The sequence below is a fragment of the Podarcis erhardii genome (assembly GCF_964252035.2).
Source record: "Podarcis erhardii genome assembly, chromosome: 2".
Classification (NCBI taxonomy): domain Eukaryota; kingdom Metazoa; phylum Chordata; class Lepidosauria; order Squamata; family Lacertidae; genus Podarcis; species Podarcis erhardii.
This window is the reverse complement of record NC_138498.1, coordinates 80,983,372-81,055,460: the sequence shown is the minus strand read 5'-3', so window position 1 is coordinate 81,055,460 and position 72,089 is coordinate 80,983,372. Positions and strand designations below refer to the sequence as shown.

Genomic DNA, 72,089 nt, shown 5'->3' with positions numbered 1-72,089 from the left:
GAAAAGGATCTAGGAGTCTTGGTTGACCACAAACTTGACATGAGCCAACAGTGTGACGCAGCAGCTAAAAAAGCCAATGCAATTCTGGGCTGCATCAATAGGAGTATTGCATCTAGATCAAGGGAAGTAATAGTGCCACTGTATTCTGCTCTGGTCAGACCTCACCTGGAGTACTGTGTCCAGTTCTGGGCACCACAGTTCAAGAAGGACACTGACAAACTAGAACGTGTCCAGAGGAGGGCAACCAAAATGGTCAAAGGCCTGGAAACGATGCCTTATGAGGAACGGCTAAGGGAGCTGGGCATGTTTAGTCTGGAGAAGAGGAGGTTAAGGGGTGATATGATAGCCATGTTCAAAGATATAAAAGGATGTCACATAGAGGAGAAAGGTTGTTTTCTGCTGCTCCAGAGAAGCGGACACGGAGCAATGGTTCCAAACTACAAGAAAGAAGATTCCACCTAAACATTAGGAAGAACTTCCTGACAGTAAGAGCTGTTCGACAGTGGAATTTGCTGCCAAGGAGTGTGGTGGAGTCTCCTTCTTTGGAGGTCTTTAAGCAGAGGCTTGACAGCCATATGTCAGGAGTGCTCTGATGGTGTTTCCTGCTTGGCAGGGGGTTGGACTCGATGGCCCTTGTGGTCTCTTCCAACTCTATGATTCTATGATTCTATGATTCTAGTTTTGGGATGGCTCATTTCTCACCTGGGGGCCTGGATCAGATTTTTCTTCCCACCCCAACATCTGTCCCCAAGATGAATAAAATAAAATAGACATTGTGCTGCTGGATTGGGTGAAGAAGTTTAAAACTCTCCACCTTGCCCAGCTCCCCAATGGGAATGCAGATCACCCCCTCCTTGGCCATCAGAAATATCATTTTGTGAGTGAGGAGGACTGATAATGCCCCCAAAACGTATTGGTACTCGTGTTTGTGTGTGTGTGTGTGTGAGAGAGAGAGACAGAGAGAGAGAGAGAGAGAGAGAGAGAGAGAGAGAGAGAGAGAGAGAGAGAATTGCTATCCCTTCCTTAATGATTTCTTTAAACAGAAGAAATGTTTGACTAAACCAGAATTGGTTTAAGGAATAAATACCAATTTGTGGACCATCCAATTGCCCACAAAGTTCACAACTTTCTCTCCTCTGGGACATCAGATATATCAGGACAGCTTCATAGAACAGTTCAATTTGAAAAGCACAGGGCAAGAAAAATGACTGTAGCAGGCAAAAAACCTGTGGAAATGAGAATGTTTTTACATTTAGGCGTACAGCAGCTTATGTAGAGGACAGGGCCGGATTTAGGTTTGATGAGGTCCTAAGCTACTGGAGGTAATGGGGCCCTTTATATGTCCAGCTGTCCTTTGTCAACAACAAATTGTCGCTGTTTTGTGTGTGTTGAATATATGCTATATGGTAATTTATGGACCTAATAGATATCTAAAGCCATTTGCACATAACAAAATATGTATTTTATCAAATTGTTGAAAAGTCCCTGCAGAATGCAAACTCCATGCAGGATGTAAGCACCCTATATATAGAAATGAGCAAACCAGTGATATTTTAGGGAGCAGGCGAGCAGGCAGGGCCCATTACTTACATCATAGGAGCCTACACAATACAAAACACTGTTGCTGTATGTAGGTTTTATCTTATATTTTGGAAATGTACATCCAGGGTGTTTTTTTCTTTAAATTTTTTTGGGGCCCCCAAGAGAGTGCGGCCCTAAGCTATCGCTTGTTTAGCTTTTTTGTAAATCCAGCACCGGTAGAAGATTTGAGGTTTCATTTCCTTTTGTCATCCAAGAGTCCAGAAAGGCTGCATGAAATCCTTCTTCTTTTTTCCTCCTTTCACAGCTTCAGTTTGGGGAACCAAGAACATTTCTCTGTAGCCATTCGTGCAGAGCATCCCTTCTCTCTTGTACCACACAAAAATCAATCATGTTTGTAGATGGAACATTATTGGATATGATCTCCAGACTATCCATGTGCTGTGGGAAAGATTTGAGTGCATCCTAGAAATGCAGGTTTGTGCAGTTCATAGAATAATAGAATCTTATAGTTGGAACAACATGAGCCTCTTTGCCTCACTTTGATAGGGTCGGCTGATTGATTAACATGGTAAAATCAAATTTTGTCTGCCATTGGCTGGGCTTGGGAACTTTATTTGCCCAGGGGTCACATCCTCCTATAGAAACCACATGGCCAGAGGCAAAAACTGGGCAGAGCAACATATGTGACTTAGTAAGCTACATTCAAGCCATACAGAGTTCAAAGATTTCTACATGCCCATCTCCAGCCATGCAAGTAAGGAGCATTATCTTGGTTCAAGAGCATTATCTTGGTTCAAGGGCACATTCCAACCAGGCAGAAGCACCCAAGGAGGGGGTGGAGCAGATCCAGGTGCATCATGGGAAAAGGAGTGACCTGGAGAGAGACCTGAAGGCCAGATAGGAGGCCTAGAGGGCTGCATTTGTCTCCCTGGCCTGGGGTTTCCAACCCCTAGTCTATGAGGAAGGGGAAACTGAAGCACTATGGGTAAGTACTGTCAACAAGCTCACGTTGAACAAGCCCTCAGGTGTGGTGGACTACAACTCCCATCATCCCTGACCATTAGCCCTGCTGGCTGGGGCTGGCTGGGACCCCATTTGGTTATCCCAGGCGTATAACAGCAGGGCAGGAGGTCCTCTCCTACAAGAATCACCTAATTCTTCTCTGAGAGAGGAAGCGCTCAGGAAGAGGAGAAACAGGACAAGCTGGGATATGCCCCCAATGCTTTCAAGCAAGCTCTGGTGGAATGCAGAAAAGAAAGCCAAAAAGGAAGAGATGAAAGTTAAAGAGTTTAAGGCAACAGTACAGTTCAAGTCAGCCTGTGTTATTTTCTTTTTAGCCATGGCTGATAGACACAGCATGACTAAATAGCTAAATATGAGGCTAATTAAAAACAAACACTTCGCTTAAAAATGTATTATTGACCAAAAATATTATTTTCTCAGGAGCTTGTTACACGAGCATTACCGGCTTGATTGGGCATTATTAGCATGTCAATCACTTTTAGGCTATTTGTATAACCTTGTGCCTGGTTTTTTATTGCAATATATACAGATTAAAAAAGTAGATACACACAGTACATAGTTCAGGAATTTGTAATCTCTATTGTCAGTATATTTTTGTTACAATTGTAGCGATGAAGATTTGAGGAAAAGGCTCTGTCCTTCACGGGTCTAGAAATACAAGTATTTCTTCCCTAGTGCTCCATCTCGTGCATGCATACCCTTGACTGTTTCACGTTCCATAAAGAGGACCCAGATAGAATCACCTGATTTACTCTTCAATATTTCTTCTGATGTTCATCCTGGTTCTATACAGCAATGAAGCCAATTCATGTGATGTGAGCTTGAGTCCTCTTCATTCACCGCTGGTCAAAACCAGCCTTCCTGTTTGGATCCAGATTCAGATTAATGAACAACCATTCCTGGCGGCCCACCTGTAAAACTCCATCTCTTTTTCTCAGTTCCTTGATGAGAATATTGGTCCCTGTCTTGGTAGCTTCTTGTTTTGACTACAGCTGCCTCCCCGCTCTCTCCTTCCAGTGTTCCACATGCAGAGAAGGAAGAAGAATGAGATGGTATTCACTGTCCCAAATATATTTGTAGTCCTCTCTTTCATTCTGGACACTCCATATGCCTGGACAGATGCCTGGAAGCATTCCAAGGGTAACTCTTACCTGAATTTCCTTTCCTTTGGAAGGAGAATTCCAAAGATTTGTGACCTATCGCTGACATTTAAGATGCATTATGTAGCAAAATGGGATGCAGGTGGCGCTGTGGGTTAAACCACAGAGCCTAGGGCTTGCCGAGCAGAAGGTCGGCGGTTCGAATCCCCGTGACGGGGTGAGCTCCCGTTGCTCGGTCCCTGCTCCTGCCAACCTAGCAGTTCGAAAGCACATCAAAGTGCAAGTAAATAAATAGGTAGCACTCCGGCGGGAAGGGAAACGGCGTTTCCGTGTGCTGCTTTGGTTCACCAGAAGCGGCTTAGTCATACTGGCCACATGACCCAGAAGCTGTACGCCAGCTCCCTTGGCCAATAAAGTGAGATGAGCACCGCAACCCCAGAGTTGGTCATGACTGGACCTAATAGTCAGGGGTCCCTTTACCTTTACCTTTATGTAGCAAAAGAAGACGAATTTATTGAGGGAGGGGAGAGAGTGTGTTCCATTATGCTGCATTTTATGATTCTGTTGTTAGATTTCTAGGAAATGAAAAGGTTCTATGAAAAGTCATCTGGTAATGAGATTTCTAAAAGAATCTAGAACCTTTGAACAAGTGGCACTGCTTGTAGCAGTAGTTCGCTGTGGGAGTAATGTTTGGGACTAGAAAGCTGCACTTGATAGCCTTTGTTTCGTTGGAAATAAAATAAATTCCACACATTTAATGCATCTCAAAGATAATCTTATTGTGGTTAGTCCTGGAACTCCTTCTTGTTGAGTTCATAAACCTAATACAGGGAAAGATGAATGAGACACTTCAGTTCAATACATGACAATAAAAAAGGGAGAATTCTGATGTAATACTTGAGACACATCATAAGATTAAAGTAGCAAGCAGACACAGCAAAGACCTTTACATCACTTAATTATCATTTAAAGGCCATTTTAAGTGGTTTTATGGGCTTTGTGGGCTGATTTTCATTCCCAGTGATGCCATAAAAGAGCCAAAGGAGGAGGGAGGGAGCAAGCAAGCAAATCTGCTTTAACATTTATAATCTTTGGACATCAAAGCAAAAACAGCAATGAAGAACACAGCTCTCCGTATGAAAAGGCATAGCTTGAGATTTGTTTAGATCTCATTATATTAAATTTACATGCAGATGTGTTTCATAAGAGTATGTGCACCAGCCAAGTAATATTTATGGCATCCCAGTGAAATGGCTAAACATCTCACATAACACAAGGGTATGGCAAGTTAAGAAATATAAATATTGTAACTTCAGGAATTTAAGCAAACTGATTGTAACATGCCAGCCTTCAGTAATACAACAGGAGCGTAACATCTACAGTGCATTCTAATTACAGATGTCATGTGCATAAGAAATGTACTTTTTAAATTGTACATGCAGTTCTTTTCTCTTCCCCCCAAACCCCCAGATTGGAACTTCCTTACTTTCCTATGAAATGAGGTCAGCGTCTTCACAGAAAGGCACAAAGCAACTGTTGGGATTAACCCCTTCCTTCAGATCTTCAGTGACTACAAATCCCTAATGGATAGTCTGTCCATGCTTGGCTGTATCCAGAGACCTGTGAGCCGGGTTCCACTAATGCAATGGCGAGGGGCATTGTGCACCCAGATGTACTGTTTAAAATTCAGGCTTGGCAATCAATTGCAGGAGACATGCAACTTGTTGGGGAGCGGTGAACTAGGCGAGGGAAGATTAGAGATTAAAGGCCCAGGTCTTGATTTGAGAGCTGTGGGTTAAAGCAAAGGCTTTCCAAATATGTATAAAACTGCAAGAACCAAACATGGCAAAATTCAAGCAATGTAATGGGGGTAAGAAGTGTCAGTGCAGATTTTCACCGATCAACAGATTTTTAGGGTGCATTCTGCACAATTCAGACACAAGAGGAAATAATTAATTCACCTACATTGTTGATGAGTTAAACTTTTCCTCCATCTTTGTCTATAGTTAATTTGGGGGGATCTACAGGGTAATCACGTCATTCTAATCTAAACAGGGATGAAATATTACACATCTACAGGGAAAGACCATAAGGGTTTGGATTGGTTTGTTTTTTAAAAAAAGACCTTTTCAGATGTAATTTGCTTCAACTGAACCATGTACGGAAAAACAATGCATCACAGTATGTCATCTGAAACTCTTCTTTAGAATCTTACAGGACATTGCAGGAAAAAACCTGGTTTGAAGCACCTGCGGTTTTCATGACTTTGGTAGGTCCAAGGAGAAAGAGAGAGAGAGAGAGAGAGAGAGAGAGAGAGAGAGAGAGTTAAAGTTATTGTTATTGTTATTGTTATTGGTGTTCTGTTGTGAGCCACCCAGAATAGCTAGGGAAACCCAGCCAGAGGGTATAAATAATAAATTACTACTACTACTACTACTGTTGTTGTTGTTGTTGTTGTTGTTGGTAAATACTATTAATTGGGCTTTTTTAAAAAAATTAACATTTTATTCCTGTTGATGTTATGCAGGTTTGCTATCTTTTTCAAAAAAAATCTAAATTGTGTACCATGATGTTACCCAGAGCTAACATCAAGAGCCACAGTATGGCTTGCATAGGAGCCAACTCCTAGGGACTGTGGGGGCTTTGATCCCCACAATAAAATATTTAAAGTTGATGGGCATTCCCATTCAAATGGTGTGTGTGCACTGCGTCATGTGATTGGTTATGTGAGGCAAGGCTTACCTGGGCCCCCACAATATTTTATTCAAGTTGGCACCCCTGATGTCTTAAACTAGGCAAGTCTGCAACTGTGTGGCATCTGGATGAAGGACTACCTGAGAACCTCATGGAGTTCATGAAGCAGTCTATACAGAACACAGTTTCTGCATAAATTATGTGCATGTGCACTTTTTAAAAAATCACAGCTGTTTGATGTGGGAAAGGGGGGAGGGCTTAGTTAGGATCCAATCCTCCCCACTCTCACTATTGGCCATCCACCTTGGTGTCTGAGATTTTGCCAAGTCTATTCACACCCATTTAAGACCATCTTCCACAGCCTTCAAGGTTAAAAGTGCATTTCACATGGCAAACTAAGATTCTCAGACTGCTGAATTCTACTGGCAGAACCAGTTTTTGCACTTGTGCAATGACTTATCCACATACTTAGACTCCTTGACTCTGCAAAGGTGGTGGAGAGGGTCATGGCAGGGCAACTGATATGGATTTTCTAGACATATTTCATTCTGTGTTCAGGCCTGATCACAGGACCAGATTGGCCATGGACACAGTGAACAACCTATATGCAGAGGAGGAGACATGAAACCTGCTGCTACTTCTCAATCTCTAGATTTTTATTTTCATTGCAAGTAACTACAACTAAATTTAAAACCTGCTTTCTAGCCACAGCAAGAAACCACCCTGCACAGAAGACCTCACTCTGAAGGTCCCCCCCCCCACACAGACACACACACACACACACCCCACGCGTTGCCCTTTATCAGAGTCAGTAAGGCAGGGAAGGGTGGAAGAAGCAGTAGATAAATTGCCAGTGCAGTGGAAAGAAAGAAGACAACTTTCCTCTAAAAGTGAGGGAGAAAAGAAATGGGGATGGCAGGGGGAAGGGGGAAGAAGAGGATGGGGCCACAGCAGAACCTGTACTTTGTATATGGTTGTGTAAAAAAAAAAAGTGCAATATCTGGGAAAAGTGGGTAGAGTGAGGTTCAGTTTGAGTAGAACTTGAAATTGAATGTTGGAAGACTGAGGACGGACAAATGGAAATACTTCTTCACATATTACATATTTGAACTATGGAATTTGTTACCACAAGATATAGTAAAGGCCACCAACTTGGATAGCTTTAAAAGGGGGTTAGAGAAATCGGGGGGGGGGGTTAAGTTGTCAGTCGCTGCTAGCTATGATAGCCTGGGTATGACCTCCAGTATCAGAGACTGCACTGGTTGCTCAAGAGACCCAGTGGGGAGGGCGCTCTTGTACTCACGTCCTGCTTTCAGAGTTCCCAGAGGCACGCATGATGGGCCTTTGGTCTGATCCAGTAGAGTTCTTCTTTCATTCTGATGACTGTAGAATCACAATGTACGAACACAGTCATTCGTCCTTACATCACTATTGCAATACACTGCTAGAGTAAGGTTACCAGATGTCCCCATTTCCCGGGGACGTCTTTTGTCCCCTGACAAAATCAATTGAAGTTGCAAAGTGTCCCCGGATTCCTTGAAAAAAATCTGGTAACCTTACGCTAGAGGCTGCTCTCTTCATTTGCCAATGCTGCCTATGCCACACCTACATCCCAAAGCCATCGCCCCTTCTTCTCTCCCCTCCCTTCTGCCCTTAGACCTCGCCAAACCTCTACAGCTGTCCTGGGCTGCCTGTTTCTTTGCTCGCTGGCTGGGCTGCCCACTGGTCTCTGTCTTATTTTTCCTCAACCTCTGATGGTGCTGTGATGGCCTGGCGGTTCAGAGAGCCCAGATTGTTTTCCTGGTGCCCTCCAAGGGGTATTTAAGTGGTGAAGCAGCCAGACAACTACTTCACAGTTAGCCAAGGCTGACTGCAACAAAAGGGAGATGTTGCTACAGATGGAAAATAAGTCCCAGATGTGGTTGTGTGAATTAGCTGTAAGCATGCTGTAATCCTGCCAAGTATGCAATTACTAAAGGGTCAAAGGAAAACAATGGACAAATTATTTTCTCTAATTTTTTTTAGCTGTGTTACTAAGCCTATCTTGTAAGAAATCAACACAGTATTTCCCCCCCCCCCAGACTTGTAATTATTAAATTAGTTAACCTTTTCCCAGGTTCAGAACTGATAAGATGTGCATGTAATGGTACAGCTACTGCCTTTTAGGTGCAACTTCACAACATCTTCATGAAGAAAAAAGAAACACGCAGAAAGCATTGCAACTTAATGTTTAGTCATCATGCCTCTCCTCAACTCTGTGCTGCCCAGTGGCGTAGCGTGGGGGGTGCAGGGGGGGCCGGCCGCACCGGGTGCAACATCTGGGGTTAGGGCAAATCCACGGGTTAGGGGGCGCAAATCCACGGGTTAGGGGGCGCAAATTACTTGCCTTGCCCCGGGTGCTGACAACCCACGCTACGCCACTGGTGCTGCCATGGGGTGGTTTCTCCACTGCAGCACTGGACTGCATGTAAAATGTCAGCAATTCCACCTGGTCTTCCTGCATCCTCTGTGCTCCTGACTTCTATGAGCTAATCCAGATGCCTTGGTTTTCCCCCCAGCATTCAGCTTGATTTGCTTGCACATAGCTCATGCAGCAGTTAGGCTATGGCCAATGTTCCCAGAGCATTTGTTCTTATTTCTTTACACGGTGGTTATAGGACAAAGAACATCCACCCTGATTTGTTTGTGTCTTCTTGTTAATCATTTATTTAATTCTGCAAACCTAATGTATCCCTCCCTCAAAATGCTGGCAGTCTGGAGGCACCCTATGACATTTGGGTAAGACAAATGTTTTATGATGCACCTGGTTACTGTCTGCTATGGCTGGGTAGGAAGAAAGTGAGAGCGCTAAGCCACTCTCTTTTTAAGAGACAAAATGGAAGCTGGTTCATGAAATTGAGGCTGGATCCAGACACATCAAAAAAGCGTTTCAGGAAAATGCATTGTAAACCACATAACAGGAAAACACATTGGGGAAAGATGGAGCTCTCCAGCGCCATCTGGTGTCACAGTGTGATGACACATTTAAAACACTTTTTCTCTACTAAAGTAGCTGGATCCTGAATATATGTGCAGCCCTTTTAATAAATGACCAGTTGTCTAACAGGACTATAGATCACTGCTAAGCTCAAAATGAACAGTATTTTCTTTTGCGCATTACCATTCTGGGTTCAGGGGAGATGTGGCTTGTCCAGATGACCAATTTGCCACAAGCAGTTAATGCACATGTTTTAAAAGCCCAGCTTTTGCCTTGTGTAACTCAACCTTGGGATTATGTGTATCTTGTACAAACCATCAGTTCTTCTTGATTACCTAAGACAGAGTTTCGCAATCTGTTTTCTAAACATGTAACAATTCCTGGCGGATCTCCACTGCCCTAGAACTTCGAAATGAATTTAGAGTTTAGCACGCTTAAGAAGCCCATCAAAATCAGCAGCCTCAATTCAGCAGACAGCTGTGGTTTCATGTGATGAATAAATCTGGAATCCTGCATCTCAGCTCTCTGGTAGCAGGGAAGGGGTAGTTGGGGAAACTGAATGCCAGTGCCTTGCTGCTGCATCCCATCAGTTGATTAGGATTCCGCCTTTGCCTTGTCTGATTCGGACAAAAGTGCTCAATTCTGTACAGTGGTATCTTGGTTCAAAAATGCCTTGGTACTCAAATGCCTTGGTTCCCAAATGCCAAAAACCCAGAAGTAAGTGTTCCAGTTTGGAGGCGTTTTTCGGAAGCCGGACATCCGATGCGGCTGTCGGCTATTGTTTCCAGGGCCCCTGCACCAACCAGAAGCTGTGCCTTGGTTTTCGAATGTTTCAGAAGTCAAACGGTCAAAGTTTGGCGCTTTTGTTTTTATTATTTATTTTGCATTTTTGTTTTTGAGGCTTTTTTGGTTAATTTGTTTTTGTGACTGTGTGGAACCCAGTTCAGCTACTGATTGATTGATTGTGTGACTGTGGAAATGGATAAAAGCCAAACAATCCAAACAATGACTATCGTAAGTGCAGGTAAGAAAAAAAATTAATTTTAATTTTTATCATCTACAATACCATCTTATTTATTTTATAATACAGTACATTCATTATTGCTTTCATTTTATGGATAAATGGTCTCACTAGATAGTAAAATTCATGCTCAATTGCTGTTTTAGGGGTTGTTTTTAAAAGTCTGGAATGGATTAATCCATTTTGCGTTACCTTCTATGGGAAAATGTACCTTGATTTTACAATGCTTTGGTTTTGGAATGGACTTCCAGAACAGATTAAGTTTGAGAACCAAGGTATCACTGTATTGAAATGTGAGTGCCTTGTCTCAAAAACAAATCTTAGGATGCTTCAAAGGGAGAGTTACACAGTGATGTTCTTTGTGCAACATCCCAAAGGAAATCTCCTCAATTTTGCCTGTGGGAATTTCACTGTGGGTGAGGAGAGCATCTTGAGGACCCTATTCAGGTGTTACACATAAATTACAAATGGGATATTCAAGTCACTCATAATTCTCTGTCAACTCACCACTTCTGCGTGATCTCTCCTGCCTCTTTCAATCTTTGTGTAGTACTTTGCTAAGAGTTTATTAGGGCTAGGTAGAATTCAGGGAAATAAATGACTACTGTTTTTTTCATCTCCTAGAATAGGGATAACAAGCACGGTTTGGTTATTATTTTAAGTACTAGTAGTTGTTTTTTTAAAATCACAGTGACCATATTTAGTCTGTATTGGGGGGGGGGGGGCGGGAGATACAGAAAACCAAAACCTAGCCACAGACAGCTTGGCCAAAAATCCTCTGAACATCCCATGTGAATTATGTGCTACTTGACCGCCATGGGGTCTGCCAAAAGTATACTTTCATGCACTCATATAAAATTACAAGAAAAATAATTGTAATTTGTAGTCAGAATTGGATTATTATCACCACATGATGAAATGCATTCTTAGTCACCAGAGAGGGTGGTCTTGGTTAAAAAATATTTAGTATGGTTTTGCAAAAAAAAAAAAAAGCAAGGAAACATTCTGAAACGCTTAGCCAGACCCGTTTCCGGATACTTGAGTCTTATACCTACATTCTTTCCTTAATGGCAGGATGTGGCAGCGCAATCTAGTCAGATGGCACTCAGAGAATGGGTCAAGACCTCACATTCAACTTTAGAATGGGCTGTGAAAGCTGTACAGTGGCATTTATCAAGCTGGCACGATCAAGCCTGGCTCTGGCTGTGGCCAATGGGACTTGGAATCCAAAACACCCGGAGGACACCAGGTTGGTGAGAACTCCTGTTCATGTTTGGATGAGCTGGGGGGAGGGCTAGTCTCGGGTTATAAGTCTGCCCCCCTCCTCTTGAAAACAATATTTGTTCCTTGAGCAAATGTAGTTAGGATGACACAGGAGTATTATTTAGTGTGTGTGTGTGTTTGAAACTGGTTAGATGAAGCTGCCATACCCTGAGCTGACTAGGTCTCCTTCTTTAATTTTGCATGGTCTGCAGCAGAGGAAAACCAGCAGAGCATAGAACGCAAATCAACAGCCATTAATTTTAGTACAGCAGTTAAGTGACAGTCCTAGTGAAGTCACCCTTTTCAACACCTTGCATCCTGCTGTAATTTGTATGACACTGAATAGCCCCGCAAGAGTGGGCTCCTACGGGGAAATTCAAATCAAGGGATCATTAAGAGGCATGGCAATTTAATACCTGATGGTGGTTTTCTAAATACTTCTGGTTACGAACTTAATTCATTCTGGAGGTCCATTCTTAACCTGAAACCGTTCTTAACCTGAGGTACCACTTTAGCTAATGGGGCCTCCCGCTGCCGTCGCAGTGCGATTTCTGTTCTCATCCTGAGGTAAAGTTATTAATCCAAGGTATTACTTCCTGGTTAGCAGAGTCTGTAACCTGAAGTGTTTGTAACCCGAGGTACCACTGTAGTAATAATAATACACAAATCTAACAAAAGTAGTTGCCCTGTGACTGTACAGTTCCTCGCTGGCAATTTAAGGTGGAAAAGTAGACATGTTCATTACGCTATCATTCTTTAAGATCAACAAGGGCATGACAAAGCTGCCATGAGCCACGATAAAGGCAGATGCTTGCTGAAAGCTTACACAATAGGTCAGAGGATTTATGAGTTTGATCATTTGAACGCTGACCCGGCTCTTCATTTAAAAACCCAAATAGGAAGTAGAAAATCCCGACCGATATTTCTAGGAGGTGACAGAGGATGTGGAAAACACCTGCAGTGCATCACAGTGTTTACACTGCAGCGGGGAAGGTCAGCGTTGCTTGCTGTTTGGGCCTCCCAGCTGAGACAGCCAATAATAACAAGCCAGTGGCCTGATTGCCATCGCTTTTTCTAGGACAACAAACATAACAGACTTGAATGAGAAGAGAAACACTTTGAAGTTGCAGAGGGTCACACACAACCTAAATGGCATCTGAAACGCATTCTTTGTTGACAAATAAGTTAATAAAAGCATCTGGAGGGGTCCCCCTCCCACCATTTCCCCCTCTTTTCTTCATCCTGTTTATGAAAGTAAGCTAGAATTCCTCAATAATCCGATACAAGAACAGGAATCATAGCTAGCTTGTTCGTAGTTTTTGAGGCAGCCCAGTCAAAAGGCTTTGGGCATGTAACTATACAGTGGTACCTTGGGTTACATACACTTCAGGTTACATACGCTTCAGGTTACAGACTCCGCTAACCCAGAAATAGTGCTTCAGGTTAAGAACTTTGTTTCAGGATGAGAACAGAAATTGTGCTCTGGCGGCGCAGCAGCAGCAGGAGGCCCCATTAGCTAAAGTGGTGCTTCAGGTTAAGAACAGTTTCAGGTTAAGAACAGACCTCCGGAACAAATTAAGTACTTAACCCGAGGTACCACTGTACTTCAAAATGTACATAAACATGCAAGAGAAATAGAAAAACCATGGTGGGGGTTCATATTCCCACCATTTTTAATATGACCCACTAAATCCAACAAAAAGCTACTGCAGTACATCTAAAAGATATTTGGGGTGGAATTCAATGTAGCACTAAGGAGATGGTTCCATCAGTGCAAAGATTTCCACTTGCCCAACAGAAGGACCTCCCCTCTTCTGGGGGTTCACCCAACACCCTCAGAGCCATTTGCTTGCACTGGCTATTCTTAGAGGAACAGGTTATCTAAATCTTGCCTTTATGGCCGAGCATTTTAATAACGGCGAACTAAACCTCTGCTCATTGTATTCAGATTTGTTCGATGTGGAGCAGAGTTTGAAACTTCATACAGCAAACACCAAACACACATACTGTACTCTCCCCCTGTCCCTGGTTACCCTGTTTGCCTTCTATCCATTAAGACAGCCATTCTCTAAAGACACGCCTCAGGTGGGAAGTAGCGTTGGAAGCAATATTATACCAAGAACTTTACACATGGCATGTGCCTGGTGCTGGAGTCACCACACATTCTTTCCCAGTTAACCCTTTCCTTCCCTCCCCCTGCTGCTTTCCTAAATGTTATTTTTTGTAAGCATGGATCTGTACATTTGCACTCTGTAAGCCAGACTTACCTAGCCAGGTGCTCTCCAGATGTTGTGCTCAATAACTCTCTTCATTGCCGACCATTGGGCATGCTGGCTGGAGAAGATGGGAGCTGGAGTCTTCTGAAGAGCACCAGACTGTGGAATATGATAATAAATTATTATTTATACCCAGCCACTCTGGGTGGCTTCCAACATAATATAAAAGGACTGATTTGAACCTTTATTTACAATGCAAAGCGCCATACACATACATGCTTGTTTTTCTCTTCAACTTAAAATAGTAACCATGATTCTAAGCTTGCTTATAGTTTTTCCAGCAGAAAGAAAACTGTGTTGATAACTGAAGTAAAAGGATAATATATTTTCCTTTCTCATATTTTAGGAGTTCATTTTTTAAAAATCCAAGTTGATGTTAGTTAATTTAGTTAATTCAGTTGACGTTCCTAATTAGTGTGTGTGAAAGAAGAAATTATACCAACCACAAAAAATGTAAATTAATGTGGTTTTAGCCTGATAGGATATGACTCCGTTGTATATAAACCTGCTGCAAAGAAAGAAGGAATGGAGACTGAGATGTAACACTAAATATTTCCCTTATGGAGGCTGTGAAGAAAGTTCATTCAAGGTTCAAAACAACATTAGTCTGTGGACAGCTGATCGCCCCAGTACAAACCCGCAGTAATTTATATGGAAGATGTTCATAGCATGAATCATAGCCTCACTTAGCTGAACAAAGAAGGTGGGTGGGTGTTGTGTTCATGCATACAGCTCAATGCACTTAATTATGTTTCTCTCTCAGTTTGATTCTACATATTCATATACATTCACATATACGTTGAACAGCATATAAGGGGAAAGGTTGGCACTGCATGTGGCATCAGAGCCGGTGTCAGGAGACATTTGCAGAGGGCTACAGCCTCTGCTCAAACTAGGTTTGCAGACTCGCTAACGTTACAGTTTCTTTCCTAGAAAAGCCAAAACAAGATCCTAGAGGCTACCATAGATGTGTATACATATTTGGCTCCTCCTCAGTCAGTGTGGAATCCACACACACACATCCCTCTGCATCATGGTATGGCTCTGACAGAAGGTAAGCCGGAACGTCATGCATAAGACCTTGCTATGGTATTTGAAGCCAGAGAGAAATTTGCCTTCAGAAAAATTGGGCCTGTCTGGGGGTTTTGCCTACTGCATAGCAATTGTCACAGCTTGATGGTGGATAAGGCATTGGGTTGAATCCTTAGTCAAGATGGATAGCAGGTGATGTTGGGAGCCCCACCTGCTGCTCCAAGGAATCAGAGTACCCATTAAAGGGGTCCAAGGACAGATGCCTCTGTCCAGATGCCAAGACAGGGGCTGATAGGCCATAGCAGCACCATCCCAAATGGTAATCTTGGAGGGGATGGATATCATAGAGCAATCTTTAACCTTGGATTAACCCTGCCAAAGTAACCAACCAACAGATGGGCAGCATGAATCAGGATACACATCCAATGCCTACACCAAAACCTTCTGACATCTGTAATCAGTAAAGTTGTCTGTTTAATCCCAAAATGAGTGTCCCATGATTTTTGCATCTTCCTATCCTTGGCCCCCGCCACTCACAGTTTCACTGCGCCTGGGCCCACAATCCAAGGATCTAACAACAAAAGGGCTCTGAAACATACAAACTCCAATCTACATATACAAATAATAGAAAGCAGATAGATGATAGATAGATGATAGATAGATAGATAGATAGATGATAGATAGATAGATAGATAGATAGATAGATAGATAGATAGATAGATAGATGATAGATAGATAGATGACAGATAGATGATAGATAGATGATAGATAGATAGATAGATAGATAGATAGATAGATAGATAGATAGATAGATAGATAGATAGATGATAGATGATAGATAGATAGATAGATAGATAGATAGATAGATAGATAGATAGATGATAGATAGATGATAGATAGATAGATAGATAGATGATTGATAGATAGATGATAGATAGATAAAGGTAAAGGGACCCCTGACCATTAGGTCCAGTCACGGACGACTCTGGGGTTGCGGCGCTCATCTCGCTTTATTGGCCGAGGGAGCCGGCGTACAGCATGTGGCCAGCATGACTAAGCCGCTTCTGGCGAACCAGAACAGCGCATGGAAACACCATTTACCTTCCCGCCGAAGTGGTACCTATTTATCTACTTGCACTTTCACGTGCTTTCAAACTGCTAGGTTGGCAGGAGCAGGGACCAAGCAATGGGAGCTCACCCCGTCACGGGGATTTGAACCACCGACCTTCTGATCGGCAAGCCCTAAGCTCTGTGGTTTAACCCACAGTGCCACCCGCGTCCCGATAGATAAACAGATAGATAGACAGATAGATAGATATAGATGATAGATAGATAGAGAGAGAGATAGAGAGATAGATAGATAGATTCAAATACAATACTATAAAAAACTAAAAATAATAATCCGTATGATCCGGTGCTCAACCAATGGGAAATACCCAAACGAAAAGAGTCCTCGTAGATGGGAGGGTGGGGGTGGGGGGCAAGAAAGAGAAAGAAGGCATTCTCATCCACACAAGCAACGCTTAAAGAAAGATTTGGCCTAATGCCGCACCAACAGTCAGGGAAAGGGGATTTCCACTGTTCCGCTGAAATATTTAACCGGATACAGCCGTGTAGTAGGCGTGATCCTAAGCATGTTTAGTCAGAAGTAAGTCTGCACTCAGCAAGCATGCTTAAGATTAAAGCCCTTCTTCTTCTATGCATGACAATTATATTCTTTTTTCATCATAGGATTTTTAAGATTCTGCAACCCACAGAACTGGAAAAGGCATGCTTTGGCTATAAATTATATATGCTAAATCTTCTTTGGTGGTCATAATCTTCCACTCAAATGAAAAAGATGATGTTTCTGGCCTAAAATTAAGCAAGAAATAAAGTTTCAGAATGGTAAAGGGTAGAAAGGGTTCACACAAACATTGAAGGGAAGGCTGGAAGTGCTGCCTATTGAACTTTAAATACTGAAATCAAGCACACAGAGGTGTATTAGCTGGCAGGATTCTTAACACGGGTCTGTAAAAGAAATTTCCCTAGGCTAAGGGAAGAGAAGGAGCAACATAGGCTCTGGGGTGCAAAGAGGGCAGTGCTAACCCCTTACATAGGCTGTAAGTGGAAGGCATTATCAGAATTATGGCAGAGAGCTGCTTGCCTTCATAAGGGGAAACTTATGCTGGGAAGATCTTAGGAAGATCTTGAGCACATCATATGTAAGCAAATCAACACAGGTCACCTCCACATCATCAAATGTTCATGTTCCTGGTCGTGTTTGCTTTGGCTGTAGAGGCTATATAAACATTTCAGAGAAACTGCCAGGTACTTCAAACTGGATTATGAATTATTATTACTGCATGATTGCCACCACAATAGGAAAGAACTGCTTAAACAACAAGCATGATAAATCGTTCCTTAATATGTTTTTCCCCTGACTCTTCAAAAAAGCAGCATTGCTAAGTTGCATTTCAGCTTTTAAATTTTGGTATTTTATCCTTTGCATTTTCTTTCTTTTTTTCTTTGTTTTTTCACCTTACGATCATTTGCCTAGAAAAGATGACAACAACAACAACAACAACAACAACAACAACAACAACAACAACAACAACAACAACATTACCTTTTAGAGAGCAGTGGTCATCCCAAATGCTAACAATGAGGGTAACCTAGGAGGCACTGAGGCCTAGACTGTGATACTGGAATAACAAGCCAAAGGACACATAGGCCACATTATTCCTGTTCTTCATTCCAGTGTATAAGGGCTATACAGAAGTTGGACCAAAACAAGAGACATCCTTGGTAGGCAATGCTGCTACCAAAACCCACACTGCCAGTAGACCTGCCACTGCCACCTCCTTCTCCTCTCCCTGCATGAAAAGCATGAGAACTAAAGAAGAACCCCGCTGGATGAGTCCAGTGGCCAACCAGACGTGTATGGGAAGCCCACGAGGAGGACCTGAGCTCAGCAGTGCTCTGCCCATCTGTGATTCCCAGCAACAGGCATTCAGGAGGAGACTGTCATTGACTGTGGAAGTAGGACATACATCAAGGTATCCCACATGCTATCTACCAGCCACTGACAGCCTTATCCTCTGTGAATTTGATGGGTCTTCTTCTAAAGCCATCCGAGTTGGTGGCCGTGTGAGGTTGCACATGCGCAAAGAAAGCCAACCAATTTAGAACTTTCCCAGACAATATTTTTATGGCACTTGAGATCTGCAGCCCTGTTACACTTCAAGCTAGGATCAGCCATAACCACAAATTACTGACACTGACAGATGAAGAAGCATTATTTGTTGCTTGTTAGCACTGCAGACATACTGGATTTAGTACCACTTTATGACTTCTTGTAGATGTAATGCTTTTCTGTGTGTACAACATGCTTAAGGACATCCCAGGGTAGCAGCTTAAAAACATTTGATTTTTCAAATGCCTGTAGCTTTCAAATGACTTTTGGGAAACGGCAATAAAAATTATTTTACTTGGTACTGTCATCTTGAAAAATGATGTGACTTTTGGGTAAACATCAGCATGCCATAAAAAAAGGTTTCTCGCATCAGTTTTAAAAGGCTGGGTAAAGAGCCCAGAAACAGCTAGATTTGAAAGCACAAATAGCAGGTCATTAATTATGCACCTCGCTTTTCTGTGTGCCACTTTAAAAAGCAAGATATATATTTTAGGCAATCACACATGAAGATAAGGCAAATGCACGTTTTATTAAAGTACTTAAAAAGTTGTTTATAATTAACATGCAATAAAATAAATGTATAATGAAAATGTTTATTGAAGTATTTAAAAGTTTTTTTGTGGTGGTGACAAAAGTAGCTGTACAGTATGTATGTTAATTTCCTTGTTATATCTGTGTATATATGGCAGGCAGGGGGGCAAATCAAAGCTGTACTTAGCTATTAACTCTGCTTTTACTCTATAATTTCTGCACAATTCCCAAATCTACTGTAGGGGGTTGGGGAAAAACCCAGAAGAGGTTTAGATAATGTGGGGAGGAGAGGAGAACATTTCATCACATAAGGAAAAATTGTCCTCGCGCTACATTGAATGTGACCCTACATCTTAATATTACATCAGCAGATGGTCACTCATTATCATTTGGAGCCTAACTTTGGTCTCCAGCTGTTTTTGGACTACAGTTCCCATCATCCCTGACCACTGGTCCTGCTAACCAGGAATGGTGGGAGTTGTAGTCCAAAAACAGCTGGAGACCCAAGTATGGGACATCTTGGGAAGCTAGGTGCAGCCTCAGTGATCATAAGAAATGTATGTGCTCTGTAATGGTATTCATAAAACAATGAAAGGTGCAAGATACGGTAAGTATGGCAAGCAATTAATTTCTTAACAGTTCTAGACATTTCTCAGTATTTATTGGTAAATGTTGATATTTGCCAGTTAGTGCTGACACCAGTGGCTCTCAAATTTTTCTGTTTCAAACAATATTTATTCATTCATTTGCAGCATCTTTACACCACCCATAATAATACATTGTCTGGATGGTGTATCGGAAATAATTACTGTACAATTTATGGGGCTAGGTCCACAGTGCTCCTTCTGCTCCCTCTGCACGAAGGAAGAGTTGGTTTTTGGCACTTGACCAACCCCCTTACAGCCCCTGTGCCTCTTCCTGCACTGTTTCAGAGCGTTCCCAAATCCTCTGGAGCAGTTTTGTAAGGAGCCAAGGGTATCTTGTGCCAATATCCTTCTAGAAACTGATCGGAATGATCTGCCATCAGAAGGCTCTGTCAATCAATAAATTAAAAACACTGACTGGTTATGAAATGCTTTAAAATATTTAAATCAATTGGAAGGATGCAATTCCACATGAGACTAAGTATTCTTGAAGAACTTTTACCATAGGTACTGTCCTTCACAGATAAAAAACAAAACTCCAGCCACTTACAAGAGTGTTGCTGAATCTCAAGTCATTTAGGTAACGATATGCTTCGATTATTCAGTTTGTCTTCTCTGAAAATTGGGGCTTCTCTGAAATTTGGCTTATGTTGATAAATGTGTCACCTACTTTTTTAGTTTGTCAATTATATAGTTTGATCTCATCCTCTGAAGTGCTTTCTGTCTTCAGATAGAATTTTATTGCAGTACTTAGTAAGATAAATGCTTCTCTGGCTGAAAAAGCAGGGAAGACATGGAGTAGCATGCACCAGTTCTACGAAGGGACACCTGTCTTTATTTGCCAAGTATACCTTTGCTCATTTCTCTGACTAACTCATTTTCCTCACCTTTTTAGCTCACCACTGCTCTTAAATTTAAATAAAACATGGGTCATTATAACAGTTGGTGCACACTATACGTCAAGCAACGGGCTCGTTTAAAGCATGTGATCTACAAAGTTTTCCATTTCATCAAATCACGCTAACAAAATTCTACAATCTAGTTGTTTTTTTTAAGCTGAGAAGAAAAAAGCCAGAGAAACATTTGCTTTGGCACCAGCCGCTTTCAGATTTTTCCATATGGAACAATGATAAATGACTTAAGCTTGATCATTTTTCTGAACCTGGATTTTTATTTTTTTGTTTAACATTTATTTACAGTTTCTATAAACACTAACACCTATAAAACATGGTTTACTGTTTGATTGCCTGGTGAACAAGCAGGCCTTAAATACATAAATTATGAGAACCTAGTTAATGAGTGACATGACGGACATGAAGTTTTATTTACCATTGGCATGAGCCTTCATATAAAATTAGTGGCATAAGAAAGCCAGGTTTTGTGAATGCACATAGTCATACCTATTCACGGCCTTTTTTTTTTTTATAAAAAAAAAGGCTTGACATAAGACTGTGGCCTATGTGTAATTTCATTGCCTGGAGCAAGGTTAGGGGAAAGCTGCTCCATCTGGCAATTTCCCTTTGACTGGCACATAGTTAAACAATGATGCAGTTTGACAAATTTCAAACCCGGCTTATGAAAAAATAACATAAACACAATAGTCACTCTGAGTAGATTGTCCACCTGTGCAAGCGGGCATGAAGTGTTAAGTAAAGGCTGCTGGTAATGAATAAAGATGCACTGCATAGCCGGATTAGGTCGTTCCAAATGTAAATCACTGTCAGATAAAGCACTCGTGTTTACATGGAGCATTAATATTTTGATCAGTGTGTTTAAGAAAATTAGCTTCTTAATGCAGATGTTCTCATCTGGACCTTCACACCCGGAGCATCAAGCCAACTCCTTTTGCCATCAGTTATGTCAACATCTCATAAATCTTCAGCTGCTTTAACTCCTATTCTAAACAAAGCTTTGTTGTAAAACTTGGAGGCGTGTTTCCTCAGAGTTTCATTTTTTGGCAAATTTCTTGTTATTTTGTTGAAAATCTGACACATTAATATCCAATTAACCATCTCTGAGTATCTTACTGACAAGGATCCCAGCCGTGATCCGATGCTTTTCTTTTTATTGTGAGAACCCCCTGCCCCCCACCCTGCCAGCTGTGTGCATTATGTGAACAAGTAGTCTTTATAATCTCTGTTCCTGTCAGAAGACACTAACAATAACAGCTTTACATTCAACAGAAATTTGGGCTTGTGTTTTGACAGCTATGTACTTTGGCTCCAGTCCTAAGCATGCTTACTCATGAGTAGGGGTGGGCAGATCTGACCATTTCCGTTTCTCTCAGTTCCTTGCTTCTCCATTCTTCAGTTCTCCATATTTAAACATCAGTTTTCATTATTATTATTATTATTATTATTATTATTATTATTATTAAAGTCCTTCTGAAAATTCATCAGAAATTCAGTGCAAATCTTTCGTGACATCCACACTTTTCTATGCTATTTTGGCCAATAGAGACATTTTTGCCAAGCAATTTCCTTTAATATGTTGAATTTTTGTATGCTATTTTAACAAATGTGTGCATTCCAGGCACAATTTCCTCTTTTTCTTACACATTACTAGGCTGGGGAACTGCATTGCAAAATTCATAGAAGTGCAAATTTCACAGAATGGCTGTGTTTTGGTTTGCCGTATTCTAGATTGGCTAGAACTCTGATCAGGAGCATTCCAATATGTGGAGACACCAGAATGTTTTGTTGCAGATTCCCCACTTCTTAATATTAAAGCTGTGTACTGTGTAAACCTGCTATCCAGTTTGAGTGAAACAATGTATGATATTAAATGCATGATTTAAATTAATAGGGGGTTTTAGAACAAAATATGTACATATAGGAGCAGGATTTAGACAATGCTGGGTAGGTGTGCTTAATTCTTTCCTTTTGCCACAATCCTAAAGCACATAGCCGAGTCTGGTATAACAATGTTTTGGTCACGATTATGGATGGGTGGGAAAGGCTTAAACTCTCTCCCTCCTTCTCTGCCTGCCACGGTACCCACCATCTTCAGGACCCTCCATGTTGGTTGTTTACACTAGGAAATGGGCAAATTAAATGCGAGAACACACTGAATGTCGGCTCTATTTTGGCTGTTACCAAAGTAGTTTGCAGGTTCTCTCTGAGAACGGTGCAATCTGATATCCATAACCAACTTCTATGTTCAAGCCAAAGCCTTTACAGATAAATCAACAACTGTGTCCTATTGGGTTGTTAATTGACAATAGTTTATTTTGTAACTGTCTCATTGGCTTTCAGCATTCCCAGCGAATAAAAGGAGCAGCAGCAGAGTGAAAAGCATCTGTCAATAAAGTATTATTTCAAGGTCCATAAAAACGCCAGCGGCCAGTATTAACATGGTTATGGCTCACATAGCTCTGTCATCACAACCAGGAACAACTTCTCTTGCCAGAGCATAGCACAAAAACCTGTCTGCCTAGCATGTTATCCTTGAGGCATGCGATGTCAAAAGGAGGAAGGAGGAAGATAAGTGTCTCGGTGAATGTGATGGGGTAGAAAAAATAAAGTGACAATGTGGAAAGCTGGACAAGTTCAAATCCAAAATCCACAAGGACTTTCAATACTTTTATAAGCCTATTCAACTAAGCCTTTCAGGCTATCACGTGCATCTGTACAGACATCAGGATATTTAGGCATTAGTTCCAACTACAGCTCCAGGGGCTCTCTGACGGCCTCCTCCTGACATTTTCCCAAGCTGAAGGAGAGGCTAGACATGCAGTATGAGTTTCTGCTTGAGTGGGTTAAGTGAAGAAAGGCAACATACATGTAAAAATAGCATGAAAAGCGTAATAGCATTTACTTCCAAGAGACAGGCCAGAGTCTAGCACTAGGTATTCTTTCTCACATACTTGAAACAGCAGACCAAGGAGTCTCCCCAGATGTATCTCTGGGTAGGCACTCCAACTTGCCATTGCAAGAAAGGAGCTTGAAGGAGGCAATCAGTGGTCCTGCTGGGACAGACATCAGAAGCATAGCTTGGAGGATTTAGTACCACTCCATACTTTCACACTAGGAAACCTGTAAGTTAAACAACTATATAATTTTCCATAGACATCTGAAGGCAGCCCTGTTTTGAGAAGCTTTTAATGTTTGTTTTTGTTGTGGCTGGGGCAATCCAGTCAGATGGACGAGGTATAAGGAAATTATTATTATTGTTGTTGTTGTTGTTGTTGTTGTTGTTGTTGTTGTTGTTGTAATCAAGTTTACCACCTGGATCCAGGTATTAATTCCAGCAACTCATGGTCAACAGACCCTGGACACCTTCCACCAGAAATTCAATGATTTTCACCCCACCATCAACTTAACAATGAATCAATCTATGCAAGAAATACATTTTTTGGACACTACTATAAAAATACAGGATGGGCGCATAGACACCACCTTATACCGTAAACCAACTGACCGACAAACATATCTACATGCCTCTAGCTACCATCCCAAACATACCAAACAGTCCATTGTATATAGCCAGGCACTACGTTACAGCCGCATCTGCTCCAATTCTACAGACAGAGACTCTCACCTAAGAGATCTACAGCAAACCTTTTTAGAACTAAAATACCCAGCAGATGAAGTTAGACAACAGATCAACAGAGCCAGACTGATACCCAGAGAGAACTTGCTGCAAGACAGACCCAAAAAAGAAAATAACAGAACACCTCTAGTCATCACATACAGCTCCCAAGTTAAAACAGTACAACGCATCATCAGAGATCTACAACCTCTCCTGGACAATGACAGATCTCTTTCTCAAGCTCTGGGAGGAAGACCTTTCATTGCCTACAGACAGCCCCCCAATCTTAAACAACTCCTAACCCACAATAATACTATAACCAGACTTAACACGGACACTGGCACCAGAGCCTGCAATAAACCCAGATGCCAACTTTGCTGCCACATACACCCGGACAACACCATTACTGGCCCCAACAACATCACACATACCATCTCGGGACTATTTAATTGCTCATCGTCTAACATTGTGTATGCCATCAAATGCCAACAGTGTCCTTCAGCTCTCTATATTGGACAAACAGGCCAAACCTTACGCCAAAGAATAAACGGACATAAATCCGACATCAGGAACCACAAGGCAGAGAAACCAGTAGGAGAACACTTCAATCTCCCAGGACATTCTATACAAGATCTCAAAGTAGCTGTTCTATTACAAAGGAATTTCAGAAATAGACTGGAAAGAGAAGCTGCTGAATTGCAACTTATCACCAAACTTAAAACTATGGAGAGACCTGGTTTGAACAAAGACATTGGATTCTTATCTCATTATACATGACAAAGCCATTTTTCACCTTTTCACCCCTTGCTTTTTCCTGTTAGACCTATTGCAGTCGTTAAGAGTCGTCAACAGGCTCATCGCAGCTATCTGCCAATCACCCATTCCCACCACCCTTCTGAGTAATACCCCTCCCCACCTTCTCACTATATAGAAAGGTCCGGTGACTTCTGTTTCAGTGTATCTGAAGAAGTGTGCATGCACACGAAAGCTCATACCTAGAACTAACTCAGTTGGTCTTTAAGGTGCTACTGGAAGGAATTTTTTTATTTTGTTTTGTCCAGCACATTTGATTAGGGTGTCCACCCAGGGATTTTTATTTATTTATTTATTTATTTCAATAAAGGAAGAAGGGGGGAATTACAAGTCAAACAAAAATAAGGAAGAGGTACAGAGGCAAAAAGGTAACAAACAACCATTACAAGAGTGGTCAAGAAGCCAAAACAGGAGTTTTTCCCTGCAGAGTAGAAGACCCATGCCAAGCTGGCCAGAGGCAAGGCAGATCTGGAGGGTCAAGGGTGGAATGACTCCGACTCCTCCTTGTTTTCACACTACAAAAGCAGCCTCTCACCTTCATGGATCTCTTGCCACAAAAAGTAGCCAGCAGAGCTCAGATGGAGACAGAGCCATGAGACAGAGACAACTGCAGGCAGAAGAAAAAGGCTGGAATGAATCTGAACCTTCTGCCTGTGGAAAAGGTAATCCTACTTTCTGCTTCTGGAACTTGGGAGTACTCCTTGATCTAACAATGTCACCGGAAGCCCAAGTGGTGTAAGTGGCAAGAAGTACCTATTTCCAACTATAAAAGTTTATTGATCCAGGATAGGTTTGCCACAGTCATCCATGCTCTGGAAATCTACTACTTTGGAAATATCCCATGCAATGATTGTCCACTCTATGTGGGGCTACACTTGAAGATTGTTCAGAAACTGCAACTAGTGCAGAATGTGCTGCCCACCCATGAATACTGAGCAGCTGGTTGCCTATATGCTATTAAGTCCAATTCAAGGTGCCAATATTAACCTATAAAGTGAAGCACAACATTTCCCAAGACCAGCATGCCCATGTATTCAGACATGCAGCGGAGACCCTTCTTAAAGCCCCAACATTGGGTGAATCACATTCATGTAGTGACGTGGGACAGGGTCTTCTCTGCAGTGGCCCTCATTTATAGAATTCCCCTTTTTTAGGTATGACTGCCATCACTGTTCATTAATCTACATCCACCCAGGTCTTTGTAATGGGGTTGAGTGGCTGTGAAATTATGGCTCCACCCTATTGTTATGACAGTATTTGAGGCCTCAACTGCCCCCCCCCCCGCCTCTGATTTTCTTGATGTTGTTTTAATGATATTTGAGGTTTTATTGTCAGATACCTGGAGATCATGAGAGTCTGACTAAAAATTGAATAAATAATAAATATTATTATATTCTGAGAAACACCTGCTACATGCATACTCTTAATCTTTTTGAACCACTTGTAGAAAGAATTCCACTGGCTTGACTCATGTCTGTGATTTAGAATAAACCAAAAGTAATAATATTAATATAATGGAGTTACACTACATTCACTACAGAGCTAAAGCCCAGAAAACCATCCATTTTGGGGGGGGGATTGTTCACCTGCCAAACATTATTTCAAAAGGTGCATTAGATCCTGTCTGTGTAAATTTTAAATAACTTTTTACGGAAGGCTATATAGTGACATAAAAACTTGTTGATATATACCTTTCATGTCTGTATAGACTTATGAGCCGTTTTTATTGCAACCTTAAATCAGGGCGAACCGATAGCTGTCCCCATAAATAATTCTTACTTATAATTCAATATTATGAATTGAGACCCGATGAATAAAGAATAAGCAATAAAATATTGTGTAAACATCTGTGCCATTAAAAGATTGGCTTTAGGAACATCCAGTCCAGTTTGCTCTGTCTGCTGGAATAGCAACTAATATTAAAAGGTCAGCATAAAGAGTAAGAAGTGTTAAGTTTTAAAACACGATGCAACTCAGGCACATTCATTTTCCTGAGTCTTTGAACAACAGCTAGGTTTTTCCTATGAAAAGACATTTGTGATTGTGTGTATTGAGAGAGGCATCACTAAAAGATTTATTTGAATGCTACATTTTGAACTTCTTTAATTATTGAACTTTATATGTAACAGATTGCAGGCAAACTGCACATACTGGAATTAGTTCACTGTATGTGTATTTCTGTTCTTATCTAAAAGTCCCTATTGATCACTGTTAATTGTACCTAGTGTGTGGGAATGAAACAATACTTAGACAATAGATCAAATTAACTTCCCTACAGGATTGCCTTCAGGCAGCTTGGGGGTTGGAGAACTCCATACCCTCCAATATTTCTCCAATGAAAATATGGACATCCTAATGAAAAGTGGAACATTCCAGGACCAGATCAGAAACTGGGACAGCTTCTCTAATTCAAGGACATCCCTGGAAAATAGGGACACTTGGAGGGTCTGCTATTGTAACTAAATCCCAGTGGTGAGAGGGAAGTGTAAAACTGTTGTGTGCATACGCTTGTTCAAATAGACAGCAAGGGAAGATAGTAAGTGAAGGATCTATTGTAGCACAAGGGAATTAGAAATTATTCCCACTATGGTAAAATGCCCTTAGGGAACTTCTACAAGGCCCTGGCCTCTGGAGATTATTAGGCAAGTCACTCAGCATGTCCAGTTGTCCCAGACTTCCTTTCATATCCCTCCTGCTGCCACCATCAACTGAGTCACTAGGTTTCTCCCTCGATATGCTTAACTGTGCATAGGAAAGCTAGCATATATTACCCCTAGAATTGACACAGACCAGAGTTCATTCATTAATTTAAGTACAGTGGTACCTCAGCTTAAGTACTTAATTCGTTCCGGAGGTCTGTTCTTATTATCTGAAACTGTTCTTTTTTCTTTTTTTTAAATAATATTTATTACTTTTAAACCTTACAAAAGAAAGAAGAAAAAGAAAAGAAAAAAAGAAAAAGAAAAAGAAAAAGAAAGAAAAAACAATACATTACAATATACACAACGCAACATTAACACATTAAACTAAACAAAAGAGAACAAAAACAGTTTAAAAACATACATCATACCATTTCAATGTCTTATCCTTCATTCCCTTGTTTCCTCGACCTCCTCTCACCTCCCTTTTTGTATTCCAATTCTATTAATTGTTTCAGCAATTCCTTTCCATCTTTCTCTATTTTCTGTCTTATAATTATCTTGACTTATTTTAACCTTATTTTAACCTTATTTTCCATTAATACTATAATACTTATTTATGCTTAACTCCTTATAACATTTCTACTAAAGCCATATAATTTCATTCCAACATTTTTCTAACACTCATTAATTTTACAATATTTCTATAAATAAACTTTAAACTTTTTCCAATCTTCTTCCACCGTCTCTTCTCCCTGGTCTCAGATTCTGCCAGTCATTTCCGTCAATTCCATATAGTCCATCAACCTGGTGATCTTCTGTTCGAGGCTCTTAACTCTTCTCCAAGTCCCTTCTGCATGTCTTCTTCATATTTATACATGCACTTTACTTTGTCTTCTGCTGATCTTGTTCTTAATTTCCTTCCTTTGATGCTGAAGAGTGGATCTCGGGGAAGCTCCGACCTAGCAATGTTTTTATTCCTTCTTGACAGGTCAGCCAAATCTCCGTAGTTAAAACTAAAATCCAAAAGATATTTCAGGACGTGTTTCAAAATTCCTCCAAATCTGAAGGTCCCCACAACTCCAATCTCCTCCTGACCCAGGTCCAGGTCCCAAAGGTCAGTAAATCCCTGCATGAGGGGATCTATCCAACTTTCCTTCTCCAGTCCAAGCAGGGCTCCAATCCTCAAAATCTGACTTTCTCTGAATTCACTCATAGAAGGCAACAACTTAAAATCATCAAATTGCCTCTGTAAAACTGGGGTTCTCTCCCTCTCCACTTGTATTACATTAGGTTCAGCAACAACAACTTTCTCCCTCGCTTTCTCCACAGTTTGCCATATCAAAATAGATTCCTGTGTCTATTCCTGAATAGTTTCTGTATAAATATTCACTTTTTGTCCAAAATTAGTCACTTTTTGACCCAAATTGTCAATTTTAATAGTCATCACGTCCATCTTCTTGAGGAGCTGTTCCAATGAATCACTTATCTTACAAAATGCAGTCACTAAGGCTTCTTCTGTCGACATTCTTAAACAATCCAAGGTCAATCCCTGGTTCTCACAATTTTTTATCTTGCAGCTGGAAATCCCCCCAGATCAACTCCTATAACAGCTTCAAAGGCTCCCTCTAGAGGGAAACAATTTCTGTTTGTATCAATCCTTTTAGGCACAGTTCAAGCAATAAAATTTGTTTCAATTTTCAGTTACTTTTACTCCTTTTTAAACGCAGAAGGAGACAATGGAAACAATGTATTTCTCTTATTTAACTAGCTGTCAACAACAATGAACTTTCCCAAAACGTCGGTCTTGCTAGCAGCCCGTTTCCAGGTTCAGAGTGGTGGTAATTTGACTTTCTTCCCTCTCTCCTGCAGGCTTACACGATCCAAAATTTCCCCCCTCTTCTCCTGCTTCCAAGCGGGGGTTAATGATTTTAGCCAATGGAAGTTTAATCATTTACAGAGGACTTTCCAAGACTTTAGCTTACAAGCTCTTTGCTTCAATCTATTTACAAAAGGGGAAGGCGGACTTCCTGTTTAGAGCCTCCCCGTTTCGGTGCCAAATTAAGACGTTTAAGAATCCAATTTCCCGTTCTACTCACGGGTAGTTGTTTAGAATCAAATTGTCCACAGGAAAAAGTCAGCGCTCTCCGGCAACAACAATGCGGCTTCACTCCGTGAAAAAAGCAATCAATTCGAAGCACCGCGCCGCTCACCCCACGTCGCTCCGGATCCCCGAAACCGGGTCTCCCCACAAGTAGGGGAGGCGCAAAAGATGCCAGCCGAATCCCACGTTCACAGGCTTCTCCCGCCTGTGATTTTAGTGGGTCTCCGCCTTCACCGTGGCAGCCAGACCCTAATTTCCACGGAGCAAATTCCTCCTGATCAGAGGAATTCTGCCATTGCCGGAGGCGCCAACCCGAAAGTCCTATCTGAAACTGTTCTTAACCTGAAGCACCACTTTAGCTAATGGGGCTTCCTGCTGCCGCTGCACCGCCGGAGCACGATTTCTGTTCTCATCCTGAAGCAAAGTTCTTAACCCGAGGTAATATTTCTGGGTTAGCGGAGTCTGTAACCTGAAGCGTATGTAACCTGAAGCGTATGTAACCCGAGGTACCACTGTAATAAGGAAATATTTATGGAAAACAACCATCTGAACAAGTAGTCATTTAGTAAAGTCATAGTTGGCACACAAGATGTCGGCTGAATTTTTATTGACAGAGTATTCCAGAGGACTGGGCCAATGATCTTGTTATTGCCAAATGAGGATCACCAATTCAGGGAATGACCAGCAACGACACTCCTGTAGATTATCTCAGTGATTGAGCTGGGATAATAAAGGTTCAGGCAATCTCCTGAGGCACCCTGGAGCTAAGTTGTTCAGGGCTTTGCAAATGAATAAAATGAATAAAAGATAATTAACTAATTAATTAATTAAATTGCCTAATAAATTAATGAATTGCCTCCTCAGCTGCTCTCTGCTGTGTTACGCAGGAAATACAGGTGTGGTACTTCCTCACATACAAAGTGAGCCAACAGCAGCTAGCTTGAGGAGCTTCATTTAGAATTTTTTTAGATTGACAAAATGGTGTGGTGAGGAAAGGGTTAAATGCAGCCAGAATTTCTCCAATCAAATTAGCACCCCTCCACACCCCAGTCTTATTTAAAAGTAAGATATATAGTAATAATAATAATAATACTGTAGTAAAAAGAGTAGAGAGATGAGTCATGGATCTCCCAGTATAACAAGCAGCCTGGCCCCCTAGCTTCTATACCACTGATTATGTTTAAGATTACAGTTTCGTAAATGAAAATTTGATTCACTTGATAGATCAGTATTCAGACCTGCAAAATCCTTAAACATTTCGTTTAATGAAAGCATTTTTTTAGTTCTTTAAGCCTTCAATATTCTAGCAGTAAAGTGGTTATATGAAAATACTACAAGCTGGCTTTCCTCCATTTCCATACCATCATGATAATTGGCAGGGTCGAAACTGTATATTTTCATAAGTGATTAGATTGTTGTTTGGATTCAGATTGAGCTAAGCAGCGGTACAGATGATTAGTAATTATGGAAATGTTTACTAGTTCTAATTGTAGTGACCCAGATATCCTCTTAAAGCGATTGAGAATCCACCCACAGAATAGTTAATGCCATGGTTGGGTTGCCCCTAAATAAGTCTGATTTAACTTTGGTTCTTACTCTCAATATTATCTGAGGTCCTTTCATGGTTTCCCCTTTTTTCTTTTTTTACATATTCTTTAAAAGGCTTTTTCTCCACCCAAATTGTTTCGCCTGTAGTGGAGTTTTGTTTTGTTTTTTAACAAGAGTAGTCTGAGAAAATGAAATTAATACTTAGCTCACATCTGGTCATTAGTGGCTTACCTAATGTCCATGCACTACACTCTCCTAGCCAATCAATGTCACCCGGTGCTCAGCCTGACAGTACGACCAAAGGTCACAAACATTTCCCAATAGCTTAACACTCTTAACTGAGCCTGCCAGGATTGTCAGACAGCTGAATGGACTGGGTAGTTGACTTCAGACCATTGATAGGCAGCAAAAGCCAACTGCTATAATGAACCATACCTTTGAATATATTGCCTAGGCTTAGGATTGCTTAGAATTGTGGATAGTGAGGTAATGTAGGGACAATCTTTATAGAAACTTGTTCAGTTGGAAAGGGGCTCAAAGTAGGGTATTCCTGGTGTGCTTTGTTTGAGCAGCCAATCATAAACAAGCAAAAAAGAACACAAGAAAAGTCCTGCTGGATCAGACCAAAGGCCTGTCTAGTTCAGCATTGTGTTCTCACAGTGGCCAACCAGATACCTATTGGAAGTTCAGAAGCAACAACCGTCTTCCACTTACAATCTGCAACAACTGGTATTCAAGACACACAGTCTCCGATGATGGAGGTAATACGGTAGCCATTGATAGCTTTATCTTCCATGAATTTTGTCTTATCTCCTTTTAAAACCATGCAGGTTGTCAGCCGCCACTGCATCTTGTGATAAGAAATTCAGTAGTTTAGCTGTGTCCTGTGTGAAGAAGTAGCAGAGTCAAGAAGACAGCACAGCTCTTCATGCAACTTTCCTGTAAGAAAAGGTTGAAGTGTAGGTGGGTTCCCACGAGGCAAGACCCAGTGATAACAGCAAGAACCTTTATTGAACTAACAGAACTGGACAACAGGGGCAAAGCAACTGCTTATATACATTTCTGAAGGCCTGGGCCATCCCCACTCCCAACGTGATTGGCTGTCTAAACTTCCAAGCTGCGAATCATAATTCAGAGTTTAAGGGCCAATGGCAGAGGCCCAAATCCTGAAATGTTCTGTGATTGGATATCACGCATTGAATCAGAACACAGGGGCTCAGAATCCTTAGTCCAGACTCAAACACAGACCACTGAATACTTAACAAAGGTCCTGGGGGCTTCTAAAATGGTTGTGTTGCAAGGAGCAAATGCTCTCCGAACTAATTGTTTCTTAATTTACGCTCTACTCTTAGCTGGTGTAGCTGTGTTTATATCAGCGCAGCAATCCCCCAGTCTTCGGAGCTGCTATCTCATTCTTCTGGAGGAGCAACTAAATTTGATCCTTGCCCATTTAGGCCAACCTAAACTGCTCAGTGGTAGGCATCTGTTATTTCACCACAGCAACAACACCTAGATCAGGCATAGGCAAACTCCGGCCCTCCAGATGTTTGGGACTACAATTTCCATCATCCCTAGCTAACAGGACCAGTGGTCAGGGATGATGGGAATTGTAGTCTGGAGGGCCAGAGTTTGCCTATGCCTGACCTAGCTCAATAATCCTTCCACTCATAATACAGAAATGCTACCAAGAGCCTAGCAAAATTCCTAGCCCTCACCCTGTTGACATTCCAAAGGAGTGGGAAAACCCATTTTATATAACAACCTTCAGTGATACCTTCCTGTAATAAACACCTTCAGCAGTGCCTTACCTGTTCATCCTTTGCACTTTTATAAGCATTGCTGCAGCAACCATCATCTTGCAGGTATCTGCAGATGCAGGGCATTAGGCTGTGATCTAGCCACACCAGTAAACACAAAAGCAACAGCTGACATGAACATGCTCATGCGCTCTGGAGTTCTATCTGCAAAAACTGACCACGGGTCAGCTATGTAAAGGGAATTCTAGAGAGCATATGCACAGCTTTTGAGGTTCAAAGCAGATTCCAAAAGTGAGAGAGTTGTTGTTGTTGCTAATATATTTCTTCTTTCTTTAATTGCTATTTAAAGACCAAGTGAGTCCCATCTTAGTACCTCTTTAGCCATACATTTATTTACTTGCCTAGTAAAACTCCGTTGTTCATCAAGCCCTAGTCAAAGAGATGGAAAATTTAAACCTTTCCAGCTCCTGAAGGAAAAGTTCCTTCCAACAGCTGTCTTGCTTTATGAAAGCATGAAGTCAGTACATCCAATCTTATGCTATCAATCACGCAGGCTGACATTTCCTGCAAACTGTGTCCACAAGACAAACGGGGAAAGGGAACCTAAAAGGAACAACAAATTGCCAAAAAGCAGATGGAATTATGTGCTGGTGTTTATATTTGGCTGTTCAAATGAGCCCAGACTAAATGCCTTCTTCTGCAGAATTATAGCACTAAGCACTCATTTGCGCCATTGCTGAAAAACACCTGACACTGGTATTAAGAAATATTGGGTTTAATTGCAGTCCATTAAAATGTGGAAACGTCTTCAATGGAGGATTAATGATTTAAGTGAACTGTCGGCTTGCAGAGTATTTTTAGGCCCTCCTATACAGATGCAAACATCCTCTCCCGTCCTCCCTGCCTCCCTCTTTTCTATGAACTCTTGCTAGAAAGGTCTGCCACATGTTTTTCATCTCCCAGCTCTAGGTTAGTAGCATTTAAAAACGACTTCAACATCAGGTTTCTATGATTTGTGTCTTTCAGACGAGTGTTTGTGTGCATAAAAGTTGTTAAATTATTGCTTGGACTTTGCTCAAAACAATTCTAACCTCCCCTTAAGAGAGTAGTATTTTTGAAGAAGTATCAAGCTGGAAAGTCACTGGGTTTTCATTGTCATGGGTTTGTTTTTGTTTTTTATAGAAACAATCTCTGAACTACATGGGATTTATTGAGTGTCCAAACTTGCCTCTGCTATATGGCAACTAGATTAAATGATAAGGGAGCCCACAGCTAACCAGCCCCATATCGGCTTCTAGGCGATGGAATAGCTCTATAAAACATAAGTGGCTGGAGTCCAACATGTCTCCATGTACGCTGTGATCTCTAACATAATTCAAGAATTCTTTTTTTAAAAAAACCAGTGCCACAAGTACATTTTCATATAATGAATAGATGGAATTTCCTGATTCTCTGAGAAGAACATTCCATAAGTGGAGACTACCACTAAGAAGGCTCTCTTCACACTTGCCATCCACTGTGACTTATTCAACAGGATATACCTGAAGGAGCATCTCCATCCCCATCGTTCTGCCTGGACACTGAGGTCCAGCTCCGAGGGCCTTCTAGCCGTTCCCTCACTGTGAGAAGTGAGGTTACAGGGAACCAGGCAGAGGGCCTTCTTGGTAGTGGCGCCTGCCCTGTGGAACACCCACCCATCAGATGTCAAGGAAATAAACAACTACAGTGGTACCTCGGGTTAAGTACTTAATTCGTTCCGGAGGTCTGTTCTTAACCTAAAACTGTTCTTAACCTGAAGCAGCACTTTAGCTAATGGGGCCTCCCGCTGCTGCTGCGCCGCCGGAGCATGATTTCTGTTCTCATCCTGAAGCAAAGTTCTATACCTGAAGCACTATTTCTGGGTTAGCAGAGTCTCTAACCTGAAGCGTATGTAACCTGAAGCGTATGTAACCTGAGGTACCACTGTATCTGATTTTGGTAGCCACCCAGAGTGGCTGGGGAAACCAGATGGGTGGGTATAAATAAATTATTATTATTATTACTTGTACAAGAGACCCCCAGAAGTGACCTTCATGTATGGCCAGGCTGCACCTCTAAAATACAGACTTACATAAATAAAGACTTACATTCTTCCAAAAAGTTTAAACCAACTTTTAAGCATTTGAACTAATTGTAAATCAAGCATGTGTGTTTTGTGGGAGGGCATCTTGCCTAGGGACCCAGGCAATGAAAATGTGCAACACTAGTACATGTGTGGGTGTACTAGCTGTGCATTTTGTAGCTTATGCAATGCAGTTTATAATCCTCATGCAGGATGCTTATTTTGCCATGCAGAGATGTCACTAGCTCCGGATTGCTTCTAGCAACAAAGATAAAAAATTCTATAATCTAATGTTTATAGTCAGGAGGAGAATGTTTATTTATCTAAAACATTTCCCCCAGCTCTCCAGCCAAAAAAAAAAGTTCCCACAGCAGCAAACCCAAAGGTAATAATTGGAGACAATGGGAGGGGAAAGGGAGGGAGAGGTGAGAAAGGTGTTGAAATTTCCTTCCCATTTGGGAGGGTGACAGAGAACCACAAGACTTAGAATCCTTCAGCTCCCAGTTGCTTCCCAGAATGTCTCTTTCAGCCCTTGCAACAACGTAAAGCTTATACACCGCTTTATTGTAAGAAAAAACTCAAAGTGGTTTACAGAAGGATAAAACAATAAAATCATCCCTTAGAAATTTACAACTTAAACTACAAAGAAAGATAAAACCGCCACAGAATAGACTAAAACAAATAGACTAACATTCCTATTACTTTCTAAACATCTGGGTATGTTTTTCTAAATAAGAAAGTCTTCACAAAGTGACGTAAAGAATACAGTAAAGGCACCTATCTGTTATCAATGCAGAGAGTTCCGAAGTGTCGGTGTTGCCACACTGAACGATCGAGTTCTTACAGATGTGGTGCAGGTATTATGTGGCCCCTGTAAAAGTGCCAGTTATGCAGATGGAAGCAGTCGAGTTGGCACATTTGGCACAAGGTGATCTTGCACGTCAACTGGTTCCAAGTTTGTTATGGTCTTTATATACTAATTGTAACACTTTGAACTTGGCTCAGGAGTAGATCAGCAATCAGTGCGGATCTCTGAGCTCAGGTGTTATATGCTGACAAGGCCTCACTCCTGTCAGCAATTGTGCTGCAGCAATCTGCACCAACTGCAGCTTCTGGATCGAGTGCGAGGGAAGCCCCACGTAGAATGTATTGCAGTAATCCTGTCTTGAAGTTATCAACGCAGGCAGCGGCGGAGCATTTCTTGCTGGCGCCTAGGGCAGGTGCTCCAGGGCTCGCATGCGCCATGACGTGGGGGGCTGGCATGGCATCTTAAGGAATGCACCCCCTCAAAAAACTGCACCGAAGGTGACGGCCATTCCAGCCCTGCTCGTGCTATGCTTCTGAACGCATGAACTACTTGAAGTCAGCAGTGGAGCAAGGTGGGTGTGGTCCTCCCTGGGCGTCACCTCCAAGGGGAGTGACAAAATGTTGTGCAGCCCTCAACATTTGTGACAGACACTGTTGCCTTGACGCGCGCAGGCTTCCAGCTGCCAAAACAGTCCGCCTGCCAGCTCCCCCTCAGCTGTAGGGCAGCAGGCAACTCTGGCTGCACAAAAAAACAAAAAAAGCTCAGCCATTTTGGATCCCCAACAAAAGCTCAACAACTCTGGTTCCCCCCTCCCCAAAAATGAAATAAAGTCAAACCATTTTTGCAGGCAAAAAAATAAAATTCAATTCGGGGAGGGGGGGGAGTGACGAGAAATTTTCCACACCGGGCAGCACCTGACCTTGCTACGCCACTGCTTGAAGTAACCAATGCATGAAACTACTTTCCCAGTCCAGGAATGACCATTGTTGATGAACTGGTCAAAGTCACTTCTAACCACTGAGGCTACCTGTGCCTCCAGTAACAGAGTTGGATCCAGAAACAACCACCAGCTGTGAACCTGCTCCTTTCAAGGGGACAGCAACTCAATCCAGGACAGGCAATTGGCCAATTTCTCAGACACAGGAACTGCTTGCCCTCAGGGCCTCTGTCTTGCCAGGATTGAAACAGCTTGCCCTCTGACACCCACTCTATGGTCTTTGGGATGCCCTCTGAGGAACCATGTGATTATCCTCTAAGTTAAATATATTGTGCATATTTGATAAAATGGAAGTCAAAGAGGCTTCATTTAAAGCAACATTTTTTTAAAGGCAGCATGGGGCTAATGAAATAAATGCTGTAATTAAATACCTTCTACGATGTATGGCCCTTATGTGATGAAGCCCAGGGTTCCTGACCAAAATTATTTGTGTAAAATCATGTTAAGTTAATCATGTAAAATTTGTTAGTCTCCAGGGTCTAGTGATCCTTGTACAGCAGAAAAACAAGAAAGTTAAAAATAAGATTGACAAGGAAACAAAGTTTCTAACTTCTAGGTATATCTTACAAATTTACGGGAGCTACTTTTGAATTCATTTCAGATACAGAAAATGATAAAGATATATATCAGAAACTCTCTTTGCTCATCTGAAGGATCTCATTAACATTTCCCTGAGGCCAGTTTTAGCTCTCATACTAATTATTTGCTTTAAGAATCTTGTATGTCTATAAAATACTACAACTACACAGGGCATACAAATCTGGGCTCGTAGAACCTGTGTAGCCAGCTACTTTTCATAACATGTACATTAAGTAGGAAATGCTTTTCAACAGACACATTGTCAAGCAGGTCAGCAGGTTTATTTTTAACTTTTCATTATAGGAAAGAATGCTCCCCATTGACCAGTCCCATTTTTTATCTTAATGAACTACAGTATTTATTTTATTTTATTTTATTTTATTTTATTTTATTTTATTTTATTTTATTTTATTTTATTTTATTTTATTTTATTTTATTTTATTTTATTTTATTTTATTTTATTTTATTTTTTTAAAAAAAGAACAACTTGCGTATCAGCACATTCACTACAAGCTGTTAAGGGCTTGACCAGGTCTATTTCCTCTATTCCCCGGTCATCCATTTTCTGTTCTCCCTGCTCCCTCAACCACCAACCTAACATTCCATGTCCCAACTGCTCTTAGCCACAGACTCAAACCCAAGGTCTGCTTGGATGAGCAAATTAGGATTCAGTGGATCTCTGGCTCAGTCAGCCTATTCCAGGTACAATTGGCTATGCCAGCAAAAGCCCTCACCATGGCTCAGCTAGAGATTCATTAGCATAACCAGCTCAGCCATGGCTTGGTGTGGATATAATAATAATAATAATAATAATAATAATAATAATAATAATTTATTATTTATACCCCGCCCATCTGACTGGGCCTCCCCAGCCACTCTGGGCGGCTTCCATAGAAAGCAAAAATACAGTAAAATATCACACGCTAAAAACTTCCCTGAACCAGGCTTCCTCAACTTCTGCCCTCCAGATGTTTATGGCCTACAACTCACATGATCCCTAGCTAGCAGGACCAGTGGTCAGGGATGATGGGAATTGTAGTCTCAAAACATCTGGAAGGCCAAGGTTGAGGAAGCTTGTTCTATACCAGCCTAGGGATTGGACATGTGGGGGAGTCATGGCTGTGTGTTCTGTGGAGATCCCTTACCTATGGGTGCTGCACACATAATGGGAGGGGTTGTGACCTTATTGCTTTGAATAATAAAAAGAATTAATTTGCTACTGCACTTCACCAATTCAATCAGTAACGCATTGACATGAGGAAGGCACCTGCTGTGAACTTTTTCTTTATGCAAACATAGTCAAATGTGTACAATTTACATATGTTTTAATATGTAGTTTTTATTTTCCAATGTATATATTTAACCTCTGGTTTTAATGTATATTTTATGTAAACTGTTTAGAGATTTTTACAATTAAGTGTTACACAAATTCTGTTAAGTAAATAAAAATAGATAACTTAGTATACATTCAACCTAAATTTCAGACTGTCTATAAAATCAAATTTCACAAAAAAAAATGACATCAAAGCCCTCCTTGAAAATCCAGGATGGTATACATAACAATCAAGCTAGACGAAAAATCATTAGCAACAACAGTTCTTCAGTTGAGTCCCAAATAACACAGAAACCCCAAAATAGCTAAAAACCACTTTCTGTACCAGATGTAAGTATAGCTATTAGCCATTAAATATTTCATTCCACTTATGCAAAGAACCTAATTTGATAAGATCTTGCTCAGGGTTTGGAGGGTTGCCGTTCTCAGAAATTTCTGCCAATCTAATTGCTGTGGAATCTCACCAGTAAAATATATATGTTCCATAAACACACAGATTTACTATTTAAACATTGTTTTTTCTCCGGCATAAAATAGAAGTGCAACCTGATGCCTGGAAGTATTAGGTGGCACGATAATTACATTACAATTACTCAGTGTAAGCCTAATTACCTTGTTGATTGTAGTGAAACACTGTAATGGTATGATGGCTAAACACTATAATGACTTGTAAGTTAAACTGCATAGTAATTGCTGTGCTGACTTTGAGAGTGGCATTAAGAGTGGTAATAGGAGGCCTAGAGAGTAAAGGCAGCCCTATCTGTGAGCATATCCAAGAGGTTGCAGCTGGTAGAGAATATTTTGTCTGGACTGTTTTGTTTAGTAAAGTGGAAGGAGGTGTGGACCTTATACAACGAGAGCATGAACACTGCTTTAAATTGCTCCCCATGGCATCTTGCACAATTAGGACATAAATCATGTGTTCGAACTCAATATGCACTGGGTCATCTTCTCTATGCCATCACTGATCTTTCTTTGCAATCCTGTAAATAGCATGAGGACAATCCATGAATGGAAACAGATGCCATTTTCATTTTATTTATTACATTTATATACCACCTTCTCTCTCCCAAGAACCTCAAGGGAGGTGTACATTGTTCTCCTCCTCTCCATTTCATCCTCACAACAACCTGTAAGGTAAGTTAAGCTGAGAGATGGCAACTGGCCCAAGTGTAAGCCAGTGAGCTTCATAACTGAGTGGGGATTTAAAACCTGGCCTCCCCAATCATAGTTCAACACTCTATTATACCACACCGGTGTAACTTCCATGCAATAGACGTGTGGCCTTAGAGGGCCTTAAAAGGAACAGAATAATGACTTCCTCTTCCTACAATCTGATCTACTTAAGTCCTGAATTCTATATCCGAAATAGGCAAATGCTGAATCATACAGGAAGGAATATTTAATATTGTTCTCCACAGATGTTGTCTGTCCTATTAAATGCTCAATTCAGTAACCTTGAGTTAGATCCTTCTAACAGTATTGCTCTAACTAAAAGCTAGTTTCCATAACTTAAGGTTGCCATATTTCAAAAAGTGAAAATCCGGACACAAGCTTTTTTTTTTTTTGGCAAGTTTGTTGATTTTAAAAATCAAAACAAAATAAAGAAATTCCTTCCAGTAGCACCTTAGAGACCAACCAAGTTTGTTATTGGTATTAGCTTTTGTGTGCATGCACACTTCTTCAGATACACTTCAGACACACTTCTTCAACATGGCTACCTACTTGTAACTAAGAAATCGAAGTTATTGAGCTATTTTAGGAGGTTTGCCAAACAATCAATACTTCAGATTTGGGTTGCCATATGCCCGGGTTTTCCTGGAGATTTTAGCCGATTTTTGGAAATTCTGCCCAGAAGCTATTTTCGACAGATGAATCCCAGATATATCTGGGAGATTCCAGATGTATGGCAGCCCTAAGAAAGACAATGTGTTTCAAGACACTGTGACTTTACCACAATACTGGCAGGAGGGAGGATGTGTTCACAAGAACATTTCCCCATGTGGATATTCAGGGTGGGATAATCCCCTGGTGGTGAGGAGTTTTTCAGCCCAAAGCTGGTCATGTGAAAATGTCTGTTAATCACAGTTACTTCTGACTTCCAGCATGAGTAAATTTCTAAACATGAAACATGCCTCTTAGGTAGCTGTAGAATGAATTATTTCAGAACTATCTCACCTGATTCAAAGCTGTTACACTAGATAACTAGGTGGGTCACCCTTTTCTTCTACCCTAAGTATGTGCAATGTAATAAATTAACCACAGAAGAACATGATTCCCATAATGATGGGGGGGAGAACCAAACATAATCAAGTTTTTTTTAAAATGTACGTTCCGATATAAGAAGCAGGTAGGGTCTGGTCTAAGAATAACAAACAGCATAATGGACAGACTGAGAGGGTGGCCCAGCTGGAACTGCATAGAGTCAAGCACTGCTGTTGGAGCTCCAAGGTGCCAAGAAGTCAGCTTCCAGTGCTGAGGTTGCCCCACGTTGGTTCCAGTTCTTGGAGCATAAAGAGGAACCCACCATAAGCTCCACTGAGAGGAAGAACTGCAAAAGTGAGGAGGTGAGGAAGGCTGCAGGATGGGAAAGAGGCAAAGATGAGAACAGCTCAGACCCCAGATTGCTCCAGATGGCGATGGGGCAACCCTAGCAGAAGAGGGGAGCTGCCCCTTTGAGGAATCATTTCACAGAGTTGGAGGCACTTCCCTCTGTTGGTCATTATGTGGATAAGGGATGCCCTGTGTAAGAGACAGGGTGCATACAGTGGAGGAGCTGATTGGGCTCCCTTGGGTCCTTTTGTGATGGTCACCCAGATGGGAGGTGGGTGAGCATATGGTGGTGGAGATGTCCTAGTTCAGGGGTGGCCAACTCCCAAGAGACTGCGATCTACTCACAGAGTTAAAAACTGGCAGTGATCTACCCCCCTGGGGGTTCAGGTCAAAGTTGTTGAGCTTTTTTTTAGGGGAGCCACAGTTGTTGTTCAGCTTCTTTGGGGGGAGCCAATGATCTACCAGTGATCTACCTGTTGAATGCCTGCCCTAGTTAGATGGTTAACTTCAGCAGATTGACTCATTTGCTGTCCTGCTATTAATAGGCTGAAACAGTGCTCAGAATTAAATATATTTTACAGAGACTGCATGCCAGAAACGGAGCCTATTCTTTTTAAAACTTAAGCACCATAACTACTGAGCATGGCCACCGACCTGCCAAAAGAATCTGTCTAAAGAATATTGTGACCAGACTGTAACATTTGCAGTTAAAATGAGTAACCTGAGTCTTCTTTTAATTGACTCCATTAACAACATGATTCCAGCAGAGCTTAAGTGTTATTTAGAATGTCCTCCCCAGTCAATGACCACGATTATAACAATGATGTTATCGTTGAACTTAACGTGTTTTATTTGGACTCTGTCTTACATTTAAGGTTGTTAATGTTGACATGGGAATAGGGGCTCAGCAAAGCAATTCACAAAGGATTCAGTCTGTTTAGCAGGCCAGCCTTACATATGGATTTAATTTAACAGGAAGTATCTACAAAACATGGGCAGAAGATACTCGAGTTATTATTGTTACAATTTAGGAAGGCATCTATCTTACTTGAATCCAGCATGAGCCTATGTACGCGGTGAACTTTAGGATTACAGCTGAGGTAAGATAAGACGCAGTCATTCTGGGGGGAAATGGCAGAATCTATTTTGTTATTTAATAACTTAGGCTTATACACAGGGTGCAAAATTTAAGTGAGCTGGAGAACAAAGTTGTCCCCCTAAAGGTGTCCAGGGACACCAATCATAATTTTTTGGGGGGGAGAAATATTACTTTTCGGTTTTATAGACATCAGTTCTACAGACTTTGGTTACTGGTACCAATCACCAGATACAAGTGTTTCCCATTCTAGAGCTTATACCAGGTAGGGGAAACAGTTGACTTTAAAATATGATTTATTGGTTATTTTGATCGATTCTTTCATTTCTATACCGCTTAATATATTTAAAATACAGTGGTACCTCGGGTTATATACGCTTCAGGTTACATACGCTTTAGGTTACAAACTCCGCTAACCCAGAAATAGTGCTTCAGGTTAAGAATTTTGCTTCAGGATAAGAACAGAAATCGGGTTCCGGCGGCACGGCAGCAGCAGGAGGCCCCATTTGCTAAAGTGGTCTTCAGGTTAAGAACAGTTTCAGGTTAAGAACGGACCTCCAGAACGAATTAAGTACTTAATCCGAGGTACCACTGTATCTCTTAAGTGGTATACAGATAAGAAAAGCAACAATGGACAAAAATATTACAAAAATACAATTACATATAAAAATGCTACATTAATACAAATATATAAAAATCAATATCAATTTTTTCCCCTTCTAGCACACCTTCTGTAGAACTGGTTTTATTTTGCTGAAGACTTTTTTCATAATGTTTTTATTATGAAGAAAAACTTGTTTAAATGATATAACAAAGTGTGTGGGTGTGGGTATATAGTGAAATGTATGTAAATAATAGAACAATGTTAATCCAATCAGATGCTTAGGTTGGGATTATATGCATATTTACTTGAGAGTAAATAAGCTCCAGTTAAGTCAATCTAAAACAGTACGTTAGGGACGTGGGTGGTGCTGTGGATAAAACCTCAGCGTCTAGGACTTGCTGATCGCATGGTCGGTGGTTCGAATCCCCGCGGCGGGGTGCGCTCCCATCGTTCGGTCCCAGTGCCTGCCAACCTAGCAGTTTGAAAGCACCTCCGGGTGCAAGTAGATAAATAGGGACCGCTTACTAGCGGGAAGGTAAACGGCGTTCCGTGTGCTGCGCTGGCTCGCCAGATGCAGCTTCGTCACGCTGCCCACGTGACCCGGAAGTGTCTGCGGACAGCGCTGGCTCCCGGCCTCTAGAGTGAGATGAGCACACAACCCTAGAGTCTGGCAAGACTGGCCCGTACGGGCAGGGGTACCTTTACCTTTACCTTTACCTTTAAAACAGTACGTTCCCTGCCTCTGATCCACAAATTAAAGGCTGCTAAGAATCTACCTTTTATTTGTAGCCACATCCCTTAATCAATTAATTAATGCATCTAGAAAAACCCCTTACTTTAATTTGCCTGCCAGCAAGTTAACTTTTTAGCTCCCTCTGCTGGATCTCTGTATATTCAGAGCTCACTTTTCATTGTACGGAGCTCTCTGAAGCCTTAGCAACAAATCTAGAAAGAATTTCGGAGCCTGAATAGCAAATAGCAAGCAACACTTTTATATAGGAAGGAAGGGTGCCTTAATTAACTGAGTTTTCAGCAAAAACGTAGATGCCGGAGTCCAAGATTTCAAACAATGTAAAATTATTATTTCCAGCGCAGTCCTATCTGTATCTGCTTGGGAGTAAATAATGCCCACTCCAACAGGGCTTGCTCTTCTGTGTACTGGATTGCAGCCTCAGAGTTCCTGTGCCCGTGCGGCATGACATTTGATAATCACAAAGAGCATGATTCTGATTTTGTTCAGCACAAGATACTGTATACAGGGCTACAAAGGGAATGTGAATTTCACATGTCAGCTTGCAAACGTGCTCACAATGTGACAGTACTTTTTCAGAAGAAGTGGTTATTCTAGGATTCATGGTAAGAGAAAAGGTCTTCAAAAGAAGCCCAGAGCAACTGCTGTATATAAACACAGGATGGAAAAGGTTATTCTGTTGTTGCCAACTGTCTTAATACACTAGCCTAAATGATTAATGTTGATAATTCCTCTCCAGCGGACTCATTAAATCTGGACTTATTTTTATTACAGGCCTTTGACATTTCCTACTTTCTTAATATCAGAGGTAATGACAGTGGTGTGATTATATACTTATTCCTTTCCACCTTCAAGCAGTTTTCTTTGGCAACAGTTACCTTTTTCTCTCTTTTTCCCCCCTTACTGAAAACTTGCACACGGGGACTCATTCTTTCCTGAAAACTGTTAAAGCTCCATTAGCAAAACTAAATGGCAGTTGTTTTTTAGATGAATGCACAACAGCCCCCTTACTTCACACAACCTTCAGGGATAAAAGATTAAAATAGTAAAGGCACCATAAGAAAGACATTTACACAGAGGTATAATTTATAACGAGGGTTGTTGTTTTTTATCTACTTAAAAAAAGGGAAGGGGGAAAAACCCTGTCAAAAAATGTCCAAGCTAAACAAAGAAGAAATTACAGAATGGAGGATCTGGAGCTCAGCCTTGAAGAATAAGGTTTCAGTCTAATTGAGATCATACGCCGCATGTGCAGTTTTGGCACATAAGCCATATTAATCAGAAACTCTTTAATCGTGGATAATTTCTCCTGTGTGTGCCAGATTGGGCATTCTGCTGCCGGGCCAGCTTTAGAGTCTATTTAAGAGAGCACCTTTGACTTCATAAACACCCGCTTACAAAATTGGGGTCAACTTCCTTCTAGGAAGGCATGCTGGGCTGGCTTTGCAGAAACTTTCCCTAATGATTAAATTGCATCTCAGATGGAAATCTACAAACTGCAGATTCCATTGGAGTGACTCTTCCTCATGATTGCAATTTGCTTTGAAAGTAGTCCTTGGGCTTGGAGCGCCCAGAGATGGAGCTGTGTTCGGAAGATGATCCCACACTGCTGCCGTGTCAATTTTACAGTGATTGAACTGAGCATCGTTCAAACTACCGTTGTTACATTTCTGCAGAAAGAAAGAAAAAACCCTGCCGACTAGGGATAAATCAGACACAAGATGTGTTTTGTCTGCTGAAGTTTCTTTCAGGTTTTATGAGACTGTAGTGACATACCAGAGAAGTTATGTCTCAGAATCACAGTTAGAAGGGACCATGAAGATCATCTATTCCAATGACCTGCAGGAATCATTTGCCCAATGTGGGGACCCTGAGATTAAGTCTCAAGCTCTACCAAGTGAGCTATCCCACCCGTTTAGGCAGGTCTCTGTACCCTGTCTTTTCATTTACAAATCCATAAATGAATTTTAGTTAGAGAGGAAAAAAGTGAATTAGAGGGCAGGAAAATGTGGAGAAGTGGAAGGATTCAAAAAAAGTCTGTGCTTTGCTAAGACCACTTTTTCTGTGCTTGATTTTTAAATTTTATTTTCTTGCTTGCCTCCCAGTTTGCTAAACAGATGTTTGCCTGTTCTGGGGTCTTTCAGACAAGCCTTTTTGCCTTGTGCCTGTTCAAGTTTGAAGTAGTTTGTGGCCATTTTTCTCTGAACTACTCCTTTGGGGATGCAACTTTAGCTCATGAACAATTTTCAACAAACTGAGCTTTTGCAGTGTGTGTGCGTGTAATAGTCTTTGTTTTGTATCTTTACCTATTCAGAATCAGGATTTCATTTTATTTGTTTTACCTTTCCATTTTCCTCTGGATTCTTCTGGATCCTAATCTTTGGATCCTAAATTCACCTCTCAGCTTTCACATGAGCCCAGAAACCCCTGTACCTTTGAATTTCTCTTTGGATAGGTAGCTATATATTTTTCTCTTTTCTTAATATTTAGGATAGGCTGCTATATAATTGTAATGTAGCAAAGCCTTTAATTAGTCTGAGCTGGTGGAAGTTCTGGGAGGCAAATTGAAGTAGAAATAATTGCTAACTTCATATGCCATAAGTTTTGCTTGTAATAATTGTATTTAATGCGTCAATATTTTCTTCTACAGTAGTTAAATTTTATATGCTAGTTAATTTTTCCATATAATCAGTTATTTTGTACCTTGCATATTTCCCCTTTCTCAAGATTCATTTATGCTAATATTTTTTATTAAACTGAAATGCATTCACTGGTTTTCTGCTAATATATTTGCAATAAATATTGTAATCTAAGTTCAGCCTCTGGGCATATCTGGTCACAGCCATTTTACCCACTTTTAAGGTTTTTCTATGGAATCACAGGCCATATTTTTTCTTCCATTTGCTAAAAAGAATGAAGAAGAGGAGGAGGATGTTTCTCATGTCAGATACTAAGGCCAACCACAGTTTTCCAGAATATGATTCAAACAGAATGAAATTTTGGAGGAATCTTCTGTGGGCAGAAGAGAATATGATACATTTTGGCTTGCTAAATGATAGGGGGTTCAGAAATGCATTTATTTTAGCTACTTTACATCATAAGGCATGATTCAGTTTTAACTCCAGTCAATGGATGGACTCTCACTAGATTAGAATCCAGTAGCACATGCATATATGGCTCTGTTATATATTTATAAGGCATTCAGAGCATTTTAAAACTGTGTGAAAGGTTTTGCATAGCTACCATCTTTTTTGGTGAACCAAGTAATAATGAGACTGAAGCCTGTCTCTTTCATCTGTAGGTTCTGTTTCTTGGTCACAGTAGAGGGTGACACAATGGGAACTGACATGTTATATATAATAGGTGCCTTTTAAGCTCCAGATGACTTTGGGCCTGCACACCTGAAGAAATCTGCCTGTATACTACAATCTTAGGAGACCTCTTCCAGGTGGCCCTGCCACCTGAGGAAAGGTGAATAGTAATGGGGGGGAAGCCCCATTTCCCCCCAGAAAAGCAGCTATGACCCCAACTCTGAGGTGTGTGTGTGTGTGTATTTGATACCAGATAAATCCCCTTTTATTATCCCAGATGTTTTCATTCTTAATTCATTATGTGCCTTTATATGCTGTGTCCTGGTTTTGTTGTGGTTTTTTCATGAATTTTATTTTGTAATTTTATTTGCAAGATGCCTTAGAAATAGTTCTATCAAAGTTAATCATATACTTCTTTACAACTAAAAATACAACAAAATTGCCTCAGAGGGTTGCCACTTCTTTTTTCAGCTGGCTTCGCTCCTGTGCCTTGAACGCTGGGCCAACACATAGAAATTTACCATCCATTTATCTCCATGCCAGGAAAACATTTCACCTGCTAAATTTATGTTCTCAGGCTGCCGTTGAAACACAGGAATGATGCCAGTAAAATAACAGCAGGAACCCTTTCTCTACTACATGTGCATCATGGATTACAATAGGTGATTCATATTTCATTAAACTGAATCCCCGCGCATTTTTTTTTTTTTTTTAAATCAGGATCAGGATCAAGTTCAAAGTATGGACAGAATTCAAAGGCATGGGCTTGTCTGGATTTTTTCATACTATCTAGCTCCTCTTGCCTAGCCTGGGTTTTCTCTCATCCAAGAGGGCACCATACAGAGCCCTTGAAATAGATGTGGTTAGGCTTGTCTTCAAAAATAACAATTTAGTTTAATGACGATTCCCTACATTGTAAGCCAACTGTACTGAAAAGCCAAAAACGTTTTATTTATTTATTTCAAAAGCTGGGTATGTTTGCAAAATTTCAACCAGATATCACATCACTTATGAAATGCAGCCCACTTTAAAGGAAGAAAGCAGTTAAAAGCACCACAAGTATTGTGCCGGCCGCACAGACGATACATGTTATAATCAAATGTAAAGGAAATGACTACTTCATCACACATAACAATTTTCACTCTGGTATATAAGTTGCATCAGAGGTTGGGTTTGCTATTTGGTTTCGTGTTTATTCCACCGCCTGCTTAAAGGCTGTATTTAGGGGAACACTATTAAATTTAAACCTACATAGCCAGTGTGGCAGAGTGGTTAGAAGAGTGTTGGACTAGGACCCAGGAAGAGCCAGGTTCAAAACATCACTTAGTCATAAAGCTCCCTGGGTGTCCCCCGGACCAAACACTATCTCTTACTAGAACTACCTCACAGAGTTCTGAAAGATAAAGAGTGGCTGGGGGCAAACCATGAGTTATGTTCAATGTAGTACCATGTAACACTTTGCACAAAGAAACGACTTCTACTTGTGCAAGAGGGCTTTCCCCCATCTCCTTCCTCAAGAGTGCCATATATCTGTGCCATTTTCAACTCAGTGGTCCTCCTAGCAGAACACTGTGCAAGGACACTGTCCACTGCTGCAGTGGATTCTCCCTCCCATCCTCCCACTGCACTCCCATGCTCACCCCCAAATTGGCTTGAAGAACATCCAAATCAGTGTACAGAAGGAGGAGAGGGGAGATCATCTCATCAGGCAAGCAGAAATGACTGCAATGAGAGGGTGATCTCCTCAGCGGTGTGTTGAATTGCTCCTTTTCTTCTGGGGGGAAAGTTTTGGGGATGGCGTGGGGCACATATGGGGGAAGGAGAGGGTGGAAAGTGCCATTGCACAAGCCTAAGTTGCTTCGCTTGTGCAGGTTTTTTAGCTAAATACAGCCCAGTATATGTTCCTTAGATGTTCTTGGAGGAAAGGTGAGGCATACAATAATTCAAATTAAAAAATACATATGAACAACAATCCATGATAGAATTAAACACACCTAAACCCATTGAAATCAATAGTTTAAACGTCTCTAAGTATGTCATGGATTATGGCACTGATTATATAGCTATCTGTAGAATTCACAACAAATGGTTCCTTGACAGCTGCTATATAGCTTACATCCCCAATCCAAAGCATATGTAGAAAGTAAGTCCCATGGAAATTTGCGGGGGTGAGGCATTGACATCTTAATATAATGGAGTAAAAAGTACCAATACAGATTTAGGTGGGAATACCATTTTTCAATGTTTCCCTAGATGTAAAAAGCTCTCTACCAGAAGAAATCTAGCAGAGCAGAGAAAGGTTCTGCAAGTTTTCTACTTGATGCAAATATTTACATGGTGAAGCAATAAGAAGAAATATATTTATAGGTCTCCTATCTTATTTCTATAAATCAATGTAGATTGGTGTATCAGGCAATACCAGGCCAGATTCTTGAACTGGATAGAGGAGTATTAATATCCAAATATATTTAGGTGATCCTACTCTGGGATATTCTGTATAGGAAAACTCATCATGTTGGTGTAATCTGAATGCCTGAGTGAAAAGGAAGAATAAAAACTACAGGCTGAGGCAAAGAGAAAGAGACACGGAAAGAAATGCAGAGAGAACATCAGGTGAATTTGGGGGAGGGAGTTCTAGAAGCAACAAGCACTAGGGGGTCCATCCCTCACTGATGCAGGACAGTGATTCAGGATGATTGTTGAAGTATTTAAAACATAAATACTTTAAACTGCATCTCTAGCTATGCTCAACCTGCATATCTGTAAATAAACTCAAATGTTGTTAGTGCAGGACAAAAATAGGTATAAAATAGAATTCCTGGATACCAAGATCCAAGTTTTGAGGAAGTACCAGTATAAAAATCACAAAACATGCAGTAAAGTAAAACATGGAAATTTAGGCTGTTAGACCATTAAAATATGTGCCCTTTAAAGTGAGCCCTTCACACATTTGATGAGTTAAAAATGGTTTACTTAGGAACTCTCAAAAGGTCAGATCCATGTGCTTTTCCATGCAGCAAAGGTTGCACAGACAGTAAAACTTGGCTTAGTTACAAAGTGGTTCCTAAATTATTGGTATAGGAACAAATCATTTAAATTATTGGTATAAGGTAAAGGGACCCCTGACCATTAGGTCAAGTCGTGGCCAACTCTGGGGTTGCGGCGCTCATCTTGCTTTATTGGCCGAGGGAGCCGGCGTACAGCTTCCAGGTCATGTGGCCAGCATGACTAAGCCGCTTCTGGTGAACCAGAGCAGCGCACGGAAACGCCGTTTACCTTCCCGCCGGAGTGGTACCTATTTATCTACTTGCACTTTGACGTGCTTTCAAACTACTAGGTTGGCAGGAGCTGGGACCAAGCAACGGGAGCTCATCCCGTCGTGGGGATTTGAACCGCCGACCTTCTGATTGGCAAGTCCTAGGCTCTGTGGTTTAACCCACAGCGCCATCCACATATAGTATCCAATAAAAGCCATGTAGACCTTCTCACACATTGAACTCTTCAGCTGACTGAAAAAAGAACAAAGGCTTGATTACCTAGTCCCTCCCAAGGTGAGCTAAGACTGGCAGGGCAGCTTACTCTATGGTATTAGCCCCTACATGCATTGATAAGACTTAATCATGTTGATTACCCCACAAATATGACAAAAGATCAGTAATTGCCTGGTGACATCTTTCATCACAGTAGGTGTTGCACCTCTGAAATGTTTCACTGATCACACTAAAGACTGTAACAATATTTCCCACCTGCCATCTGAAATAACACCTTCCATTCTGCCATCTCACTCTGCTGTATAGATATAGCCTTCATTCCAATCAAATAGGATTGGCAGGAAACTTTAAATTGGGCTCATTCACTGACCACTTATACTTGTCCTGGTTTTAACAGAATTACTTCTTCACAAGTGATGGTATTTTCCATAATGCTAATTGCATTTACATGAGAGTAAGCTACTAATTCAGTAGAAATTATTGTCAAATAAGGATGAAAAGGACAATATTAAACCTTACCTTTTCTTGGTCAGTCAAAGCTTCTGGTTTGTTTGTTGTTGTTTTTAACCTACATTTCTATTCCCCTTTAGTATCTCAAAAAGGAACCTTTCTCGGAGTTTCAGTACTATGCAAACCTTTTTAACAAATTATCAAATCATCAGTTGTAAAGCAGATTATTAGCCAACTAAACAAATTTCCATTGGTTAACAGCCTTAATCTAAAGTCAACAAACTTGATCCTAAGTCATGTGTTATGCTAGACTTTAACTAGGATACCAGTTGCTCAGCACACCTCTGGGAATATGCCCAATAATATCACTGACATATTAATGGGCTTGTACAACCTCAGGGCTAGTCATACATTAAAAAACAATTACAGTTTTAACATACTTTTGAATACAGGAGAAATAATGTCTCAATAGATCAAGGTATGGCAGACTTAAGAGAACTTGACTGTATTTAACTTGGAGCAATTTGCAACTTTACAGAGTGGATGCTTATTATGAAAAATAATTATGTTGCACTCCCTTTTCCAGTGACATCAAGCAACCACAGCTATGCAGTGTCCCAACATCCAATACACACTGTAGCCCTTATTGCCAGGGGAAATATTGTTCATAGTAACAGAGACCAACAGAATTCCTTCATCTCATCACCGTGGCTTTCTGGCACAGGAACAAGCAGCAGAGATCCTGTGACTGATGCAAATTATTTGCTCGTTAGGCAGTTGTAGTTTAAACGTAAAGTTCACATCCTCTGAGCACAATCATTTTATGCAGGTTAAGGGAGCTAACAAAAAGTTTGATTCCTTAAGGCATTTCCTGCATAAAAGGGGAAATAGAATATGAGAGAGAGAGGAGCTTCAAATTTGGTATCATTGAAAAGGCAAATTATTTGAAAGAGCAGGGCAAGGGAAGTTAAGCTATATTTTTATTCTACAAACATCTTTGGGAAAACATCAGGCTTTTCAACATACAGTATTGATTTTGGAGGCCATTCAACAATGTGTGTGTGTGTAGTATAATATAATATAATAACAAAACATTTCCTCTTCAGTTTTCCTTAGCAATTGTATATTTTAGGTGGCAAAAAAAGAGATCTGCTATACATGACATTTAGAGAGACAACCATTTAGTGTGTGTTTTCATGATTAAGGTACTACTATAGAATAAAACTGCTGCTGGAGAGGTGGTAGATGTTACTGCAGGGCTTAAGCCAGGAGGCCAAGGATCAGCCATAGAGCACTTCCAGGCTGTTGCTATTTTGAGGTAGAATTCAGTCACATTCTGGCAAATTCAAGCTGCACAATTAAAAGTGTTTTGTCACTCTTGCACAACAAACCCCCTCCCACCTCCCAAACTGGACTTTTTGCAATATGCAAAGTGATGCAAAGAAGGTAAATGCAAGCAAGCTCAGTTGAACTCAGTGGGACTTACTTTTAATGAGACATATTTCTAACTAGATCCCTTGTAAGCATGCAAACAACCTATAATCCTCCAGGTTTGAAATGTTGTGTGATATGAGACAGCCAATGCAGTGCTACTAAAGAGTTTAAATACTCTTAAACCTCCTGACTGCTTTGGTCTGATCTAAAATCAGAATTCCAACTAAACACCAGGAAGAACTTTCTGACAGCAAGAGCTGCTCAACAGTGGAACAGACTCCCTCTGGAGGTGGTGGACTCTCCTTCACAGGAGGTTTTTAAGCAGAAGCTGGATGGCCATCTGCCTTGGATGCTTTAGCTAAGATTCCTGTATTGCAGGGGGTTGGATTAGATGACCCTTGGTGTCCCTTCCAACTCCACAATTCTATGATTCTAAGTATTCCTATTTGCTTTCTTGCAACCAAAATAAATTATCCTAACCTCTACAATTATCCTAACATGCTGTAGGGGTGAAATCATAGACTGAGGTGAGCTTAGGCAGACAACACTGAATATTTCTTGAAGAAAACAGAAGTTCAGATCTCTTTCATCTCATAATAAATTAACATATATTACTATAATAATACTATTGTTATCTCTGAAGATTGGCGTTCACAATTTCATAACATTCAATGGCTAATTCAAGTAACTGACCCAAGTAAAGATGTGTACTAAAACATTCTGTAAATCCCTTTATTTCATTTAAATAACATTTTTGAAAAAGATATTTCTGGTTCTTGTACAGGCCACAAGTCTCATTTCTCCACATCAGCGAGGAACAATAACCTCAGCATTTTCTAAAATTGAGACTTTTTTACTCTCAACACATGCCACTGGATTCTGTATGAGATATGCTAAGTATAATTTTTGTATTTTGAATTCTGGGTTTAAAGTAGAATGTGAGTTGAAATGTTACAAAACTGCCAAGTTTTCTCTCTTCCAGGAAGAGTAATGAAAAATAAATATTCCTTTTCACTTTCTACAACATATGAATAAAGAGTATGTATTCATTATATTTCTGGATGTTTCTCAAGACTGTTTCAGATATCAGATCATATGACACTATAAAGTGTCTTCTACCTCTGCCTACAATCATAAACAAGAAACAAGCTTGCACATGAACAAGGTCCATGCCATGCTTGCCAAATGGGACTAGATTGCTCTGAAACTGATCCAAAAATGTCAAACTTTTCCTATAGTCTATATATCTATCAAGAAATACCATTAATGAAAAATAGTTACTGTCCAATAAACAAATTTTCTGTAAGAGCATAACACTGAATGTTTCAGAGGTAGGGAAGCCTCTTCTAGTTTGGTTACATTAGATGTAAAGCATTCATCTGTAAGGGGGCAGTCAGGGGGGAAAATGGCTTCTCTCTCATGGTTGCCAAATACACTCTTGGTTGTATATGCACTGATAGTTTGCTTCATGCAACTTTTTGGTAGTTCTAGTCATAGAAGAGCCTAACTGAAGCTAATTGAATAGAAACAATTATCTCTGAATGCCCCAAAATCCAACTATCCAACTATTCTGGACAACAATCATACAAGAAATATACAAAATAACTAAGCAAGTATTAGACATCACCCCAGAACTGGCCCTACTAAACATCTTCCAAGATAATGATGCCCACTCACATCATAAAGAGCTCATAACCCACCTACTCTCAGCAGCCAGAAATATCATAACCAGACACTGGAGAGACCTATCAGGAGTAAGCATGGGCCGTTGGTATCAAATAGTATGGGAAACAGCCTTACTAGAAAAACTAACCAATAACTGAAACTGACAAGGGGACAAATAGAAGAAGACACCTTCACCCCAGTATGGCTCCCCTTTATCACATACACAGCCCAAGAAGACAACGACAATAATCCACCAACAGCATCCAAATCAATATGGCTAACCTGATACAAAAACACCCACCTACCAGACTCACACATAAAAGCAAAGTTCACCACAGCCAATCACAAAGAAACGACCACACCCTAGGCCAACCCCAACCTCTCTCACCACCAAAGCAACACAAGTGAATAGTAAAGAGAACCTGCACAAGCGACCCTGACACAAAATCCCACGCATACACTAAGTAAAACAGAAACATCGCCACTTGACCCCACCCCCACTCACCATGCCCCCCTCCACCTCTTCCCCCCTTTTCTTCCTAATGTAACACTAATGTCTCAACACATGAAACTGATCTGTAGAAAATGTAACTTGAAAAAAGAGACATTGCACATACTTTCGTAAACCAATAAATCTTTAATAAAAAATATGTTCTTTAAAAAAGAAACAATTATCTCAGATTCTTCTGGCTCTTCAAATCCAGTCTTTCATTTTCCCAGACAGTTGCTGTTCTCACAATAGCTTTGGCCCACCAAAGGTGGCCCAGGTCAAGCAGCTGGTCTCTTTCCACATCTAGCATCCCCATCAAGTCTACTGGGTACCAGTCACTACAGGGTGGGCCTATTTTCACAGTGTAGGACAGGGGTCAGCAAACTTTTTCAGCAGGGGGCCGGTCCACTGTCCCTCAGACCTTGTGGGGGGCCGGACTATATTTTTTGGATGGGTAGTGCAAGAGCACCACAAGCCCCAGTGGCTGCTTACCAGTGTCTTGCGAGCAGCAGGGGCTGGCGGCAGGATGATGAGCGGCGCACAAAAGGGCTTCAGAGAGGGGCTGCTTTAAATGGCAGCCACTCGAATGCTGCTGCTGCTGCTGGGACCAACAAAGCCCAGCCCCCTTCCTCCTCTAGGCAGGGCAGGGAGAAGCCAGGAGGAGGGAGAGAGGGAGGAGGAGGAGGTGGTGCCGTGTGAGGGAGAGAGAGAGAGAGGGAAAGAACGCACACGCTGGTGACCCATGCGGCAATTCCCGGACTGTCCGTGGGCCGGATCCAGAAGGCAATTGGGCCTGATCCAGCCCACGGACCTTAGCTTGCCGACCCATGGTGTAGGACATGAGGATGAGGGACAGTAATTGGCTCAAAAGGTGCCAGTATGTTTATGTAAAAACAAGGATGTGGTGCCAGGTCCAAGAAGGGCTAGAGATTGCTTTACAATGAACCAGTTCTTGTTCACAATACTTTGGCTAGAGACACATTCTGAGATGCATCAAAAGATGTCAGGACTAGACTGTAAATCCCAAACCCTGATCTTGGTTTGGCTGGAAGATTTGAACTACAAACAAACTCCACACAAAAGCTAAATCAAAGCCGTCTGGGACAGTTTGGTTTCTGATTTCAAACCCTTACGTTCTCAAGTCCTTGGATCTGGAAGTTTTGGTGTGTGGTTTGGGCCTTTCCCCCATAAATTACCTCCTCTTGGCCATGCTAGCTTTTGCTTACCGAGTTCACAGTGATATATCAAAAGAGCATTTACTCATTGTCTTTTTTAAAATAGGAAGCTTATAGACATTAAAATACTTTTGGAAATCAAATGGAAGCTGCAGTTCTGATCAAGAGTGGGTTACAAATAAGCACATATATTATATGACCAAGCTATATGGTTCCCTAAAAGAGAATATTGAAAAGAGAAATATTGGAAAGAGAACAGTAGCATTTATGCCATTTCAAAGCAGCCCCAAATATCTGATAGACTGACTCCTTCCCTACAGACTCCTTTCAGTATTATAAATAAAGAATTACTTTTTAAATTATTGTGTGTTTGGTTGGTTGGTTTGTCAAACTGAAGCCATTACAAAAGATAAAATACATAAAGCAGAATAAAAAGAGAATAAAATGCATTGCACAATTATTAAAATCAGACATACTGGCCGATAAGAGTTTGTTCCCCTGAAGAATTTAACTTATCAATCCCACAAACATTTCTGCTCGAGTCCCTGCAAATAGGCACAATTTGGCTTGGTCAAATTCTTACAACCCTAATTCTTACATTATTATGTGATATTCATCTTGAGAGCAGAGAGCTTCTTGTAAAATAGAAATAGAAAGGAAGGATAGAGATGCTCCAAATTAGTGATGGGAAATCTGTGGCACTCCAGTTACTACTGGGCTCCAACTCCCACCAGCCCCACCCAGTATAACCATTGGCCATGAATGATTGAAGTTAGAGTCTACCAACATCCAGATGACCATAGGTTCACCATTCCTGTTCAAAATAAATATATTTCATAAGCTTGAGATATTTCATGCACAGTGTGTAAAAGAGAGTATGCTGCTGAACCTTAAAGAAAGATGTAGAAGACAATACTGTATTTGGGACATGTATGGCTGGTAAAACTCCTTCATAACTATGAAAAGTAGTGAAGCAGAGACCCTTCTTGGCCATTCCTCCTTCTAGTGTAGTACTTCTATATTCTACATTTCCACAAGATCAGGATGTCAGATGATTGTAAATGGCAAATCCATGTAGCGGTTATGTAAGGAGAAATGCTTCCAGAAATCCAACAGAAAACAATTGCCCTAAGCAAGGAGCATTCTGTTATCTTGGCTATATTCTTCCATGTCTAGTATTTTGCACACAAATTGCAAAGTCTTAAACTTAAAAAAAAATATTTTTCCTACCTATTGCAAATTAGTACTTAATTTGGCTCTTATGGGATACTTCAAGATGTTTTATTACCACAATTGTTAATTGCTCCAGCTAGAGAACAACATTCTCTTTCCAGTGCATCCTAGTTTCCAATTGCCCCGAGAACCTTGAGTAAGTGCCATATTTCTCCTCATTTCCACAAAGTCTAATCATTACTGTGCATACAAAGCTGGGATTGTTTGGTAGGCCAGCTTATTTCATTTCACTTTGCCAGAGCCAAGCTAAACACCAGTTTTATTCACACAAAGTTGAAATAGTGGCACCAATGAATGAGGAAGAAAAATAGTTTCACTCACTTGGTTTTACACTTTGCATGAGGTTTACATATTCGCAGCTCTCTGTGTGCTTTGCTGCAATTTTGCTTTCAATTCGACAGTCTGGATTGCATTTGAAATGAAAAATGTCAACCTTCTAAAGAAAATGTCTGACTTTGAGCAACAGAACAGGTTTTAAAATCATTTGGTTAATGGGTTTGAGAAACGCAGCACCCTTGTGGGTTCCTCTGAACGCAGAGCTGCTCTGAAAACCTGCTAGGATGCCCCAGGTCATATAGAGTACAGATAGAAAGTGGAAAGTCACTAAGTTGAATTCACTGGCACTTAAGACTTTTTCCTAGACTTGCTCCTGCAGCTGAAACAGCAGATGAGACAAAGGGAACAGCTGAGAGAAATGAAACCATAACCAGCAGCCATCCAATGGCCATAAAGAGGTTTTATTTATTCATTGCATTTATATACCACACCTCCAAGGAGCTCCTGGTGGTGTAAATGGTTCTCTGCCTCCACATTTAATCCCCACAACAGCCCCCTGAGGTAGGTTAGACTGAGAGGCAGTGACTGGCCCAAGGTCACCAGGTGAGCTTCATGACCAAGTGGGGACTGAACTGTGCTCTCCCAGATCCCAGTTTAACACTCTAACCATTACACCACACTGACAGAAGAGCCACAGGCAGAAGAATGGTCATCACCTGACTCTCCATAGCCACTACCAAGTATGAGTGACACCCACTTAAGGTATGGAAGAAAATTCAAACCCAAAGAGTGGAAGGACTATATCACACAGAAGAAGCAATAAAATATCCAGGGATATTTTCATTTAATACTTACTGTTGGAGATAATAAAATATACACAACCCCTTTAAGGGAAACAGCTGTGACCCAGGAGAGGTGTGGTCTGACTGGAATAAGTTATTACTACTCTCTGCAGGGCTCCCAGACCTCATCAAAAATAGTGTTTTGTTCTACCATTCACTCAGCTGGTAGTGAGTTTCTATGTGGACGGCAGATGATCATACAGTAACTAACACAGTCAGCCTGGGTTTCCTGGGTTTCCTGATGGTAGTGTGATGGTAGTGTGACCTGCCCACTCATGAGGCAAAGTGAGGTGACTGCCTCAGGTGGCAGGATCTACAGGGGAAGCAGATCCAACCTCCAAGAAATGCAGCTGCAGTGCACCCCTTGGAGGCTGGATTTTCCACTTCCTCAGCCCCCCACTATACTAGCTGCCTTACCAGCACCCTCTCAGTGAATAGGGGGCATTGCTGGTCTCCTATTTGATATTGATCTTTAGTCCCTCCTGCCTTGCTCCTGATGCAGATCTTCGCTCCCCTCTTCCCTGGTAGAGGCAGGGCACCATTTTGTGGTTCACCTCAGGTGCTAAAATGCATTGGGCCAGCCCTGCATGTGAAAAACTAAAAATGGAGGGGTTCTTCTTCAGTTTGTCTCTGGATGATGAAGTTAAACAGAGCAACTCGTCCCTGGGACCCCACTTACTTCTCCCAGACTGAAGGGTTTGGAACAATACCAGTCCAACCTGAAGCATAGCCAATATGGCGCACAGAGAAGAACCTTGACAAGGGCCATTTCTTCAAAAAGTATTGCTGCACCATTCAGAAATTTATGTGATCCTCTGTCCCACCATAGTACCACTGGAAATTGATGGCTTCACCCTTCTTGACTGTTCAACAGTATTACCTACTCTGGCATCCCTATTTTTCTGGTGCTGGGCTTCTCAAGTAAGTGGCTCCTGTCTTTTTCTTCCATGTTTTCTTAAATATTCTCCACGTTTATAAGGTGTAGTTGGTTTTTTTAAAAAATGAAATCTAAACCTCGGGATTCCAGAAAGAGTCCTCATAAGAAAAACACTCTGGGGATTATGTGTGGCTTATTTCTTCCCACCACTCATGCAATCTAAACACCAATTAATAACTCTGCTTTCCAGGTTCATTTATTTAATAGTTTATAGGGAAAGGCAGAAATATTATATAGTGAATTTTACCCCAGAGATCTCCATGCTTACAAGACTCGCCTCCTTATGCAGCTGCATAGTATTTTGCCTCAGAATGGGACCATAGGTGCAGGATCCTGGGGGCTATGGCACTTTGTCCCATCCCCCCAGTGCTTTTTTTGAGGGAGGTATGCCCTCTCAATGTTCAGAGGGCATTTGGCTTTGCCCCCAGCTCCTTGTGACATTGCATTTGCAACATCAGGACATCACATCAGGCCCTCTCAATCATCTTGAGAAGTTGGCACTTCTGAATGGGACACTTACAGAATTGGCATCTTCTTGCTAGGCTGATGAGACCTAAAGCTACCAGCCTTAACTGGAACCTCTCCCTGACCAAATACAGTTTTTACAACAGGATTTGACCCTTTTTATATCTTATATATTTATATTTATTGTTCTGCTTTGTCCTTGACCATATTCAACACTTAACCATATTTTCTGGAGGTCAACTGACTGAGTTCCTTGACCACTTGCTGTACCATATGTTCCTCCTATAGGCTCACTATCTGTATGACTGCATTACCAGTACTTGGAAAATTCAGTTCTAAAAGAAACTCCAGTTTCAGTTCACCCACACCAAAAAGGAATTGTTTCCCATTCTAGTTCACCTGTTCCAGAAAGGAATTAGTTCCTATTCAAGTTCTTCCCATCCGAGAAGGAACTAATTGCATTCCAATTCAATTCACCTGGTCCTCAGCATGTGTTTTTTTTTTCAGCTTTCAGAATTTTACAATCTGCTCTGCTGAAGTATAAAATATATTTAAGAATAAAGAAGACATCAAAACAAAACATACACTGTAATGCGAACAATAGCTTTATTTATTTTTCACAACAAGTATGATCTTTAAGCTTAAACAGCAGCATCAATTTTCAGATGGGTAAAAATGGTAAATGCAGTGGCCACAATCAAACACAGAGTTAAGTTCAATTAAACTTCTTTGTATATATGTAAATTGTTAAATTAAAATGGAATGGAATTTTTAAAAATTAAGTTCCACCGCAAAAGGAGTTTAGTTCACATGCTGTTCACCTGGAAATTATAAGAACTACTTGCAGGTATAATTCATACATTTATAATTAATCCAGGGAATTAGTTAATCTGAGTTAGTTCATTCTAATCACTGTGCATTACACATCGTGGGGAGTAGGTTGAATTCCATTCCCAATCAAAGTCAGCTCATAAATGAAAATGATTGCCATATTTACAAATACTACTAAAATGCAGCAAAACAGATTTCCTTTGGACTCCTTGAAATAAAATGCAACTCATTTCCACTGACATATAGACATTTGTATTGCCACTGAACCATTTCTGTAGCTGGAGGGATATTTATTTATCAAGCATGTCAGAAATGATATTTAAAGGAAAGATTTGTTTCCATAAATAGTGATCATCTTGATGTTTTAATAGCTCCATGAAACATTCTTTAAATTGGAGTATGGAGAAACTGTGGAAAGATGGTTGTGATTTGTATCATTTCAAAAAGCAAATCATTCTTCAGCAAATAACGGTTACTTATAAGTGCCAACCTATCGTCTGAAATGGATGAAAGAGATTTATTTGAATTAATATGTTTTCATTCAGGCCCTGGAAGAACAAGGCTCGTATGCATAAATGTTTCAATGGATGCTTCTTCAGCAAAATGCTGAAACCACATGTTTCCCTTTAAATTGTGTGACCAAAATTCAGTGTGTAATGTTGCTCACCACCTGGGAGAACAAATTTTTATTTGACGCCTGCAGTGGCATACTTACAAACTCTTGCAGAGGCCTATTCTTGCTTTTTCCACAGGGTCAAGTTCTTTCATACTCCAGATAGGAAGCTGAACTCTAGAACTGGATGAAGAGGGTATATGATACCTTTGTCATTCTGATTGTGTGTTCATCCATCCATTTACTTCTCATGAACTATGTTGCTGGTACAAGTGGTCTTGGTTTATCAGGTCTAGCTTACCATGCTTATACCCAGTATTTGCAGTGCTTATTGGGTCTCCTTTTTTATTCTGGTAAGTTTTCGAAGGATCCCGCCCTCAAATCAATATGAGTAGCTCACAGAAAATACTATTTGGTTCTATTCATTCCTTGGATAGCCGCTTCTCCCCACTACTGCTCTTTGTTAGGATAATATTGACATGACCCACCAGTGCTGGATTTACATATAAGCTAAACAAACTATAGCTTAGGGCCCCACTCTCTTGGGGCCCCCAAAACATTTAAAGGAAAAGAAACTGGATGTACATTTCCAAAATATAAGATAAAAAAATAAAACCTACATACAGCAACAGTGTTTTGTGCTGTGTAGGCTCCTATTTGTTATGTGCAAATGCTTTAGATACCTATTAGGTCCATAAATTACCATATAGTATATATTCAACAAACAAAAATAACAGTGACAATTTGCTGCTGACAAAGGACAGCTGGACATATAAAGGGCCCCATTACCTTCAGTAGTTTAGGGCCTCATCAAACCTAAATCCGATCCTGTGACCTGCTAATAACTCCCCACATGCAGAATTAAATTTGACGAAATGGCATTCTGTGTGAGTTTACTATTTTCTGACTTACTTATTTATACCTCACTTTCCACTTAAAATAACACTCAAGCAGCTTACAAAAATTAAGACAACACAAAAATAAATATATATAAAAGCAGCTGCCTAAAAACATCAAACAATTGCAGTAGCATTCACATCGTCTTATATTTAAAGTATTTATCAAATGCTGGGGTCAGGCTTGGGGAGGGTAGGTATCTAAAAAATGCTGCCTCCAACTCACCTTTTCTCGCCACTTCTGGTTTTGCCATTGCAGCCATCTTCCTGCCAGCAGTTATGCAGCTCTTCTCAGTGGCTGCCAGCCATTTTGTTTCCATCTAGTAGTTCTTTCAGAATTGTTATGTGAGGCAGTGGTCGGGGCGGGGGGGGTGTAGCCGCCATGAGAGAATTGCTGCTGTCAATAAATCTGGTCAAATTTCATCTTCACACCCCACCCCCCCAAATTGTTAACCATTTTCACCATCTGTGAATGGGAAAATGAAATTGGTGGGTGCATTTCAGCTCAGCCTTAGCATGAGTGAACACAGCAGACTTTTCCTGGTGCTTAAAGCACAGTAATGATAGTATCAGGCAACTTTTCCTGAGGAGAAAATTCCACAGCAGAGACTCCATCACTAAAACATCCCTCTCACTGATTGCTACCACCACCTGTTCCCACCACAAACCCATCATCAGTCTAGTATTCTTTCCTCGAAGAAAAAGGGGCTGTTCTGGAACTTCCTAGCATTTAGGGAAGTAAGAAACACAAAATAAAGGATTTGATGTTCATGAAACGTTCAGTCTGAAAGATCAGTAGCAATTTTCCCCGCTCCATACTAAAACATTTCAAAATCAGACATCCAGGCAGAAAGAGGGTCAGCCTCTGCCTTCATCTGAAATAGCAACTTAAACAAATATAAGGTAACTTTTTTGTATATAAAGGCACACAGGAAGCAGAGGAGGGCAGCCCAGAACAGCTGACCCAACCTCCCAGTTGCACTTTTGCCACAAGAAAAGGTTAAAAACCATACCCACTTGGCTGTTATACAAATAACTTTGTTTCAACACAGTATGTAGGTGAATAAAAGAGACTGTGTATGCATGGGGAAAATAAATGTGATGTTAATTATTAATTTTGACAAGTCTATATTTCTTCATAATTTTTTTTTCAGGGCTAAAGTTTCAGGAGGGAGGAGGAGGAGAAACCTTGAAGCTGAATGAGTCCCACTTGTGGCTTGGACTCTCACTGCTCAGCATACAATAAAATGGGTTGTGTTATGAAAATAGGTTGTGACAGACCATGGTGAAACCATGGTGAGTGTGGTCTCGTTTGTGTAATAAAGGGGTTTGCAAATGTGGTATTAAAACGGGGAATCTATAAATGCAAAGTAAGCTAGGGAGGATATTATCTAAAGGTTTTTGTATGTTAACTAGCTTCAAAGGCACCAAGACATTTTCAGCTGGTACACCAGTTGTGGTAAAAGTGTGATAGAATGTCATGAGGTTTGCCATTCAAGATGAAACCCATGGTTTATTTTTGACAACCACAAACCTTTTTGTCAAAACCAGCATGAAACACACACAAATGCTGTTTCATTCTGTGGCTCCTTCCCTTGGGGAAGCATTTGAGGACCCAACTCGAAGCCTAGATCTCTCATCTCTTTAAACGTTGGCAAACAGCAGCTGAAGGAGGGCCCAATCTGGACCAGGACTGTGCCACTGAGGAATTTACTCTTTCCACATGCACCATTTTTTTGAATGAGAAAGGGTGTTATACAAAATGGTAGGCAGAGGATGTGATGGGGGACATGTTCTGCAGCAATTCCTCCCCCCCCCCATGCTTTCAGGGTCAGAGGAGGGACTTGGAAGGCCACTTGGCCTGAGCTTCACTCTCAGAGGAGTTCTCAAATTTAGGCACTTGTTGATTTAGGGGCATGTGATAAGTTTCACAACTTGTTCCTATGTCCATCAGACCAAAATGTGACACACATCTTAGAGCTGCACATTCAAGCAAATAAGATCATTAGGAAAGGGGTGGGAAATATATTTCCCAGTATCTAATTCTCATATCTATGGTGCTTGAAATACTGTGTGCAGTTCTGGTTCCTCATCTCAAGAAGGATATAGTAGAGCTGGGAAAAGTTCAGAAAAGGGCAACCAAAAATAATGGGAGTGGAGCAACTCACTTCCTATCCACATTCTCCACTCATCACTCATATTTGTCTGACCACAGAAAGCAAAACACCTTTAAAGCTTTTGCAACCTATTAGTTTATCATCAAAACACACTCTTTCTGGTATCCCAACTATGGGAAGCTTTAAAGCAGGCAGCACTTGTAAGTCGATTAGTAGATGCAAAGAACAAGGTAAGTTTTGCACAAATTCTCTTGAATGGACTGATACATAGCTACTGAAGTATCCATGAAGTGGGCCCTTGTTTATCCAGTTGTGTGTCATCCTAATTTCTTCTATAGTAGCTGAAAAGCATTGTATATCCTTGGGAGATTCAGACAGTCTGAACTAAAAGCTTACAGACTCATTAGAAACATTTTAAACTGAACCAAGAAATGTTTGAAGTCATTTTGTGGCCAATATCTGCTTATGATAGTTAGATCTGTGGGTTTTTCAACTTAATCCCTCAAATCCCTGCTACCCCAGAAGTCATCTTCCATATATGCACCAGCTTTTCTATGCCCTACCACAGCTTCCCACAAATCCCAGTTATCTTTTATAGAAAGGAATTTGTCGTGAGTGTGTGTGTGTGCATTCTATTAAGGGCAACTGCCAATTAAAAAAAATAAATTGTAGTTAGCGAGAATCCCTAACAAAATTATTAATTAGAATTTGATTTCTCTCCCCACACACACATTTTTGATCATAGTAATAACACAGTCCCAGTCCCATCTGTGAAAAATATATTATAAATGAACTAAACGCATGTTCATCTTTGCTGAACAATGCAACATTCTTCTGATGTTTTCAATCATGCTTCAAACATGGTGTGGGGGTGGGGAAAGCTGCTCACTCCATAAAATAAGCATGATTTTCTCTTTAAATATATTACATAAAGAAAGAGAAAAATGAAATCACAGGGGCCTGTGTGGTATGCATTAAGTGACTCATATTCAATTGAATTACATCCCACACATGAGGAAAAATGGTCTCCACTTGTACATATGAGCCACAGCTCACAATATTGCAAATACTGCTTCAGATGGTAGATAAATGTGTTATCCATTACCATGACATATAGTGCTGTTGCCATAGCATCATATGGGCTGCGACTCTCTCCTTACACTGTGGTGGCTTTTAGGTCTTTATGACTTTGTGTATTTTATTATTTGTTAAAATTGTTGCGTTTTAGCGCCTTTTGCATCTTTTAAATTTGTGTGACTCCCCTTGGGACTATTTTTGTGTAAGTTGTGTGCTGAATTAAATTAAAGAAATAATAAAATGCAATAATATCACCTCTACTCCCTATCTGGCATCCTGGTGGCTTGTGCTCTTTTGCTTCGCTGCTTCAATTCCACTTCTCAGTTTATTGTTTTGGTTCCTCAGTTGCTGGAAACTGTCTGAGAAACGCCCTCAGAATGGTGGGATTGAGTAAGGAAGAACCGAGATACAACCCTTCCACTTCTCTGGTTGGTGCCTGGCCACTCTTCAGAATTCCCATCTCCCTCTCCAGGTTCTAAATCAATACCCATTTACAGGTGGGCTGCAGATGGCATAGCAGTTAAGTGCGGCTCCTTGTGTATACCTTATACAGGTGTTTCATTTTGTTCTGCAGTTGTGCAGCCGGAAATCCAATACTGGAAAGAGCATCTCATTCTCTTTGAAAGCGAGGAAAAGGTTTGCTGATGCTCTTCTCATTTATCTCTTTCTCTCCCCTCTTCAGTTCTACTTGCAGCCTGCTCTGTAGGAAAAGCTTGGTCTTTATTAAAAATGGGCAAGGTGCACAAGACATAAAATCCAAATTAAAATAGGAAGAGTGGACAACTGTGGAAGTTCCACATCCTTTCTTAAATGTGGCCAACCTCTCTGGAATTGGCACAAGAGTGATGATATCCAGTGATTTGTCTCCAGGGAAAGTAGGAAAGCTAGGTGATGGTTAGAAGAGTCTCATCCAGGTTCTTCCTCTAGCCAAAGGGATAACGCAAAAGAACAATCGGCTGCAGTTCAAGTGAAATGGCAAAAGACAGGAAGCTGAGTTTACCCCCTCTAAGCATCTTAGGGTGCCAACTGTGTCCAAAAAGCTGGTGTGGGAGCCCTGGACTTTGGCATGCTTGGCGAGTTTGTGTGTGTGAGCTGTGTCACCACCTATGTATATTTATAAATAAATGCAAGTCTTACCAAATGCTAATCAAATTCTGGTGGTCTCCTTCTGAAGGAAACCAAACCAGGCTGCACCCCTGGATCTTTTCATCATGGGGAAAAACAGGGAGTGAGCCAACATAACAAGACTTACTCCTTGCTATGCAAAGATGTGAATGACACAAACAAGTGCCAAGACGTCACAGTCCAACAAAGACATCTCTGTCTTTACAATGCACCTAGTTCTTTTGCTACCCATGCATGGCTGCTCCAAGTAGATGATAGAGATAGATGATAGATGATAGATAGATGATAGATAGATAGATAGATAGATAGATAGATAGATAGATAGATAGATAGATCGATATAGATAGATGATAGATAGATAGATAGATAGATAGATAGATAGATGATAGATAGATAGATAGATAGATCGATATAGATAGATGATAGATAGATAGATAGATAGATAGATAGATAGATCATAGATAGATAGATCATAGATAGATTAGATAGATAGATAGATAGATAGATAGATAGATAGATAGATAGATAGATGATAGATAGAGATGATAGATTAGATAGATAGATAGATGATAGATAGATATAGATATAGAGCAAACTGATGTGCATGTGAAGCAAATTTGACCCATTCACTGATCAATATAATGTTGTTGTTGTTTAGTCGTGTCCGACTCTTCATGACCCCATGGACCAGAGCATGCGAGGCACTCTTGTCTTCATGTATATTTATAAATAAATGCAAGTATTACCAAATATAATAGTGGGCCACAAATACAGCGCTGTACCATTCACATTTCCATTCCACTAGTTCTGTCTTCCAAAGGCTCCTGGGATATCATCAACACACTTGCACAGTGTAAGAACATTACCAATTGTCTTGCAGGATCAGGCCAAGATCTGCCTTCTCCAGTAATCTGTTTTCATTCACTCAACCAGCCAGCAGGTTGCAGTGTGACTGGTGCCCACGGAGCCAGAGAGAGCAGAAGGCAGGGGGCCTAAACAGAAACCAGAGCCAATGGATTTGCCCCCCTCCCTCCTTGCTGAGTTCTTAAGAGCGACATGGAGACTGAGAAGGAGGAAGCTGACAGGCAGCACCATCCCCTTGACTGGTTGCAAGTAAGAAGGCAGGCGGGGGAGGGGATGACTGGATGAGGGCCGTGCCCCCTTTGTGCTAATGGGCCAGCCTCCACTGTCAGGTTGTGAAGGTGCTGGTCTGGTGGTCTTCCCCATTATACTGCCTCTGTACATGGACTTTCCATTTAGCTGTTGTGACTTTATTTATTTATTTATTTATTTATTTATTTATTTATTTATTTATATATATATCCTGCACTCCCCAGTTAGCCAGGCTCAGAGCAGCTAACAACATTAAAAGTAACACAGTTTACATAAAATCACAACCAATTAATTGAAATACATTCTAAAATCAATTCAGAATCAAATCAATTCAGAATCAAATTAATGGCAACCATTGGGCTAGAGTTCTATGAGGATTACCAAAGGAGGGGGTCAGATTGTGCCTTGGCCAAAGGCCTTGGTGGAACAGCTCTGTCAAATCCCGCAGGGCCCTAGTCTCTTGTGACAGAGCATTCCACCAGATTGGGGCCACAGCCGAAAAAGCCCTGGTTCTGGTTGAGGCCAGCCTAACCTCTCTGTGGCCCGGGACTTCCAAGATGTTTTTGTTTGAAGACCATAAGGTCCTCTGTGGGACATACCAGGAGAGGCGGTCCCCTAGGTACGAGGGTCCTAGGCTGTATAGGACTTTAAAGGTTAAAACCAGCACCTTGAACCTGATCCTGTACTCCACTGGGAGCCAGTGCAACTGGTATAGCACCAGGTGAATGTGATCCCGCAGTGAGGACCCCGTAAGGAGTCTCGCTGCGGCATTCTGCGCCCGCTTGAGTTTCTGGGTCAGTCTCAAGGGCAGCCCCACGTAGAATGATCTATTCATAGGCCCACCCTCCAAGGAAGTGCTTGGTTCTTTTTCCAAGCCATCTAAACTTGCTCATAAACAGCTTCCAGGACTTCTTTAACTCCAAGGTGTGTACATTGAAGCTGCCCGTTTCAAGGGAGAGACGAGATAAATGCTACTGTGGTTCCTTGTGCTTATAAACGGGCCATCATCTGGTGAAAGAAAGAGACAGCCAAATGCAAGGTTTGTTGTGAGGGAAGAGACTGGATTTCATGTGGCTGGATTTCACTACATGTGGGTGCATTTATAAAAATGAGTCACCCTACGGGAATTGCAGGAGATAATGGAATATACTTATGCTACCACAGCAATAGCATTCTTGTTCCAGGGCCAAGGAGGCAACCTTTCTCCACAGGGGTCTCTGAATCCATCACCTTTTATAAACAGCGAACGCAATTTAAAAATAATGGCAATAAAGCGAATTTAAATAATTGGCATGCTGTTATGTCCTCTCCAGCTGTATCATGAAGCCTGGAAGCTTGATGTGCTTTTCATTGGCAGAATTTGCAAACAAGCTACAATTATTTGCTTACTATAGTGGGAAGAAATCAGATTTTCCAAAAGCTAATATGTTGCCTGATGCAAAACAGAGTCCTCTTCCACAATGACTTCGCCAGCCGTCACTTTAGTCTCACGAGTAGAGCTTGTTTCCACATTGCTTTGTTTATATTGACTTGCATTTATGATGCTTCAGAAGTTGCCAGTAAAATATTTATTTAGTAGTTAAAGCATTCTGCAAATGATTTTTCTGTCTCATAAGATAAATATGCCCAGGCTGCTCAAATGAGACATTAACGTGCTTGTTAAGGAAATTGCAGTTTGATAAAATCCTCTTGAATTACTAATAGCCGTTTCTTTGTATTTGAAGTGGCAACATTCATTTAGAGAGATACTATTTATAATTAAAAGTTGCTCTAAGCTTAGAAACATTATGTATACTGCTAAATATACAGTCACAAAATCAAGCATAACAAAGGATTATGGAACCAGTCTGTAAAAGGAAATGTTTAGCCACAGTGGGCATGATGAATGGAGCAGTAAGTAATGACTTTATTACAATACCTTTTTCTTAAAATGGCCTAGTTGAATTTTTGCTTAGTTGTAGCATTGTGGGGCTGTGAAGCTGTAGAAGTGGGGCTGTGACCAGCATAAAAGATGGGGATGCAGGAACGCAACTAGCCATGTTGCAAAAGATCTGTGATCAGGATCTCCCCAATCTCAAAAGGAATTAGTATCAGCCACAGGAGAATTAGATCAGCACCATGGTGCTAGGGAAGGACAGAAACCGTTCCTCAACACTTTTCTCCCCATGGGAGAAAGCACTATGTTCCTGTAGTAGAAGTAGTAGAAGTAGTAGTAGTAGTAGTAGTAATAATAATAATAATAATAATAATAATAATAATAATAATAATTATACCCCACCCATCTGGCTGGGTTTCTCTAGCCACTCTGGGTGACTTACAGCACATATAAAACAAAGTAAAATATTAAAAACTTCCAGATACAGGGAAGTATCCAGTTCACCAAGGTGTTTTCTGTGTTTCCCCACCCCCAAGATCACAAAAATTGTTTCCCCACCCCCCTCTAAATATACATAAGCACACACACACACACACACACACACACACAACAATGGACAGCACCTTTGGGTTCCCCACTTGGAGGCCATTATAAAATAATGTCAGGAGAGCATTTTGATTCAGAAAGACAGCATGGAGGCTAATCTTCCCTTATCTCCACCCCTCACCACATCAGCATCCTGATCCAATTCCCCCACCCCCTTGCAGCTTTGACCTAGTTTTAAATGCAAGATATTCTGACTGTGGATCTTTCATGTCATGTCTAGTTTGGTTCCAAGGACAGAATTCCATTTGCCCAACGTCAAGCTTGTTCTCCTCACAGGAACAACAAAACATTAGCCCATTAAAAAGAACGTTCAAAGACTATGACGTAAGCATGATAATTATTTTCTCTTTTTATGCTTAAGTTCATTAGTTTTGACCTGACAGTTGTTTGAATGCACATGATTTTGGCCACATGGGAAAAACCTACTAATATCTCATGTATCCCTTGGAGAAAGAAGTGTGATCGCTCTCCATATGAATGTGTGGTCAAATTCAGTCTTCACTACAGTGAAATAATGTGGTAAGATCATTTTGATAGGGTAACAACAACCTTGGCAGCAGACATAATTTTCTGCTGTCCAGAGCTTTGCCATGTACTTTCAAGTTCCTTTTTTGCCCTCCCTTCCTTCTCCCTGCCCACCACCCCCTGTACCACAGCACTGTCCTTATCTGTCACTGCCCCCCACAAAAAAAAATGGTTTCCTTCAAGTTGGCACCTCTGAATGGGGGTGCTGCTGTGGTGGCAGCACTATTGGAATGGAGGAAGGGGAGCCAGGCCTTTTCCACATCCTACTCTGCTCTGGTGTCTGAAGTGGGTAAGGAGGAGGCAGAGAGGGAAGATGGAAGCTCTTTTCCAAATCTTTGCCAAAGAACTTGTGGGGTTTCACCATTTGCTCGTCAACGCAAGCATTGCAAGCTACTGAGAGTCATATTTTGAAGCCAGGAAATATGAAATGTAATGACATCACCAGCCTTAAATCCAAGACTGTGAGACTTATGCTGCTTGATAAAGGCAAGCATATCCCTTGAATATTGCCGTTTTGATTACTGGCAGCTGAATCTGTGGACCCGGCTCTTTTGAAAAGCACTGCTGTTTAAGGCGAAGTGAGAAGTTCTATTTCTGGAGTTCTGCATTGCCTGCTTCACATTGCCTGATAGGTGCTGCAGTCATCAAGTGAAAGTATGAGCTGGTCCTGAAACAAGCAGAGTTTTGTTTTTGCTGAGCTGAAAACATTCTGCTTCAGAAGAAAACAACTTCTTCTGAATGCCCCTCCCTCATAATTTACCCCAGAAATGCAACAAATAATAATTTATAGCTCGGCTCTGGTTACTTAGGCACAAACTTCCTTTGGCAATGGTGAGAAATTTTACATGAATAAGGATTTTTCAGTCCGATCCATAGTCCGTTCCCAAGAAATCTAGCGTCCTATTCCTAGCTCATATTTCAAATGTGACCCTTTGTATTTTGCACTGACTTTTCAGCATATTTTTATGGTGTGCTTCTCACACTGAAGCTTTCCCCTAAACTGAATACTATCTGATAGACTGTATAGTGGAGAGAGACTCTGTAGGACAGTCAAGGTCATGTTTACCAAAAGCACACTAATAAAAATATCACTGGGAAAAGTGAGATATGTAAACAAAGGGTCAGAGAAGGGAATCCTTGTGGGTTTTGCATGCCTGAGCCCAAGAAAAACAGCGTCGGGCATTTTAAAAGGAAGGAAACAGAGCATCGTGCCAAAGTCTTTGGTGCAAAATTGGTAGCCTCCAATTACAGGCTCTCTGGTTTAAAGGGAATTTTTATTTTAACCCAGCCCTTGCGTAGCTAATGAGAAGTAAAATGCCGATAATATCTCTGCGGAAGCCTTTTTCTCCAGATATATGAAAGCATTAGGGAGAGAATTCATGTTTTATTTGAAGAAAATATCTTGATCTGACTATTTGGCTTTTGCAGCTCTCCACTAATGAAGCGAATTGAGTGACATTGCAGGCTAATAGGGAAAATGTGTTTCAGAATTACCATGCTAGTTACATCACTTCATTCTGATGTGATTCTGGCACTTATTGGATATAGAGTCTTTGATTGTCTACACCATGTCTGCTTCTGAATTTGTTCCACACCTGTGAAATATTTGCAGGAGCACTTTTCCCCATCTGTGCCAACCTGGCCATTGAGTTCTGCAGAGGGGACTCCACTTGTGGTTCCATTATTGGATGATGCCCAAACAGCTGTAACCCAAAACAGGACATTTTCCATCCCAACACCCTACCTGTGGGACTCCCTGCCTCTGGAGGCATCTGCAGTAGCTAAGTTCTGATTGAGTTCTCCCTTGCTTTTGGAACCTACTAAGACCATATGGCCAAGAAGTCGATGTTCTGTTCTGCTGTTATATGATCGTTTGTTTTATCCCCTCCTATATTGTGTAGTTTGCATTTTGACTATTTCTGCATTTTATGTAGATTTTAATTGCAGCTCTTAATCAGCTCTTTTCATTGTACTGGAGTGTTTTTCCTCATATAATTTTTACTGGACTTTTAAAATTATAAGGAAAGGAAAACATTACAGAAGGAAAACT

General features: G+C 40.9%; 1 long non-coding RNA gene across 3 annotated transcripts; it reads right to left on the bottom strand.

Moving 5' to 3' along the window:
* Window positions 1-31,249: 31,249 nt before the first annotated feature.
* Window positions 31,250-62,466, bottom strand: LOC309334538. Of its 3 annotated transcripts, none has more exons than XR_014153147.1 (3): window positions 61,827-62,466; window positions 60,807-60,887; window positions 31,250-31,796 (listed from the first exon to the last, which is right to left on the bottom strand). It is a non-coding gene; the product is annotated as an uncharacterized lncRNA (long non-coding RNA). The 3 variants fall into 3 exon arrangements; XR_014153148.1 differs by lacking the exon at window positions 31,250-31,796 and adding an exon at window positions 38,915-39,470 and having other exon boundaries at window positions 61,827-62,465; XR_014153149.1 differs by lacking the exon at window positions 31,250-31,796 and adding an exon at window positions 59,892-60,588 and having other exon boundaries at window positions 61,827-61,946.
* Window positions 62,467-72,089: the final 9,623 nt, after the last annotated feature.